Source organism: Oryza sativa, chromosome 1 (genome assembly GCF_034140825.1).
Source record: "Oryza sativa Japonica Group chromosome 1, ASM3414082v1".
NCBI classification, from domain to species: Eukaryota; Viridiplantae; Streptophyta; class Magnoliopsida; order Poales; family Poaceae; genus Oryza; species Oryza sativa.
The window spans coordinates 190,173-258,962 of NC_089035.1; the positions used below are offsets into that span (position 1 = coordinate 190,173).

Sequence of the window (68,790 nt, forward strand, 5' to 3'; positions counted from 1 at the left end):
GGCGGTGGCTGGCGGCGGCGCTCGCGATTGGAGACCGGCGGCGCGGCCTGCGCGTGGAGAGGATAGGGGAGAAGAGAAGGTACTGGATCTATTTAGCTAGGGTTCACACTGCCAGGGGTATTTTGGTATTTTTTGAAAATACTGACAATGTAACACACAGGTTACGTTACAAATCAAACGGAAACCTAACGGGAGGGGTATAGAAGGGATCAAAGCGAAAATTTGGGGGTACAGAGGGGATCGAGTAAAATTGGGAGGTATAGAGGAGATTAGGGAAGTTTTCATAGGTACACAAGGGATTTACTCCTATTCTATACAAGACCATCAGGGCAAAACCAGCTAATTCGCACATACCAGAGAACACAAGGAAACAGACACATATCCGCACGGCAATTTGCAATTAACAGTCTTTCTTCACTTGTCTGCACAAAGAGAAATTGGTTTTGTCTTTAAAAGGGAAAAACTGAATTAACCTGCAGGCTTTTCAAAATGGCAACTCCCTGCCCTTTTATTTCTTCAAGGGTAAAGAAGAGCGAGCTTGAATGATAGAGGATAAACAAAACCCAATTTCTTTTGCAGCAATACATAATAGCTGCATAAAGTCACATCCAATTAACACTGATGTTCCCTCCAAGGGTACAATGCAATTTTTCAGTAACACAAGGGTTTCAATTGCAGGAACAATGATGTTGTTCATAGCACAAATGTCTATTAATTTCCAACCAAACTGTGACTAAGGTGCACCCTTTGCCTATTTAGTCTTCACCTTTTCACCTTGAAATGCTGCACAAATCTTCTTCCAGCTCCTTATGGCGATCATAGTTGGTATAACAACCCACGAGCTGTTTGCACCAATGAAATAAGCCCAGAAGTAGAACGGGCTAGTCCAGAAGTTGAAGCCATCCAAGTAGGCTGTAATAAAGTACACCAGGCATCCATAGAGCTGACCAAGACAGACAGTGAACTGGAGGATATGGCTGTAGGACTTGCCCGATGCGATGGCATAGCTGCAAGCAGCAAACTTTTTGTCAGGTCAGGTGGAAACTATAAACCACAAAAGGCTATATTATACTCATATCAACTGTCTAGGGGGCAAAAGAAACTCCTATCAACTAGTACATGGAATGCAGGATGTACAATAGTGAATAGTCTGGCTTAATAACCAGTTACATATTGATATTGACGCTTGCAGACAGGTCAATCCAATGTGTAAACTAACAAAAAGGAGAACACAAATATTCTGTGGATAGATTTTATAGGCATCAAACACATACAATTCCTATAGCACCGCTACTTCCCTTATGAGGATCCAGTCCAATCATCAATCAATCAGGATTGTTTAGTTGAAGACAAGAAAAGCTACTCCATAAAGCCCATGAACATTGGATTCTGCTGTCCACGACGATTTATGTCTTGTGGCAAATGCAACATGCGATTGGCATGATGTAAAAAAAATGCATTCACTTGGAGCATGTATGATGGATGCAGATACATCTAAATAAATGAAAGATGAATCCTTTCTTGCAAAGTTAACGCATCCACGTCATCAACAAAACTTCAACCATTCGATATTTTCATGAGCCAATAAGAACCATCAGATTCCCCAAATGGATAAAGAACATAAACATCCTTCATGAAACTTATACCAAAACTAGATCCTTCCATACCCTTAGAATCGATTCTTTTATATTTACCCCCTCCTCCCTCCCCATCTACCAAAGCACGACCCCTCCTCTCCTTTGCGTGCTGCGCCACACCACCGCCTCCACTCCAAACCCCCTCGTCATCCCAGCTGCCGCATCTTCCTCCTATCCCCCACCGCCTCCGAAGTTGGCTCCTCATCCCCACCGTGGCCAAATCGAGGCCGCCGCTCCATCCAGGCCGCACCGCGTTCCTCATCAGATTCAAGCACCCCGCACTGAGCTCGGGGGCAAGCCACCGCAAGCTCAGGAATCGCTGGATCCAAACCATACCGACGGTGAAGATGGGTGGCGGCGAGGCTGAGGTACCACATGCATCCTCTTTCACTGGCTGAGCAGCTCAACAATTTTCCTCTGGGAGCAACAGAGTGGGATGATGCGACGCCGCCATCTTCCACTTCTTCCTCCCTATCCCTGCACTTTTGCCTGCTCCCACGCATCAGGTATGGGAGTGGAGAAGGTGGCAGCGGCAGGGAGACACCCCTGGAATCGTGGATGCCAATAAAAAATTGCTTCTTTCCAGTTTAGATTGAAATGAGCAAATAGCAAAATGGCATGCCCGTTACGGTACCATCAGCTCATGAGATAGAGACCCTGTGAGGTCATAAGCACATGACTTCATTGCAAGGTTAGTGCTGCCTCCTTCAATGTGTTACAGTAAAAAGTTGCTCAATTGACTCACGGTGACTGAACAATTTGGAATGAATATGCAACTGTCCAAGTAAGATGTTGACCTATAGGGATATGGTGACTCACTGTGACTGAACAATTTGGAATGAATATGCAACTGTCAATTGAGATGTTGACCTATAGGGATGAATTGGAAAGAAGTACAGCAAGATGACTGAATTTACTGCAAAACTATGACTGAATTATAGAAGTTCATAAATTAAGGTTGAGTCCATGGGGGCTTAGATAGGAGGCATGATTCGTTTTGGCTTGACTATATTTTTTATGCTCTGTTAATGATTCTAACTTTCCTTTCGATTTACCATCTCTTTCTGTTTCCAGCAAACAAAGTTCCTATTTAAGCCTTAATGTTTTGTTTGCATATATGCAGATCCAGCAAATGCTTCAGTTAATACTTGGTTTGGTGGAATTCAATTTTGCATATATTTGCTGAAAGGAGTTTTAGTTCTTTATTATCGATTCCCCAGTTTTTTTTCCTATGAAAGTAACTCATTTTCAATTAGTACACGACAGGAGAACTATATGCAGAACTATATGCACATGTGGCTTTGTATGATTTCTGGAAACCTTCAACAAAGAAAGACACTGAAACAAGATGTACTTAGGGCAGTAAAACAGTATGCTGCGGTTGGATATGCTAATACCAGCTTTAGTAATCTTGAAAACACTTTCCTGGACAAGCACGTCAGCTCATGAAGTTCTAATATGAGCCTAGCTTGCCAACATATTTTTTTTTCTAATTCCAGATTGAGTTGCATTTAGATAGGAGTATTTGGGCTGTAAATACTATTTCCACAATTCCCTTCTAATCATGGCTGTTGCCTTCCTTTACTAATTACAAGTCCAAAACACAGAATTTAATCTGTTTGGCACCAAAATACTTTTCCATTGCCTATTATTCCATTTCCGCTTATGATATGAATTTAAAGTCAGCTCTGTATGCGAACAAATTTTCAGTCGTTTTCACTTATATCCATTTGGAAGCCAGAGAGTATAATTTTCAGTTCCATTTTCGGTAACTTGGAAGCCAGAGAGTACAACTTTGGGCAAGCTAGATTCAGTGTTATAATCAAAGGGCTACGGTTTGTTGTACAAAAAAGATAATAATATTACAATATGAGATAGGGAAAATGTGATCATAGGTGAATTACTCATGGTCGCACAAACAGGCGACTTAATTGGCTAGTACATGTTAATTCAGAAGGTGATGCTCCGGAATAACTAGATTGGCTAGCAAAAGGTTAACTCGAAAGAGGAAAGAAAAACAATAGTATAACGAAAGGTAGAAAAACATGTGAAAAATGCATTTGTAATGAGAAGATCGTTAAATATGTAAGAAATGGAAAAGAGAGAGAGAGAGAGAGAGAGAGAGAGAGAGAGAGAGAGAGAGAGAGAGAGAGAGAGAGAGAGGTAAGGTGCGCATGGTGAGGTGAAATGGAAGAAAAGATGAGTACACAGCAAGGAGTGAAGCAGGGCCTTCCAAGACAGCTGTAATTCCTTCAACTGTAACAGTAGCAGGGTCTCTGGCGACATATCTGGAGTCACCTTTGCTGTACTCTTTCCCTGGAAAGGAAAGGAAAGGAGGATGGTGATTATTGTTAGTAGCTAGTGCGTAATAATCCAATAAGATAATAGTAAATAGAAGGGAGATGAATGATAGTGGAGTTAGAAAAGAAAAGGAGGCTTACAAACTTCATCGAAGTAAGAAGGGTTTTGGTTGGAGAAGAAATTAGGAGCAAAGACAAAGGTTCCCTCGATGATAATGTGGGTGAGGCCGGTGAAGGCCCACCAGCACATGAGCCAGCGGTCGGTGTCGGAAAGCCTACGACTGCATCTCCCTGCAGCAAAGCAAAGCAAATGGAAGCAAAGAAGATTGAGCAAAGAGATGTTGGAATTTAGCGAGCCGAGAGGAGAAGGAAGGAAGAAAGGAATACCGGAGATGAGCCAGACGGCGAGGAGGAGGAAGAGGGAGGTGGCGAGGTAGGGCACGAGGATTTGGGCCTGGGACAGTTGGAGAGGCACGAAGCCCGGGAGGTGAAGCTCCGCCGGCGCGTAAGGGTGGGGGTGGGGGTGCCCCATTCCTGGCTTCCTTCCGATCTGGACTGGAGAGGAGCGGATTGGATCGGATCGAGCAGGTCGTCGGGGAAGGAGTGAGGGGGAGTCTCTCTCTCTCTCTGCCAAGGACCAAGGTAGGTCAATGCCTCAGCCAGATCCCATAGCCATAAACCCTTGTTTTGTTAAAGGGCATTCACAATGGGCCGACGTGGCATTCAGCCTCAACCCAAAAAAGCGAAGACTAGTATTCCTTTGCCTCGTCGTCCAACCGCGCGCCCTCCTCAGCTCAGTGGGACCCACACCACCGCTAGAGGAGAGAGGAGAGGGGGCGAAGCAGCCGAACTCCAGGGGAGGAGGGCGCCGACCGCCGCCTCGCATCCGCCCGTCGCCGTCTCCCGCTCCAAGTCGTCTGCCCGCCGCCGACATGCCGCCGCCGCCCTGCTGCTCCGAGCAGCCCCGCCGCTCGGGGGGGAGAGGAGGGGGTGGTGCGCCGGCGAGCGCATCCCGCCGCTCGGCGCTGTCGCCCCGCCGTCGCTCCACCACTGCTTGGTCCGGCGCCGTCGCCGTCTCCGCGCGCCAGGCTCTCTGCGGTGGGGGAAAGGAAGAGAGGGGGGAGAGAGAGGGGAAAGTGAAAGAGAAGTGAAAATGTGGTAGTCCACCATACCTACTTGTATCGTGGTCTTGTAGATTTTGCACTGTGGAACATATGGCTTAACATAGTTGTTGGTCTAGGTGACATACCAGGAACACCAAAGTGTGGAGAGTGGCTTGTGGGGGTGGGGGCCCACCACCTTCATTCCATTACACGGTCGAATCGAGGCCCCACTGTAAGTAGAAAGAAACACAAGAAGAAGAAGAAGGGTTACCGGCGGGCGGCGGCGGCCATGGCCATGCAATGGAGCATCGACCTCGACAGGGCTCTCCGCTCCCGCCACCCCACCCCGGTCAGTACTGGTACAGCTACCCCTCAGCAATCTCAGTCAATCTAATCTCCCTAGCATGCAGCCACGCCATCGACGCTAGCTATTGCCCCTCGTCTCCGGGACCTCGGACCTAGCTTCTTCGCCCCCCGCCTTGGGCCTCCGAACCGCGCCTCTTCGCCCACACCATCCTCCTCCGCCTCCTCGCCACCCACTTCACCACCGCCCACAACGCCCGCATCCTCCGCGCCCTCCTCCTCCTTCGCCGCAGCATGTGTGCAGGAACCCAGGCCGCCTACCACGCTGCCTGCCCCCAGGCCAGGGCACTCGCGCTGCGGATGTTCGCCCACCAAAGCCCTGCATATCCGCTCTCTCATTCTCTCCACCTTCTCTTCCTCCAATGCACGGCGCCACTGGTCTATTTCTTTCTTTACCATTTACCACTACACCAGCGCAAAGTTTAGACACCACTAATTATTATGCTTATCATTTCGCAGGTCAACGCGGCATTGTTTGCGGCTGGCTGTTTTTAGGCTATCAGTGGATTTCTCTTACATTACACTTGAAGCACTTCCAAGGTTAATAATTGCTTCACCAACAACACAAGCTCAAATTATCATGGCAGCAATTAAGATTTTCCCCAAGCTTGACTGTACTGTACGTTGCCTGTTATCCATAGAGTTCATGAGGTGTTAATGGATATATGTGTGCTTCTTGGTTAAATTCGATTTTTTTTTACTCTTAAGTTGGCCAACATTTGCATTGCTTGTTCACTTCTTACATACGAGGCATCATTCATTGGTTTAACAATAGATACCTATCAATCATGTGCACATACTCCAGTCCAAGGAATCATAAAGTCAAAGAAAGAAATTTAAAATTACACACTGCTCTGATTTACAGTGATAGTAGTATAATCTAGTCCTTGAACACCTAAGCTGTTAGTTATTACAAGTGTGAAGTTAGTTTTTGCATTACGGGTTAATGTGAAGACCAAAGCTCTGAAAACATCCTATGAAAAAAATAAGGCATCTATGAAATAGGTAAAAATGTGATGATACTCTCGATGCTATCTGTCGACTTTATGTTGTGAAATTGGACTTACCAATAAAACTGGCTAGTGTTCTGAAATGGAGTAGTAGAACATAAGGGACTAATGATATATTTTTCTTTATACATCGACCTTAGGTGGATGCTCTGCATTGTTTTTTTTTTCTTGCAGTTGTTTTCACCACATTTTAAGGAAGCATTTTTCACTCTTGATGTCACAGGTTGGAAAGCAGATCGTTCTGGGCACGTTGGAAGATAATTTCAAAGCTGACATGCTCTTGTCACTCTCAAGATTGGCATCCAAGTCAGTTCTTCTGTTTGGCGATCAGGTAGTGTAATCCACTAGTTGGTAGCATATGTATTTGACTTAATTTGTTCTAAACCATCACTGCAATTATGTTCTGTGTTACATAATTTAGTTCACTTTGCAATAATCATGTGTCTGTGTTTACTGTTTATATTATACTCTCTTTGTTTGTGAATGCTTGGCACTTTATAACCTGATTCATGTTTTCTCAAACCTCTGAAGAAACAATTAATGGCATCCCATTTCCTCATGTCATTTCCTGTGATTGACATGCTACTGAAAGATACCTTAGTGACATTATAAAAATTAGATATGACAATCAAGAATCAGGTGATTCAAATTTCTTTTTGAGTTACTAGCTATCTGTATTTGTTTACCCTCTTGCTGACAAGCTGGGGTCATTAATACCAATGTTCTCTGTTCCCTTTGTGAATTGATTTCGAAGTAAACTTTATTTCGATTTACTATTTCAGGTGGAATTGCTGTTATTGTTCCTGGAGCATGAATCTTCTCATTGCATGAAGACCGTGTCATTGAAATGTTTATGTTTTATGTTTCACGGAAGCATCTGCCATTTTCCTGTTTTAAGGACTGTTTTTGGAACGTTATTACAGCTAATTGATGATGATGATTTCCCACTTGATTGTAAGAGAGATGCATTTACGGTTCTTCAAAAGGTGAACACTAAGGTCTTCTGTTCGTGCTGTCTAGATATCTCTTTTTCCTCATTATGATAGCTGATTGATTTATAAAAACTTTTCAGATAGTCTGTGGCAAAGCTCCAATTGTTCATTTTGTCGATACTTCTGAGCTATCTAAGCTTGTTCTGGCTGCTGAGAGTTCTTTGCATTCTTCTTCCTGGGAGATGCAAGGTACTGCTCTTAAAGTTATTGCTGGCACCTTATGTTGTCTTCAGCAAACAAGATCACATCAGAACATGATTACTCAGGAAGGTTCATCATTGACTTACAATGGGTGTCAAGGGATTACCAGCAACTTCCTGTCAACTCATGTAGAAAATGATGAGGACAAATTCGTGCATAAGATTGTAACATCAATGGTGAATCATAATATATCTCTGGTCAATCAAATAATAAGCACTGGAAACAAGGAAGCAACAAGGAGACATACTTATATGTCCTCTGAATTCAAGATGTACAGATCTATGTTAAGCAGTATGCTAAAACTTCTTGTGTGCTACCCCTTCTGCTGCTGCTGTTGCTCTTGATAAACTAAGAGGCCTGATAAAAGAACTAGCCCGACTAGATGACAGTGATTGCTCCAAAGTTTCTGTTGCCAATGTTGAATCATTTCAAACATATTCTGCCCGTGAAGTACTTGGCACTTCAAATGATATTAAGCCAGAGACTGCTAGTGTGATGGCTTCTCACATGGGAGCAGATTTTGATAAGTTAAAATTCGACCCAACTGAATTTAGTAGCAAGAAGGAAGTATTTATAGTGCGTAATATAATTCTTTCGACACTCAAGTTTGCAAATACTTGTCATAATATGCTTTCTAAAACTCCTGGTGCTAGCTGCAATCTTTATGATAGAATCAAGGAGCTGATTGAGTGTGTGCAGCAGAATGCTTCTCAGTATTGTAGCACATACGAATTTTTCCATCTGATAATGTGTGCTTGTATTTCATGGTATGCTTGTAAAACTAGAGATGGCAATCAAGAATCAGGTGATCCAACAGAACAGCCTGACATATTCTCTAGTCCTTCTATTTGGTTAACTCAGGAGCTCTGTGCGATTCGGATAACAAAAATGCTTTTCAGAAAGCAGAGGTATTGGGATGCCTATATGTCTGCTATGTACTGTTGTCGTGAAGGCCTCTGGTTTGTGGTGTCGTTTGTCTTTAGAAAACTTGCAGATGATTTTGGGTCAGGCTCTTTCAGTTTTTGGTTCAAATCATTGCTGCTTATTTCAGCTGGAGAAATTGAGATGAAGCTACTGCTTTTCCCTTCAGCAATCATTAAGTTGGTCAGTGAGCTTAAAACAGATTGCGATCTTCATGAGAGTTTTTACTGTGTTGAAACAAATGTTGACAGTAGTCTTGCTGGCTCTTCAGAGTTGCATGGTTCCCAAGCAAAGATTACTGATATTTGCAGCAAAACATTCTTAGCTACTGATCACCTCTTATCGAATACCTCTTCAAGTCATGAGCTGTTTTTCCAGAGGTGGTTTATTAGTCTCAGGGCATCGTTTCTTGAGATCCTAGCAGATTTTCTTGGTATCCTTACTGCACATTTAACTGATCAGAGAGATGAATCTCATCATGATGCTATTGGAGACCATTCCAGTGTACCTAGAGAGCATAATAACAGCCAATTACTTGCTTTGGTGAATTGTTCATTACGATTAAGTGAACTGGCACATAGTTATGATCTACTTGCTGTATCCCATGGGGACATGGATCGCCAAAGTTTTTCTAGCATAGCCAGGCTTGCTTTCATGTGCTCACTTCTGGCATTTTGTATTGCATTTTCTGTGGATTTCTCAAAGGTACATAGTAGTGTGGAGTCTTGCAGGCTTCCAGAGAGGTTTTCTCACGCTTCAGTTGTACAAGATTTACATGAAAGAGTGGATAGGACTGATAGCCAAATTGTTTCACAACTGCAACAATTAATGCCCATTTGTTGTGATAAAGTGCACTCCATACAGATTGTCACAAGAATGAATTGTGAATTGTTCAGGTATTCTGGAAAAGGATTCTTATCGTCTTTGCAAATTTGCTGTGGCATATTTCCTCCGCTTACGTGGGGACACCAAAGGAATAGCGACTGGAGAGGACAGTGTATCTCCTTTGCATGGAGGGATGCAATTTCTGTCCAGCATTTTACAGAGGGTTATGGAATTGCCATTTGTTCTACCCAAATACTTCTTCAGAGTAAGGTAACGTATGCGTGTTGTTCTCTTAAAATTAGTTGTTGTGGATGAGAAGTTCACCATGCTGGATCACTTAATTTTTTTTTCACAAGCCACATGTGCCTATTTAATACATAGATGATCGCAGAGTTTTATTTTATGTATATCTCACTATTCCTCTCTGAAATTTGTGTTTCAGTAATGCATCGCTCGAATAGATATCTGTAATAATGGTTAGCTTGTTTACTATATATCTTGCAGGCCTTGCTTTGGTGCTGAACTTCATATATATGATTCAAATCCAGAAAACAGAGACGGGATATCAGTACCAAGTGGCCTCCAGCTTTCCCTAACCCTTTGCTTGCAGTGGAAATGTGTGTTAGGAGTAACATTGATATCTCGAAGCTACTCGAAGCTATACTGCGTTTTAGCTGCAAGCTCAGCATCCTGCTGCTTAGATGCAACAGGAACAAGAAGCAAAGAGTTTGAGATACACAAGAAAACTGCTGGAATGGTTGGTCTTAATACCAAGCTGATGCAGTACATAGAGGATGATTTGAGAAAGAAGAGGGAGAAGAAGAGGAAAAAGGTCCGTGTGGAGGAGAAGGAAATGGTGACAGCATTTGCGCGTTTCGAAGCAAGTGACAGTGGGATGGGATTCTCTAGCTACCTGCTGGATGTGTCTGAATTTCCTCAAGGTTCATACAAGATGAAGTGGCATGCGTGCTGCATCGACAAAGATGGCGCCTATTATAGCTTGCTGCCTCTCAACGACGGCGCAGCCTTCTCCGTTCGCAAGTCTTGACAGCCTTAGACATCTCTTGTTAACTTATAATCGTCGCAACTAGATTACTAGACTAGTGTTTTTGTATTTAGAGACAAACAAATTGCATTACAACAAGACTTGTTAGTAGCATATGTTTCATGCTGAGTTGCTGGCGTTAAGACCAAGCTTGTCAGTTAGCTCTTTATGCCAAAATTTGACAAACTTTGAGGGGAAATGGCCCTCCAAAACTTGATTAAATTTAGAAAGGTTTGACTTAGGACGTTCATCTATTGCCTTTTATCAATAACTCTCAACACATGATTCCTATATCTTGAGACTCATGTGACTTGATCTCATTTGAACATCAACACCATTTTCATTTCTGGAGATCTACTTCTTTCATTCTCAATAACATTGCTAGTCCCCGTGATCTGATTATCAGTCTCCACTTGTTGACCAACCGATCGTATATAAAATGATACGAATAAATTGATGAATATTAACCGACAACACAAATATTATATATTCACATCAAAATAATATATAGAACCACATTATTATGTATATATAAAGATAGAGTGGTGCTTATAGCTTGATCTCTGTACATTTTATGCTTGTTAAAGATTAAATATCACAATCATTGAATATTTTCTATCTCAGCTCATATGAAGTTCAGGAATAACCTATTTGCCAACTCATGGAAATAGGTAAGTCCCACTAACTCGATTGTCATAAATCACCGAATAACAATACAAATTGTTGATCATAGATCTTTTGATCTTTTCTTTTTTGATGATGGTTGACAATCCAATATAAACCATATATAGTTCACATATACATGGAAGGAGAAATGCATTAATACAAGGAGACAAGCGAATATAGAGCATGCTTCCCCCAAAAAATATGTGCACATATATAAATATGAAGATGGAATTATGTACATGAACGACAAAAAGGACTAAGAAGAAATTCACCCTACATTTTGGACATGCGAAAAATATAATTTAGAACATGAGGAGTTTATCACACATCTCTCAACATTTTTATCTTATATCCAATCAAAACTAGGCAAGAAAAATGTTCATAAAAGATATGTGTCTCATACAATTGGATTTATCATTAATTAACAAAACAGACTTAATGGTTCTTGATCTTATAATATCATCCAAATACGATGGAACGGTAGTGGATGTACAATATGGGTCTATTGGCTAATAGATATCCTAACTTTAGTTGTGCGAAAAAAATAGCCAAATAGGTTGATCCAACTACATCGTTGAGAGGAAAAAGGATCCTCTGATTTAACTGCATTGCATTTGTGTCATTGACATGTGGGTCATAGTAAAGTGGAATCCACGTATCACTGACTCAACTGTAAGAGAATCTGTTTTCTATCAAGAGGCAATGAAGTACAGTAAGTTGACAATAGCATGAATCTAACATATAGTAGTAGGCTATAATTGCTTTGTTTGTGTGCCCATGAAAAAGAAAAGAAGAGGTAATCTCTTGTGCGTGCGTCCCCTGTGCTGTCGCTGTGCCTGTGCGTCGGAAAGAAAAGAAAAGAAAAGAAAAAAAACACTCGAGTGTGCAGTGTGGGTTGTGTCTCCGCTCCTTGCGCCTGCGCTGCGCTGCGGCGATCTCCATCTCCATCTCTCTCTCTCTCTCGAGCAGAGCAGAGCACGCCGTCATCCTCGTCCTGCTGCTGCTTCCGGCAGGTGAGTGAGCATCCACATCCTCTTTCTCTCTCCCTCGAATTTGCTTGCGTTAACCCTAGCTTCTCATCTCTTCTAGATCTGGGAAGCTTTGAGAGCCTTAATACAACTAGTAACCAGTTTGTCGAGATCTCCTCCTCCGTCCATTACTGCTTCTATGATTGCTGCTTCTAATTTCTCCTCCTCTACCTCTACTAGGAGCTCAGCTCGGATCCGTAGGACAAACCCAAGCTTGGTCGTCGGTGTGTTTCCGGAGAATGTGACCGCGCCGCGCCGCGCCTTCTCTTATCACAAATGGCGGCTACACCAGGGAGCAGCAGGCCAGCGAATGTTGCTGCTGCTGCTGCGACGGAGGCCAGATTCCACTCCCACCCACCACAGCAGGATAGGGTATTACTATATCTTCTTGCTGCTCATGCAATTGCTTCATCTTTTCTTTTCTGTTGCTTTTTTTCGTACTACTTGTTACCTGCAATTGCTACCTCCTGTCGACCTTACAACCTTTTCCTACTCACTCAGTACCAACTGTTCGTACTGTCTCCGTGCTGGTTGCAACTTGCAATTGGGCCATCTTAAACTCGTTGTAGCATGCAAGGATGTTTTATGTCATTTCAAGACCATCGACATTCCTGTCAATTACATGATATGACGACAACATTAATTGTCTTACTTTTGTTAACCGCACACTTCTCTTTATGCTTATTTGTTGTTATATTCAGCTCACTCTAATTGTAGTTTCCATGCTTAATAATTAGCCAATAATGCTGTTTGTCTACACAGATCATAAAAATGACAGGGAAGAGCTAAATAGCCCTATAAAAATTATTATAGCCTTGAACGGATTAGTATGTTGCTTTTGAACTGTAAATTAGTTCATTATTCATTCCTGGAGTTAACTTTATGTATCTTCATAAAATCAAGCTGGAATGCTGGATGATTTCCCCCCCCCCCTCCCTATTTCTTGCAACAACTAATAACTTTCTACATTTATCAGCGGAGTGGATGGGCTGGCTGTTTGTCTGGCTTGTCATGTTTCGGATCACAGAAGGGTGGGAAGCGTATAGTTCCTGCAGCACGTGTACCTGATGGGAATGCGTCAACTAGTCGTGGAAATGCACACCAATCTGGTGCCAATTCCAACCAAAGTGCGGCTCTGAATTTATCTCTTCTTGCTCCACCGTCTTCTCCGGTGTCCTTCTCTAATTCTGCAATTCCTTCGACTGCCCAATCACCTAATTGCTTCCTGTCAATATCTGCAAACTCTCCGGGTGGGCCAACATCTAATATGTTTGCTGTTGGGCCATATGCTAACGAGCCTCAGCTTGTCTCACCACCTGTCTTCTCAACTTACACGACCGAGCCTTCCACTGCACCACTGACCCCTCCACCTGAACTAGCTCATGCAACTACTCCCTCCTCTCCAGATGTTCCATATGCGCGGTTTCTTTTGTCATCTATGGATCTGAAAACTGCTGGCAAAGATCACAACATGCCGTACTTATCTACAGCATATTCTGGAGGTTCAGGGCTCCAGGCATCTTATCCGCTTTACCCAGAAAGCCCTTCAAGCAGCCTCATATCACCTGCTTCAGCAACTCCAAGGACTGGTCTTTCATCACCTATACCTGAGCAAGAGGTGCCTACTGCACATTGGAAGACATCTAGGTCTGCCTGCGACACACCATATTCCAGGGCTTCGCCCATCCCTGAGCAAGAGGTCTGCACCGCACATTGGAAGACTTCTAGGTCTGCCTGTGACACACCATATTCCAGGAATTCACCGTCCAATATTTTTGGGCTTGATTCAGCCGCCTCTAGAAACTACATGTTAGATAATAACTTCTTTCGGCCAGCTGCATCTGCCCAGTTCTACCTGGATCAGGCTCAGCAGTCATTTCCATATAATAATGGTGGGAGGATTAGTGTCTCAAAGGACAAACAAGATGTTGAGGAGGTTGAAGCATACAGGGCATCTTTTGGGTTCAGCGCAGATGAAATCGTTACAACTCAAACCTACGTGGAGATACCAGATGCGCTTGATGAGGGGTTCAGTATATCTCCATTTGGGAACAATGCTCCTGCTACTGAGGTGGATAAATCACTCTTCAATGTAAAAGTGATCACAGGCCCAAAGAAATCTACAGAGCAAAAGCTTTCAAATGGGTCTCCACAAAATGTAGTGCACCTGGACATATTCAAAGGTAATTCCCCTGAGCTTTTGACTTGGATCATTCAGTTGTAGTTGAACATATAATAGAATGAGGCGTTTTGGTTTGTCTTGTGAATTGGTGGGATAAACAGTTGGTTTTTAATGCAAGATGTAAAGTTGAAGTCTAGTAGTGTTTGTTTTGCAATTTGCAACGCTCATTTTTGATGCTATCTTATCTTCTGTCTCTGCGCTCTTTATTTTGTTACAGGAACAAAAGGAGGGGATGTGTGTGAGGATGAAGGGATGGTGAAAGATTGCCATCCATTCAGAAAGGGGAGGGATGAAATATCTCTAAAACCCATAGAAGTGAGGAAGAAAGTTGGGGGTGGACAGTCATGCTCGGATGCAGAGATCGAGTACAGAAGAGCTAGGAGTTTGAGAGAAGCCAATGGAGTTGTGTCATGGCGCAGCACCCTGGCAAGGCAACTACAGTAACGATGATACACTAGGCAGGATAATAAGTAGTAAGGACTAGAATCCAGAGTACCCCTGGCCAGGCCTAGCGTGTGTGCATCGTTGTTAGTACAAGTGAGAGTCTTTAGGCGAAGAGTAGGCCATGCTGGTGATTTGTTCTGGGGATTTCTACTGCCAGATAGATGATGCTCCTCCTGTATTTCTACTATTTAAATTCCAAGTTCCTCTTTTGTATACTATATACTACTGTAGTAGACACTCTAGTACAAGTGAGGCAACAAGTGCTCATGGCTTGTGCTTCCTGAGTGATGGCTAATTTATGATCGCCCCTTGTGTTATGGTGGTACTATATATGACATGCAGCAAGCCACTGATGATGATGATGATAATGGCACTGGGAGCAGCTAGCTGAGCTGACTTCGCCAGCGTCGTCACTTCTTCTAGGTGTGCTCTCCTCTCCTCAGGGCGCACCGGCGTCCAGCCCTGAAAACAGATCAGTTTCCTTATAAGAATAATTAAATACTACTCTTAATTGATGTTTTGGACAAGGTTGAGATCAAATTTTTATAACTTTGACCATCAATAACTTTAAAAATATTTAGTTTAAAGAAACTAAAACAACATATATAGATTTGTCTTTTAAAGCACTATAATAAAAGTAAAACATGCATTTATTTATTGTACATATTATAATAGAAAAATAAGGTCAATGTCCAAAATGTCAATTAAAATGGAATCGAAGGGAGTACTACCTCCGTTCCAAAATACTTATATTTTTTTAACGTTTGATTGTTCGTCTTATTAAAAAAAATATGGAATTATTATTTATTTTGTTTGTGATTTGATTTATTATCAAAAGTAATTTAAGTAAGATTTATCTTTTTTATTTAGACTAATTTTTTAAATAAGACGAATGGTCAAACGGTGCAAATAAAAAGTCAAAGCGACGAGTATTTTGAGGCGGAGGTAATAAATATTTTAAAAAATAAACTTAACAGATCTCTAATATTTTTTACCTGAAGTTGTCATTCTCCTGCCGTGTGTTTGGATGGAAGTTATAATTTTATCTCGCATCTTGTGTGCGAGGACTTATTAGCTAAAGCGATGTAAGTTCCTTTTCCTTTTAAAAAAGTTGTCCTTATAAGACATTTCTAATTATATAATCGTTAGAACATACGAGTATGTTACTAGTACCTTAAAATAATGCGATAGAAAAATGTGTGGTTAGAAAACGTATTTTCCAAAACGTGGGATAAATAATCTCATTTTAATAATTTGGAAAAAACATATCCAATTGCTACCATTATTGGTAATATGGCCTTACGCATGTGTATATTAGCATTATGATTTATGTCCTTATACTCCTCCTCCCTCCTGTCCTGTATTCAAAAAAAAAAAGAAAAGAAAAAGAAAGGATAGGTCAGTGAGGTTGAGTCGGTCGCATATTGAAAAAGAAAGAGTGGCTTGGCTTGGCTTGGCTCGCGCGGCGTCTCCGAAATTCAAACGGATCGATTTGGTTTTGTTGATTTGATCTGGCCGGACAAGGAGAAGCAGAGGAGGAGGAGAGTTCGAGATCGAGATCCATGGCGCTGCTCTGCTTCCTGCTCGACATGCGGAACATCCCCCCTCCGCTCCTCCACCTCCTCAAGCAGGTGACGTGACGTCACCTCCTCCTTCTACCTCGTGTTGGTGGTGGTGGTGGCGGCTATGGCGGCCATGGCGGCTACTTCTGATCGAGCAAGCAAACTTCAAATTAATTAATTAAGCTCTATATATCTACGCTACGCATGCAGTGCCTACTCCACCTCGCCAACCTCTACGCCGCCATCCCCTCCGCCGACCTCCCCGACCGCCTCGCCCTCTGCTACGTCCACCCCGCCGCCTCCTCCTCGCCTCCTCAGGTTTAATTCGTTTTTCTCTTGCCTGCACTTTCACTTTTCCGAATTTTAGTCTCTCTCTCTCTCTCTCTCTCTATTAACTGCCCCGATTGCCATACTTCTTCACTCCCTAGTGGACTAGCAGTAAATGATTGATTGAACCAACCGGCACCATCACTAGTAAATCACACACCACAATCTCTATTATCTGTAACTGCCCTTGTTTCTGACTATTCTTCTTTTTTAATTTTTAGATAATGAGCTTGTTTCTCACTGCGATGCTGGATGTTTGCACTCTGGATTCATCTCTGTTTTTCTTTAAGTTTTCACTCTACATGCTTTGCAAATCTGAGCTGTTTGTTTTACTTGTAAAAGATGGCCAATATACACTGACTAAGTCTGTGGCTCATTGTGGAATTACTACTGTTTTTTATTGCATCATTCATATCTCGATTGATTGCCAATCATATCCCTCACTGAAACTACTAAGCTGCCTTCATGAACAACTTAACCAATACCGACTCACCATATAAAATGTGTTACTGCATGCTCATGTAAGTAGATTTCTATTTACGGTGCTCACTAATCTCAAACCCAGCCAAATACATATTCCTCCCCTCACTTTTGTGAATTTCCCAAACTCACTAACATAACATGTCAACTTCCACCAGCTCAAGGTGGTGTATAGGCCTGGAGAGAAATTTAACCTTCGAGACTTCCATCATGCTGTCAACAATTTGCCTCTCGATGCCTTTCGTCCTAACCAACATGGATCTCTACATACTACTGGAGGTAATAATTATATTCATGCTAACTAGGGATGATCTCCGTGTTCAATGTTTGATCATTTCCATAACCAAACTTACTAGGCAACATAAACGACTGAATCTCTGCTCTCTAACTGAGTACAATGCACGCTCTTCAAATACAAAAAATATTATCTTACTCAATTTTTCTCCTCTGCAGATGTGTCATTAACAAATCTTTTTAGCAATCGAGCTATCTATTCTTGGGCCACTGATGATACCTCCAAAAAAGTGATTGCTTTATGTATGTCTGCACAAAACACACAAGCTCTCCGAAGATCTCTCATGGTGTGGACGATTGTCTTTGCAACTTTCTTTCCAAGGGATCAAGTAACCCGCTTAATATTCCTTTTCTTTTGACATCATCAGGACGCAGCAGAACAGTGTATTACAGTGGAGTTTGTATTGCTGGAAACAGGAGCTGCATTCGTATGTGATGGTGTTTCTGAAAATTCCAATGGTTTCATAGACACAATTTGTGACCTTGAAAACTGTGTGGTACGAAGATACAGTCCTGGTGAGGTTCTTGTTTATCTCCTTATATACAAGTAAAACAACCCTCTTGATTAACGCAAACTATAATAGTGTCATCCTGTAACTACAAACTTGGAAATGCAGAGACTCAAGTTTTGCATGGATTAGTCAAGAGGTGGTTAGAAGAGCTAAAGGATGACAAGGAGGAGGCATTGCAGGCTGTATTTGTATTCAGAGTTCCCATTATCAGCACTGTTAATCAAATATCTTGCAGCATGTATGCTTCAGCAAATCACATCATTGATGGTTTTCCATCATGTCAGGTGAAGCAATTTATACGTGTCACATATTACTAATTAACTGTACTGATTATGGTGGTTAATTTCTTTTGACGTTCACTTTCATCTTGTCCTTGCAAGTTTCTGAAGGAATTTTGCCATATGGATTTGGTGATTTCATCATGCCCTTTTTTTAGCTTTTCATTTACTTCGGACAATAACTATCATGTCTACACACTTTACTTTAAGCAATCCTGTAGCTTCTTGCAGGTTTATGTTACCTATGTTAATCCAGACCATATTGAACAGATATGCAGGTGCCATGGTCGCCCTATTGACCTTGCTAACACAAATAAGGCAAAATGGATGTGCCCAATAACTAGCCGACAGCTCACAGCTTCTGATGTTACTGATACTGCTGTGAAAATTGGGGAACAGACAGTACTGTTTCTTCCTGACTCAGAAGGCGTTTCAAGCTTGCGACGAGCCTCATCCTCCATTTCTTTTGACGTGATTGAGCGCACCAATTTAGCCTCACTAAATGAAGGTAACCAACACTGTTAGCTATTGTGATAGGCATTACATTAGTTAGTCTTTAGAGGCTCTGTATCTTCTCCGTACAAAATTTAATGGCAAACTCTGTTAATAGGACTCATAATTGGGACGCCTCATATTGTGATTCCCAGCTCTAATGATGTTGAGGTTGCTCTTGATGATGAGTGCTCAGATCAGAACACCCAACGTAGGTCTAACGGTATATCTGCAATATGTCTTTGGCTTCTTAAATGGTCGTGACATTTCAACATCTATAGTGTGTATTCTCATATTCTGTGCAGTTTTCTATGGTCTATGTGAGACACTTTTCAAGCTTGATCAGGGACTTGTGTGCTCCTCAAAATGCAATACTGAAACGATGAAGATAGGATCCCTTGAGTGTTATTATCTTCTCCAACCATCTGAGAAGGGACCGATGCTTCTGAGGGTACAGGCGACGCCCCCCGCCCTGCTCTATTGCAATAATAATTCAAGGCACACCGCACTGCACTTTTATGCTGTTTGTTTAGTCCATGAACATCCATTACCGTAATTGCAAGTGTATGTGGTTTGCTTTTGCTTGGTTCTAACAGTAAGAGCATATCATGCTGTAGAGGCTTGCTGGATCTGAAGAGATACTGCCTCTCCCAGTTGTGAGTCGACCTTGCAACTCTACCGGTACCAAGGAAGTCCAGAATTTGATCGAAACCTCATTATCTAAGGTTTGCTAATGGAAATATTATTGTTTCATGATTCCTTGATATATATGGGTTTCATTGGTTTTGCAACCTCCACCAAAGGTTTTTGTTTTGCCATATACTTATATGGAACTGCACGTGAGGTAACAAATTTAATACTTCAGATTGTGCTGAAGGATTACAACCCTCTACAACATGAGAGAGGTTTTCACTCGAGACTGAATTGTCTGGTGAAGGATAGCCTTCAATTTGGGTTAGCACTTGCTCTTTTTTACACACAAGTTTTTAAATTTCTAATGCTTTATTTGGTGTATGTATGGTTTCTGGTTTCATCTCCTGGCGTCTGTCATGTCATGTTTGGGTGCCAAGCCCAGGACTATGACCAACTAATAAGACTGGATTGTGAAGTTGTGATTGATTCTGCAGATCAATTGCTCCGGCTTGTGGCGCGAAGGATCCTCATCATCTTGATTCGTTGAGTGAACCACAAATATTGACATTCCGGGGTCCAGAGGAAAACAAGGTGCTGAGGCTGTGTAGGGAGGAGGGTGGAGATATCCAATCGTTCAGCTTCAGCGAGCCACAGGCAGCGTCAAAGGAGAAGGCGTCGCCCAGGCCCAGCATCACCGAGGAGTGGGAACAGCTTATCATCATCGACGACGACTTCACCAGTGCCGTCACATGTTCTACTTCTAGGGCCAACCCCAAGCTGCCGTCCCCAGTGAAACCGCTGGGCCTGGACGACAAGACAAGCAGGATTCTGGAGAGGCTGGAAGCTCCCAGGGCAAAGAAGCAGAGGGCTACCACCAGCACACGCACCGGCAACAGCAACACAACTCCACCACCACCAGCGTCCAGCATTGGAGCCGGAACACAGATCAAGAAGCCATTGCTGCCATTTGAACCCAGCGCAAGCCAACCTCTGAGACCCACCTTCAACAAGCTCAGGCGGAAGCCCACTGCAGCTACCTAGCTTGCTGCCCTTTTTACTACAGTCCCATGTATAGAGACAGGAAGATATTATCACACCTTCTATCAAATGTAGATATATAGATAAGGTCACTATTACAACCATTCAGAAATTTGTGCTCACTAAACTGATATCTTCTACATAGAGGCCAACTCAAGTACACATGGGCAATGACCATTTTAACAACAAACAGCCCATTGCTACACAAAGGTTAATTTGGTTTGGCCTATGGGGGTCCTAACTTCTCCCCTCAAGTACTTCTCCTAGTACTAGTTAAGCAGACACTTCAATAGATGTGCTGCCAGCTGACTGACATCGGAAACTACTGAATTGGTTTTCCTCTAGCAGTGGATTTCAGCGAGGAGTCCGAACCTCCAATGGTAACATTGGAGATGTAGCGCTAGTGCTTGTGCCGCTCAGTTGTTCTGATGCTGCTGACTTTAGCTCAAGTTGCTGGAGCTGATGGACCACATGAGACATCCTTGGTCGCACCGAAGGGACATGCTGGGTGCAGGCATAGACCAAGTCAACAACTTTCTGGATGACACCTACATCTGGCAACTCCTGAATCAGTGGGTCTAACAGCTCTAGGTACCGGTGTGACTGGACTAGAGGTGTTGCCCACTCAAATATAGTCTGCCATCCAACAGACTCGACAGACTGAGTAGGCCGACGGCCACTGATGATCTCTAGAAGGAGCACACCAAAGCTGTAGACATCGCTCTTTGTTGTCAGTTCATTCCTGTATATGAATTCAGGAGCAAGGTACCCATAGGTTGCAGCCTTCACAGTCCTCTCGTGCATTACTTCCCATGGTACAAACTTGGACAGCCCAACCCCCATCAGATGGGAACCAAATTCCTCGTCAAGTAGCACGTTGCTTGCACGGATATCACGGTGCACGACCTGCGGCTTCACCTTGTCATGCAAAAATCTGGATCAAAATGAGCACTGGTAAGTAAATAGCAACTAATAGTAGCAAAACAAAACACAACGCCATAAGGGCTTGCATTGACGTATACGCATTTGGCCTAATTTTAGTTCCACGGGAACCCAAACAACACTCTTGAGTAATATAGCTTTAAAAGATTATATGGATGTAGAAGCCATCAATATAATTCGAGAACTCTAGAATCATGCACCTGCAGCGATAGAACCGTAAGACAACAGGTGGCTTCTCTAATTGTCTTTATTATGACATAATTAAAGTGTAAGTATACTTAGTGGTTTCCCATGCATGCTACCACGTACATTTATGCAGCCCACCGGTGTCAATTAATAAGCAACCAAAAACATATAATGATCAACCATGGGAGCTGAATGACGGGAAACAACAAAACTCTGAATGAAACCTTGAAATTTAATGCAAAGACAAACCATCCTAAAATGGTAACCCAAATGAGTTCCAAATAGGTCTGGATATAAATTAGTGCAGGCAGGCGCATGCAAGCGGTACGAAAAATCTGCATGCACACGAGTGCACGCAAGCTAGGTTTATGCATGGATCTATGTTAGAGGGACCTAAACATCTCAGTAAGAAGTAGAGTAACATGTTTGTGAAAAATAGGCAAGTAATCAAAGATTCTGTACAGATGGCTAGGATGACTTACGCGATCCCTTGTGCAAGAGTTGTAGCAACTCTCATCCTCATTGGCCAATCAAGGCACCGCCCTCCTCTAGGGACATGATGTAGCCAAACATCCAACGGCCCATTGGCAACAAACTCATAAACAATAAAGCGGTCACCATGATCGTAACAACATCCTTTTACTGCAACTAAATTAGGATGATACAGCTTTGCAACTCTCCCAATCTCAGAGTAGAAATCTTTTTTCCTTTGTAGGCTTGATCTCTTCAGCCTCTTGATTGCTACTCTGGATCCATCTGGCAAAATTCCGCTATAGGTTCCACCAGTCTTTGCATTCCCAGGAAGCCGGTTGCCCTCACTGAAGTTCTTTGTGATTGATCTAAGTTCTTCACTGGTGAACACTTTCCATAGCGGTGGAACTAACGCGGTAGCTGAAGTACTGGAACCTTCACGCGATCTTCTCCTCCTCTTGCTTCGCCTATAGACAAGTAGCCAAACTACTACTGCTAGAGTGGTCAAGAGAATGAATCCGCTTACAACGACGAGCACTATGAAATACTCCTTGTGGCAGTGATCATGGTAGCATCGGTCTTCTGACATAAAGTAGAGTTGATCAGCAGTACAGAACAAACATATTTGCATATGGTGAGAGGAAATAATGATTTGTGATAAAGAGATAATAGATTATACAGATGGCACCAGTATTAGCAAAAGGGATACTCACCATGATTGATCATACAGATGAGTCCATGTGAGTCGCTGCATCTTTTTGCGGTAAGTGCGGCATGGGTATTGGTAACCAAAGTGCATGCATCATTGGTGGTAGCAAGAGCACACCCAGTAGTGCTGCAGTTGGCGCGCAATGGGTCAGCAGGGAAGGCAGTATCATTCCAAGAAGATGAATCATCGGACCATTTCCAAGCAAAAGCCGAGGCAGTGTTGTTGCGATGACCTCCGACCCAGCATCCAGAGGGGGAAGGTCCACAGAGAGACTTTGCAAGATTGAGGTCTTGAAGTGATGATAGGGCAGCCAAATGAGCGGTGAAGTTGTTGCGGCAGAGAGCCTCGGATCTGTCCCAAGAAAGGGGTGTAGGTATGTAGATGAAACACTTGTCGAGAGCAGGAGTGATTTGCCAACCATCAGGGCATGATGCTGCAGAGAAATGGGTGGCAGTTAATAATAATAATAATAATAATAATAAGGTAGTAAGTATGAATAATGAGAACCCTGGCATCTGATACAAGGACGACAGTAGAGTATAGTGAAGTTAAAGAAGAAGGTGTGACAGACATGAGGATGAACACAACACAGGTCGTAAATTAATTATTAATAATATACTAATGGTATCCCCATTACATTTACATGGTCGTGCGGAGAAAGTGTAGCCGAAGAAAGGGTGTAGGTGGCGGGGAAAAAAAAAGAAATCTTGTTTTATATATAAATTTGTGTGCGAGTGTAGAAGAAGAAGAAGAAGATGTAAGAGAGGAATTCGTTGCTTGTTTGTGACAGACAGATTGATGTGGAAGAGTAGTTATTAGGAGGGAGGAAGCAAGGGCAAAAGGAGAGTAGAAAGAAGAAATAGAAGAGAGATGCATGCAGGTTGAGGTTGGCGAGAGAGATAGGGAAAGAAGTGATGGATGCAGCGCCCCTAGTACTAACTGGAGTAGTAGGGATCTAGTCAAGTGTAGTAGAAGCAGTAGAGAAAGAAAGTAGTACTCCTATGAGGCAGGCGAGGCGAGGAGGGAATACATACAGGTGGAGGTGGAGGCGGTGGCGGTGAGGGAGGCGGGCAGGATGAAGAAGAAGAAGAAGAAGAAGAAGCGGAGGATGGCCGCCGCCATGGCCGCCGATCCGTGTCTTCCCTTGCGGCCTTGCCCTTCCTTCCTTGATGATGAACAAAGAAAGAGGAATGGAGTAGAGGTGGGAGGAAGCGGTGGTGTGGTGGGGTGGGGACTACCACCATTAATGCAAATGGGCTATCGGCCCAACATACTCCATTATGGGCTTCTGTGGGCCTACTCCTCGATTCGTTTGCGTTGCGGTGCGTCGCGTCTTCCTCCTCCTCCCGTCTTCGTTGTAGTAGCTTGTGGTTGGCAAATCAATCGAATCGATCCCCTCTCATCCGCTCGCGGACACAGAATCTCTCCTCTCCCTCTCGGCGCCCAGGTTCTCGCCGCCGCCCGCCCCTTCCTTCTCTTCTCCTCCTACGTACGTAAGTATCGATTCCATGCCCCCCTCCCCCATCCCCCATCATCATACGATTTCTAGGGTTTCATGCATCGGGGATGAATCGTCCATGCGATTTAATTCTATTCCCTATTACTATATTATAATCGTATATAGAGATTGATAGATAGATAGATAGATAGATTCTTCTTACAACAAGAAGAATAAACCAACCCCAATTTTTTCCCAACCTCTATCTAATAATCAAGCTGCTCCCTACTTTAACAATCTCTCTCATTCTTCTCAATTCAATTCTACTACTGTACTGCATTTAGTCTCATGCTTCATTGAATTTTCACTCAACTGCTTGCCACCAATCTTTCTTTCATGCAGGTAAATAATCCACCTACGATAGATACGACCAACCCCATTATGAGCTCTCTATGCCCCTTTGCCAAACTCGCCTCCGCTGGCGCCACATGCCCCGTAAAATCATCATCAGACAACAAAACCACCATCAATCACACCGACGACGACGACGACGACAATGAAAAAACTGGCAATGCTAACACCGATCCTCGTGTGGTGCCACCAAAGTGCCCCTTTGGCTATGACTCCAACACCTTCAAGCTTGGCCCACTCAGCTGCATGGTCTGCCACGCTCTGCTACATCAAAGCAGCAAATGCACCCCGTGCTCCCACAAGTTCTGCAAGTGCGTAGTATCATATTTCAATACTAGCTTTCTACTAGTAATTCCTTCCGTCCGTCAATAGTATATACCTTCTGAACACTGGATTTCCTTGTCAGGGCATGCATATTGCGCTTTAAGGACTGTCCATTGTGTGGTGCTGACATCCAAGGGATCGAGCCCGATGATGAGCTTCAAGGCCTTGTCGACCGCTTCATTGATGGCCATGCCCGAATCAAGAGATCACATGCTGCAGGCGATGGGGAAGCCGCAAGTGACAACAAGACCAAGGTCATTTACGAGGATGTCTCCATGGAGAGAGGGGCTTTTCTGGTCCAGCAAGCGATGAGGGTCAGTTACGCTCAGCTTCTTTTACCTTTGAAATTTGCATATATCCTTCATCCTCTGCTCTGTATTAATTTATTAATGCTCTCTATATATATTTTGATAATACCTCTGACTTTTACATATCCAGGCCTTTCGCGCACAGAACATTGAAAGTGCAAAGTCAAGGCTCAGTATGTGTGCACAAGACATCAGGGAAGAATTGAAATCTAAACAAGACAACCAAGAACTGTGTTCTCAACTTGGAGCTGTGTTAGGAATGCTTGGGGACTGCTGGTACGACAATTTTCTCTTGGGGACTGGAGGATATATGTGAACCTGCTATTGATACGTTTATAGCCTACTCCTACTCCCTCCGTGTCTAAATAATTTACATGTTTGACTTTCCCATTTAAACTTTGACCATTATTTGCTCTTAAGTTGTTAGACCTAATTGAACAAAAGTTTGATTCTTATATTTAGGACATAACACACTTTAATAGCATGGCATCATTTCTTGTGTTTGTAAATATATAACAAAAATACTAGTGGTCAAAGTTCAAAAGTGAATCGTGCCTGCTATCAGTCATTTAAAAACGAAGGGAGTATTGAGCTAAATTCTTGCATGCTTTTTTTTTCTTCTAATTGAGAGAACAGTTCTTAACTTTGAAATGTCTGTAGCTTTCCTCAAAAGAAGAGAGATGCTCAATGCTTTGTATCTGTTGTGCACGAGGGCCCATTCTAGCCTTGGCCCGTTCATCTTTCTGCTCATTCAGGGCCTAGTTATCTTTCATGTGTTCTAATACCTGAATTTTCTATGTTTTGACTAGGCATAGAACTTGCCTTCCGAACAAGGGAAAGGTGAATCTTGTTGTAATAACGTTTGTTCTCCATTAAAATATTAAACTGTTATGTGCCTCAGCGTGTTCTACAATACTGATGCACAGACCACAGAGGTTGTCTAGCAGGTTGTAGACTGATAGTGATGCCAATTATGACTGGTCGCAATTCGTCTGAATAGAAGTATATTCACAGCTCGGAAAACGTGGGAAACCTTTAACCATGCCCTACACCAGCCAGCATACTGATGCCAATAGCAAGCTGATAGCTTGTGTAATAGCCAGCTACCAGCTACCAAGAGCCTAGTTCTAGTCAGGATGTCTGGTACCTGCTCATATAAAAGCCTCAGGGTCTGTCATAAGTTGTTGCTGAACTCATTGTGTTTCCATGTCACTGGACGGTGTTTTGTTTTTATCCCTATGTTATAATATCTGGCTGAACTTTTTCCATGAATTTCATTGTGCTCTATTATTTTTCATAATATTTGTGACACATAACCATGGCAGTATTTAGCTTATTTTTTCTTTGTTTGTTCACAATTGACCTCATTCCATGCCACAGTCGGACCTTGGGAGATGCTCCTTCAGCAATCACTTACTATGAAGAAAGTGCTGAATTCCTCTCGAAATTGCCCAAAAAAGATCTGGAGGTTGTATTTTGTTGTTAATATGATCATAATAGCATGATAGTAAGTTCTCATGTTGATTTAACTTTTGCATACATCTACAGTTGGTCCATACTCTCTCAGTTTCACTAAATAAAATTGGAGATCTTCGCTATTATGATGGGGACCTCCACTCAGCAAGAAGCTATTATGCGCGTTCGTTGGATGTTCGCAGAAGTGCAGCAAAAGAACACTCAGCTGTGGCTTCCCAGGTAATTACTGTGTTACTGATTAAGATTAGCTATAAATACAAAATGGGCTGCAGTTATCATCTTAGAAACAGAAGGAACCTTATTCATCACTCTCTTTTGTCCCTGCTCTTTTGTGCTAGCTCTTCCATATCATTACGCTAGTAGATGTATCTTATATGTTCCATGAAAATGATATCAACAGATATTGATCAAAAGTTCTTCCTTATCTTAGATTTTTATTATACAGGCATAATTAGAAATGTTAAGTGTTTAAATGTGTATTAGATACCATATCAATGAGCGCTCCAATTGCACATGGACCAGTAGCTATTTTATCCCATAATTCATGGTCCTGGTACTGATTGACATTGCACATAATACATACTAGTAGGCAGAGAAAAATGGATGTAAAAAAGGGGTTCCTACACAGAATTTTTGTATTCCTTTCTCTGAAGCAAATTGTTGTCTGAAGTCTGTGGTAGCAAGTGCCAGACCATACTAGGAAGTTTGGCAATTTGCCATAAATGATGGCTACAGATCTTTTAACCTATATTTATGCTTGTTCCCAATTCAACCGTGCCAATAAAATTGTCAATACCATTGAGATGATGGCTTTATTTCATTACTTAGTCTGTGGCCAAAAAATTGGCACTGCCAAAATTTTGGTAATGAAAACCAATTAAAACGCGTACACATAAAAAGTATTGGCTACAAACCAAATGAACAACTTCACAGAAATTTGTACAACACACAAAATGGTTGCAAACCAAACAAGCCCTTTATCTTCTCTAAATTTTAATGTCAGTAGAACCAAAAGAAGATAACAAAGCATTTTGTAAGATTGTGGTAGGCTTTAGCTGCTACATGGAACAGACATATTCTTGAGTGTTTTTTCTTTTGCTGTTCATGATCTGTCTACTTGTGGATATAGGTCATTGATGTAGCAACTTCTCTTGCCAAAGTTGCGGATGTCGATAGAAATCTTGGGAACGAAAGCATGGCAGTTGAGGGTTTTGAGGAAGCAATTAAATGCCTTGAGAATTTGAAGCTGGAATCTGGAGAGGCCAGTCTTGAGCAGCGGGTAGCTACTACTTATCCTTGTGTACTGCCTTTCATCCATGCGCTCCTATTTGTGGTGCTCTCGACGACTGACTTTTATCATGTACTGTAATACTTTTGCAGCGTCTCTCGGTTCTCGACTTTCTACAAAAACAATTGGATGACAAGTGATATGCACGGTTCTAATTTGAAGAGCACACTCACAGGATATATGCACTATCCATAATGAGGATCAGCTCCAGTACGTAGTCTCTGTGATGCATATGGAAGGGAGTTGCTCCAGATCGAATGAATGGTAACTGGTGTGTATTTGAGGTTTGCTGCGACACAGAATAAATACTTTCGAGTTGTATATGTTTCTTGTGTCTGCCACGGGTGGAGACCTCTTTGAGTCCCTGAGGCACCACGGAGACGAAACTTCTCGGAAGTACTGATTCCTTGTTGCCTCTGCCGTGTTATGTGAATGTTATCCCACTGTATATTTATTGATGATATAATATAAGAAAAGAACAGCACAGATGTTTTGTATCGCCCTATCAAATTTAAGTTGTTTTGCATATTCTAGCGGCAATTGAGATAATCTGGATGAGGAATCTCAAAAGTCAAAAGAAATCAGGTTTCTTTGCTCTTGCCTTGTGAGAGACGGATCTTTGACAAGAAGGCAAGCAAGTCTTGCTTGGCAAAGTCCGCAACTGATGCAAATTTGACTTGTGCAGAATACAGCTAGCTAGTTTATTAGTCTAGAAGATTGGGAAGACACGTAAAATGAGATGAGCCATTAGTATATGATTAATTGAGTATAAACTATTTTAAATTTTAAAAATGGATTAATATGATTTTTTAAAGCAACTTTCCTATAGAAATTTTTTACAAAAAACGCATCGTTTAGTAGTTTGGGAAGCGTGCGCGCGAAAAACGAGGTGTTTTTTTTAAGCAACTTTTCTATAGAAAATTTTTATAAAAAACGCATCGTTTAGTGGTTTGGGAAGCGTGCGCGCGGAAAACGAGGTGTTTTCTCACCCTATCTCACACAAACGAACACAGCCTAATTGATGTTTCTGCAGGAATTTAGCCACATAATTTTGGAAATGTTGCATGGTCTGCAGGTTTTGCATAGCCGATTAGCCGATGGTGGTGTAGCTCAATTCATTTGATTTGATTTTATTTTATTGAATTTTGTGATATGATAGATCAAACTGATGAGCCAATTAAGAGAGGCCTGATTTGCTGGCCCAGGTAGATAGAGTAGGAATAATTCGATTTACGCGCGGCGATGGTGATTGAACCGAACCGAACAGTATAAATTACTAAGAGATTGCGTGTCATTCCATGCATCTTAATTTAGTCACGTTTGGAGGTCGATTCCGGTTGAGTGACCGATCGAATCGAATCAGTCACGTTACATATATATGTACTCTGCCGGTATATATACGTATGTATATCCGGCGCGGTGGGTGCGCGTCGGAAGAAATACTTGTGTTTCTGTCAAAGATATAATATACTCCTACTTATGTTCCTGCGAATTTGGGCTACCATGCATGCAACATAACAATTATTTAGCTTGTAGATCGAATATACTCCTACATGGGTGCTGGCCGGAACTGTACTAAAAATCTACTCCCCCTGTCAAGAAAAAAACAAACTCTGAGTTTCCGTGCCAACGTTTGACTATCCATCTTATATGAAACTTTTTTATAATTAGTATTTTCATTGTTATTAGATGATAAAACATGATTAATACTTTATGCGTGACTTATCTTTTTAATTTTTTTCATAATTTTTTTAAATAAGACAAACGGTCAATCGTTGGCCACGGAAATCAGGGTTTGTCTTTTTTTTTTTTACGGAGGAAGTAATTAAGTGTGTAGGACTGTATTTACCAATCTAGTACTAGAGGCTGGGCGTGCGGATCGAAGGCTTCTCTATACTATACACAAGCTGTTGCTGCTGCTTAAGAGCAAGTACAGAAGCAGGTTATATAAGCTAGTTATAAACATATTTTAAAAAGATAAAGAAAGAGAGAAAAGAGCAGCGGATATAGCCAGCTGCAGCACGGACTCTAATACGTAATATGTGTATGACAGGTGAGACCAGGTATTAATAGTATAGTAAGCAACTATTATATGAATTGGCTATTACATTGGCTATAGATAATTTGGAGCTAGTAGTTGACTATACTATTAAACTTGCTCCAACAGGAGTCTCAATCTCTTACCATTGAATTTTACGGCCGGGTCGGAAGAAATATATATAAAACTTTACTAGTAAGTAATTAATTTCGGACAATAGATATATACAACGTACTGTTGACAAAATTAACCCCATGGTATTGACATTTGTATCACTGTACTAGATCATACGTACTTTATGTATTCACTTGGGAGGAAGAATTAATTAATTAATTAACGTATGTACTCAGGAATTATATATAATAAAATGGTCTCTCGATCGATCGATCGAGCTAGGTGTATATATATAGGTGGCCTGCCCCCATCCACAACTCTCAAATTTCTATCCTTTTCTTCTTCTTCCATCGATTGCATTCAAATATTGATCAATCACGAGATTAATTGATTGATATCCATATATATATGATGACCATCGACCTGCAGCTTCCGGCGGCGGCGTGCGGTGATCATCACACAGCAGCAGGGGCAGGGCTGCCGCCGGGATTCCGGTTCCACCCGACGGACGAGGAGCTCCTCCTCCACTACCTCGGCAAGCGCGCCGCGGCGGCGCCCTGCCCGGCACCGGTGATCGCCGAGGTGGACATTTACAAGTACAACCCGTGGGAGCTGCCGGCCATGGCGGTGTTCGGGGAGTCGGATGGCGAGTGGTACTTCTTCAGCCCACGCGACCGCAAGTACCCCAACGGCGTCCGTCCCAACCGCGCCGCCGGCTCCGGCTACTGGAAGGCCACCGGAACCGACAAGCCCATCTCCATCTCGGAGACGCAGCAGACGGTACTGCTGGGCGTGAAGAAGGCCCTCGTCTTCTACCGCGGTCGCCCGCCCAAGGGCACCAAGACCAGCTGGATCATGCACGAGTACCGCCTCGCCAACGCCGCCGCCTCCTCCTCCTCCTCCTATACTAGTAACATGAAGCAGCTGGCCTCATCATCATCGTCCAGCTCCAGCAGCGCCAGCATGAGGGTACGTACGTGCTACGGTGCTAGTGCTAACTACATATATATATATCCTCTTCCATATACTCCATCCACTGATCGATATATATATATGCGCAATTATATTCATGCGCGTACGCAGCTGGACGAGTGGGTGCTGTGCAGAATCTACAAGAAGAAGGAGGCCAACCAGCAGCTGCAGCACTACATCGACATGATGATGGACGACGACAACGATGACGAACACAACCTGCAGGTGCAGCAGCAGCAGCAGCAGCAGGCTCAAAGCCACCGGATGCCAAGGCCTCCATCCATCTCAGACTACCTTCTCGACTACTCCGACGACCTCCCGCCGTCCACCGATCAGACGCCATCTCTGCACCTTGGATTCACGGCGGTGAACGAGGGCAACAACAAGAGGCACAAAACTATGGAGGAATATTATTCTATTTCCATTTCCACTGCAGATATGCTGCATGCGTCGTCGTCCACGTCCAACAACAAGTCGACGCAAATCAACTTCTCCTCCATATTTGAGCCGCAGACGCCTGCAGCTGCGGGCCATCAGCTGATGTCTTCTCACAACGACGACACATCCATATGACCAACCTCCCCCATCAACTATCTAAAGCTAGGTTAGCAGATTCAATTCGTTCAGTCATCATTTCACTACCTACGTTCGTTACGTCCAAGCTTGTTCACAATTATTGGAGGGGTTGGATTTAATTGAATTGAATTCTTGTTCATCACAAACTGATAGATAATTAATTAATAGATTAATTGTCAGGAATGTACATACATACATACATGTGTACTGGAGTACATAGCTAGCAATTAGTGTCAATTATATACGTTGTTGTAAGTCGTTGTAAGTAACAGTTAATCATGTGCCAAATATATAGCAGTGTTTTACAACAAATTAATTGTCTCTGGGAATTAACACAAATATATATGTATTCGGATGGCTTAATATATTACACTAGTTTGATCCTCATATACACGCATGCTAGCATGGATCATATTGCAATTCAGAATCCGTACTAAAGGTTTGGCTTTCTTCAATTCCATGAAAGTTAGACGGTTGGCTCAATACTGCATACTCGATCACAGGTTGTCCGAGTATCCAGCAGCAATTAGGCCGAGTTTAGTTTCAAATTTTTTCTTCAAATTTCCAACTTTTCCATCATATCAAAACTTTCCTACACACACAAACTTCCAACTTTTCCGTCATATCGTTTCAATTTCAACTAAACTTTTAAATTTTGGCGTGAACTAAACGTCCACAACCTTAATGAAGGGTGGAATTATTATATATTATTATGTATAAATTTCATAATATATATAGCTAAGGGTGAATTATTTAAAGAAAAAACTAGCTAGGGTGAGAGTTGTGGATTTCTGAACTCTAGTTTTTTATTACTCTTGGTTTTTAATGCCCGATGCTATTGATTTTTAATGTGACGTTGACCATTTGTCTTATTAAAAAAATATAAATACTATTTATTTTGTTGTGACTTGTTTTATCATCAGAAAAATTATAACCTTAACTTATACTTCCACATATTTATACTAAATTTTTAAATAAGATAAATGATCAAATGTTATGCATGCACAAAATCAATGGGTTCCTACGCTAAAACCAGGGGAGTATAACACAAGAACCGCGATGGGGCAGAAGCTTTTGTAAGTTATTGTCCTAGCTAGGGTAACTAATTAATTTTTCTATTGATTAGCCTTCACCGATCGAGCTTAATTAATTAATTAGGAGTAAATAACTTGCGCGTGACAGATATTAATTACGTGCCAATTGGTCCCGTTACATATATGTATATGCATCATATAGATAGAGAATTCTCACACGTAACAATAATGGATCGATGATCGATATATATATATATATATAAAGAGAATGACTGAGTTTATACGTAAACCATGCATGTACTGTTACCTAACCGTTTGCTTGTGAAAGTTACCTAGCTAGGAGTAGAATCAAGCTAGCTAGTAGTTGTTAATTAAACCATGCATCGATCCGATTGATATACTTATATGAGAAGGAGAATATTCTCAACCAAATGCATGTTTGACCAACCGGCCAGTTGCAAGGTTAATTTAGTAATCAAAGCCATTTCTTCCTATAGGCCGAGAACGAAATAATTAAGGTAGCAAATTAAAAAGGGTGTGGATTAATTTGAGATATATGTACATACATACTTGTGTTGGTACGTTAGTTGTCGATTGTTATTGCCTCACGCATCCGCTATATATATATCTAGCTCATAGCTGATGTCGAACCTGAATATGACAAACCATTAATTTATATGTATGATGATGTATATTGATCTATATATGAATGGAAAGACACAATCAAGCTAATAATTAGCAAGTGTATATGTAAGGTATATATAGGTATCAATTGCTTGCTGACAGCTGATCAGTACAAGCGCTTGTATACGTGCGTACTGAGGAATTAAGCAAGCAGATCAGGTGCACGCATGGAATCTCTCTATAATTAAATCTACTATGAAGACATGCAGTACTACTAAGTATAGGGCAGTACGTACATGGTGAAATTAATAGTAGTAAGGAAAAAGTACATCTGACGTCCCTCATTTGTCACCGAGATACAAAATCGTCCCTCAACCCAAAAACCAGTTATACAGGATCCCTTAACTTACAATACCGGTTCACTTTAGGTCCTTAGGTGGTATTGAACCTAGTTTTGTCTAGTGTGGCAGATTAGTCAGCGTGGGACCCACATGCCAGTATGACACGTCACCATCCTCTCCTTTCTCCTGTCTCTTTCGTGCTCCTCTTCTCACTCGCGCCTAACAACGTGAGGCGCGGCAAGGCAACGGTGGTCGCGGCTCCAGCGATGAAGGGCGGTGGCCGGGTGGGGCTTGGAGAAGTGGCCCTCAAGTGCAAACGAGCGACGGCAGGAAGAGCAGCGGTTGGGCTCTCAGCGTGGAGGCGGTGGAACTTTGGATTTGGGGATTTGGGGCGGCGGTGGTGGCCAGATTTGGGGAAAACAATGGTGGTGGTCATTGGGCGCCGGCGAGGAGTGAAATGGGGTCATGGAGAGACAAGGAGCTTGGTGGTGGTGGCAGCTTGGTCGATTGAACACTGAAGATGCACTAGTAGAGATCAGCACATCTATGACAATCTACTTTTGTCATGGAAGATGTGATAATCGTCGTAAAGTAACATCTATGATGAACTTATGACGAAATAGGATTCGTCGTAGAACTCGCGTCACATAAGTTTATCTATGACTAAACGGTAGATTTCGTCATAGAAATGCTTCTATCCATGATAAAGGTGCTCGTCACAGAATTGCTTTCCAGCTGGCTAGTGACAAGCATCGTCCAAGCCACGTGGCTGCCATACGTGGAATCCACATTGGATGTGACATGGCAGATGACGGCGGTTGATGTAGAGCATGGTGGCAGCGACATGGAGTGCGCGCGCGTGCTGGCTTTATAGCCGTGGTGGAAGGGAGGATGAGCGTACCGTCGAACCACGGGCTATCGGGGGCACCATGGCTGCGCGTGGGCAAGGCGGGCCGACGGGGGAGTTCAGCCGTAGGAGTAGTGGCAACTTCTTGCGACTGCACAATGGAGAGCTAGGTCCGCACGGTGGTGGAGGCCATCCACTCATCTCGCGCGCAGGCTGTCATCTACCTCGCCGGCAGCGCCTCCCAGGTAACACCATTCGTCGCTGCCCCCACTTCCATGTCGTCGAGCGGTGATTCGCCAGCAGATTCGATGATGGCGCATGGGGAGAAATGCCAGCAAGTCGGTGCGGCTGCCACGCCTTCTCCTCCATCAGCACACTGAACCTCTTCCCACCACCCTGCTGCTCCGCCGCCGGGTTCCCTATCGACGGCCGCGCCTCCTTCCTCGACGTCGGCTGCGCGTTGATGTAGTCCGCCTGTCCCGACCACCCCAGCAGCGACGCCCACCACTTCTCGCCTCCGCCACAGCTCCCATCGGCGCAGAACCTCGCCGTGTGGCAGCCGACATGGACACCGCGGCGCATGGCCAAGCCACCGGCGGCGGTCTCACTGATAAAGCCGTCCCCGATGCTAGAGGAGGTGGGATTTATGGTGGGGGCGCCCCGTCGGCCTGCTCTGCCCACCTGCTCCGCCGCTGCCGCACTGCCCACCGCCGCCACTCCGTCCTGTCGCCCATTTGCAGGGGAGAGAGAGGATAGAGAGGAGGGAGAAGAAGAGGATGAGGGTTCACTGACATGTGGGGCTTGAGCTAACTCAGCTGCCACGTCAGACAAAACCGGGGTCAAAACCACCTGAGGACCAAAAGTGAACCGGTTTTCTAAGTTAAGGGATGATGTATATCTGGTTTTATGGTTGGGGGACGATTTTGTAATCCGATGACAAGATGAGGGACCTTGTATGTACTTTTTCCTAGTAGTAACACCGTATACTCCATTTACTTATATGGGCCAAGTGAATGCCGCGACGCGAGAGACGACAATGAAGAATACTCCATGTATTACGTCCTGGGCCAATATGAACGAATAGTGGGCCGGCCTGGCCTTTACACGCTACATAGATCATGTATCAGAGGATTAAGTTCAATGTAGGTCCCTCATCTTAACATCGAGGTTGGTTTACATCCTCGAACCATAATATGAGATGTAACGCATTCTCTAATTTACAAAACTAAATTAACAGAGATCTCAAGACAGTATTATGTATGATTTTGACTGAATCGACGGGGACCACACGGGCCTCACATATCAGCTACCAATTTTTTCTTCCTCCTTCCTCCACCTCTCTTTCTCTCTCTTTTCCATCTTTGGGTGATGGCTTACAAGGAAAAGGGCAGCGCACAAGCAATCGGCGGGAGAGGAGCTAGGTGGTGGCGATGGTGTCGAGCCGAGCATCCCGCAGCGCGACTTGTACAACGCACTTGCCGAGCAACTGTGCGTCCTTTCGCTCTAGCCCGCTGTCGGTGAAGGCGTCATCCTGGTTCTCCTCCTCTAGATAGGGGAGAGAGAGTAATAAGGAAGAATATATTGTTTTCACTGACACGTGGGTTTCATAGGGTTTAATTTTGTATTTTTGTTTCTAGTGCCACGTGAGTCATAACCACCCTTGATACTGTCTTGGGACTTCGTTTAACCTGGTTTTATAAGATTAGGAATTTGTTATATCTGGTACTGTGGTTCGAGGATGTAATCCAAACTCGACGTCAAGATGAGAGATCTAAAGTGAACTTATTCCTTTCTTAGATGACTGACTTTAGGCTGGAGAAGACATGAGCAAGAATGGAAATTAATTAAAGTCGAAATAAGAACAAGAATCAAAATCAAAATCGAATGCACTAATGGTGTGGCAGAGTCATGAGTGGGTGGCATCACCAGCCATAGTTTAAATCCTGGTGCCCACTAATATTACACACATACACATAGTCTTTCGGCGGGTTTCTAGTGTTATCAAAGATATACTGCTGCTTTTTTTTTGTCTCGTGTTAGGAGACATATTCCTTGGTGTGTGTAATAGTGTGTGGGCGTGGGTGCCTACCGTGTAATTAGAAAAAGGGAAAAAAGATTCAAAATCGAATGCAATCAGGTGGGAAAAAAATTCTCTGCGGCAGTGCCGCACGAGTGCACGACACCACCCATGCGACACCGAGCAGACTAGTGACGCGTGTCCAATATTCCTACTGTAGCCGAGTCTAGCTTCGGAGCCGAGCCGATGTCCGATCTCCTACCCCACACCTCTGTCCACTTGATCGTTGAAAAAGCCACCGAGCAGCATCTACCAGCTGCACATAAAGTCTGAATAATTTCACTTTTTAATAGGGCATTTTTTATGCAAGCATTGGTGATAATATTTCTGGGGATTTTTCTAGGGTCAAGTGGACAGAGGTGTCTTGCCATCACGAGATTTAAATTATCAACCATTTCCACCGTTTTGGAGATTTAAATTCAGATATTAGTGTTAACATCTAAATTTGACAAATAGAACGGGAATAGAAAAGTATGATCGAATTTGAAAAGACCCGGCTGGTCTAACTTCTTTTTAAATATCGCATCTACTTTTTACCAAGTTTTAGTCTAGTTTTATCCATCTTCGTCGGTTTGCCTTGTAAGTCGTCCGGTCTGTCCCAAAAACCTTCCGTTCTATTCACGAGACGGATGTTTATCCTATTTCGTATTAGGGCTTGTTTAGTTTACGAAAAGAAAATTTTTGGGTGTCACATCAGATGTTTGACCGGATGTCGGAAGGGGTTTTCGGACTCGAATGAAAAAACTAATTTCACAACTCGCCTGGAAACCACGAGATGAATTTATTAAGCCTAATTAATCCATCATTAGCACATATGGGTTATTATAGCACTTATAGCTAATCATGGACTAATTTGGCTCAAAAAAAATTTGTCTCGCGATTCCATGCAAACTGTGGAATTAGTTTTTTGTTTTATCTATATTTAATGCTCTATGAATGTGTCCAAAGATTCAATGTGACATTTTTGGGAACTAAACAAGGCCTAAATCGGCTCCCACTACTAAAAAAACATTTTTCCAAACGAGCAAAACCTATTCTTGCGTGCTGTTGAGGCGTCCGTATGCCTGAAAATTTCTGCGAAAATCGTTATTTTTTCATGCGGGTGGTGCACTCGCACGCAAAAATTCAATTTTCGCGTGCAAGTGCTTATGCGTACGCAAAAATCAAAATCCAAAAAAAAAATAAAAATCCCCCAAAATTAAAACCCTAGCTAGGTGAGGGACTTTCCCGCCATTGTCGTCGTCGACCCTCCCCTCCTTCTCTGGGCTCCTCTCGCCACCGCTGGCGGAACCGCGCGGGCCGGGCGAGAGAGGGCTGCCACCGTCGGAACTAGGTGGGGGACGGCCGGCATCGCTGTTGGCGGCTGTTAAATGCCAATTTTATGCCACCAATACCTACATAAATCAAAAGAAATAAAACATCCAACAACCACTGGATTCACGAGCGACGTGGGGGAGGCCCGCCGCCACTCCGGCTACCGCCGCTCGCCTGTCTGCCTGCAAACTATAGAAGTTTTCGTATAGAAAAATTGTTTCTGTATAGTGTCCTTTAGCCGGTTTAGATTTTTAATAGGGCATTTTTTATGCAAGCATTGGTCATGATTGGCAGAATGAAAAAAAAAGTTACCAACAGTTGATCCGTTTTGGAGATTTTTGTTGTTTCGGAGATTTAAAATCAGATGGCGAGAGGTTCACAACACCATATATATTTGTACAGCATCATGTAAATTCATTTGGTCTGAATTGCAGAAGCAAAAAGACAGCCAAAACGGCGCGGCTCGATGTACTCCTGGTCCTGGACAGCTTGGCTCTAATCAGCGCCAGCAGGATGGGCTCGGCTCGGCTCTGCTCCAAAGAGGGTCCGATGCAGCAGATATCGGACACGCGCCACTAGTCTGGGGGGTGTTGCAGAGAATTTTTTTTCATCAGGTGGAGCAATGAGCTGTCCTTGGTGTGTGTATGTTTTTGTTGTGACAGTACTTCTCTCTTCTATAATATAAGGGATTTTGAGTTTTTAATTGTAACATTTGACTACTTGTCTTATTCAAAAAATTTTAAAATTATTAATTATTTTATTTGTGACTTACTTTATTATCTATAGTATTTTAACCATAACTTTTCGTTTTTTAGGGAGTACTAGACTGGGAGAGCAGTGGTAGAAGAGAAGAGAAGAGAAGAGAAGATCGTTGATATATGAGGACGTGTAATTTGGTGGGGGTGGTCACGTACGTTCGAGGAGGGTGGCGTCTTCATCCACCAAATTAATGCCACCTCACACTCACGCTGTACTACATGAATATTCAGTCACGAAGGTTGCTATCGATCGGTAGAACGTACTACGTGTTGCCTTTTATTGATTTTCTTTTTCTATCTAAGATTTCGTTAGTTTATAGGGGTAATTGTGTTTTTCCCTTGTTTTACAGTTCAATTGTGATTTTACTCTCGCTTTTTAGGGTTTGTGATTTTGTCTCTGCTTTTTTTAAGTGAAGCAGCCGTCTGCCTCTGGTTTTGACGGTAGTTAGGTGGGCCTAGAATTTTCGAATTAAACGAAAAAAGAAAGTGATATTCTAATTTGTCAATGACCATCCTACCCTTGGTTCACTGAAAGAGCCAACCTGCTGGAACGATTTCCCCAAATCGAAAAGATCTAGAACCCTAGCGAGAAGCGGCGGCGCGCGAAGGCCAGGGCGCGGCAGGGAGGCGCGGCGGCCCCGCGGGCCAGCGTGCGGTGGAGAGGGACGGCGGCGCTTTGCGCGCTGGTAGGGAGGGCGAAGAGGAGCGGCATCCTCGCGCTGCGGACCGGCGGGCGCGCGCACAGCCAGGCTCGTCAGCCGTCGTCGCCACTGCCCGGCGTCCAGCCGCCGGCTGCTGCGCGCACCGACTTGTCACCACCCCAGCACGTCCTCCACGTATACAAGCGCTACGGTCCACCGCGGCAGCGTCGACGTCCTTGTCCGCAAACATGGTGGTGGCAGCTTCCTCATCGAGCAGCAGCAACTCATCCTCGAGGGGAAGGGCCCAGAGCTTCTAATCCTACACGGCAACAACACTTTATACTTGTGTATAATTTCTCTTCGTTTCTGAGTTCATGGCTATCTTTGTCTCTCTTATCTTCTCCCTTTTGCTATCTCTATATTTGTGATTGCCATGGAAATACAGAAGACGAGGGGCCGCTGATGTATTGACTTGTGAGTTCTAGTTTGGGGGCTTTCGTTTGCAAGGATTTTCATTTGATTGATCTTCTTGATTTGTTATTTTGGATCGAAGCTGGCTACCTTCATGCCGTGTTGCATACCATACTTCAGTCTGGTCGGTCAGACCGATGATCGAGACCGAAGTATCGATTAACCGAACTTTCGGTTTGTATATCTGTGAGGACAAGTTCTGTCATCAATTCAAAATGTTAACATAATAAATTGTGTTAAAATTATTGCTAAAATTCTGTGAAAATTGTCCTAAATATTGTGTTCTGTCAACTTTTACAAAATTTGTCAACATTTAACTTGAAATACGCACAAATTTAACTTGGAACATGTCCAGTGTTGATGCCAAAATTATTGATTTCAATAGTAGGGGTATATTTGTCCATTCACCACACATTTAACACCGTTACCATGAGTTAACAGAGTAGAGGCAGACGGCTGCTTCACTTAAAAAGTAGGGGCAAAATCACAAACCCAAAAAACAGGAGCAAAATCATAATTAAACTATAAAATAATGGTAGGAACACAATTACCCTAGTTTCTACTAGTATTACTCATGAAATTACATACAGAAATTCTTGTATATTTTATTTTAGTTACATATATAAGACATATACGCGCATACTCCACCCAGATACATCTCTCTAATAACACATGCTTAAAAGATACGAAAACCAGCAACTCACTATGGGAATGTCTAGATCGACTTTAAACGTCTGAAATCACTTTTCTATTTCATTGTGTGATAATGTAATATTTCTCACAACCATTTACTATTAAACAAAGTTCCTTCTTTTCAAAATGGCTCAACAATAAATTATTCTAGCTAACAACAAAAATCATAATATATATATCATAAAAAATATCTAGTATCACTTATTTGCTTATTTGTTATTCACTCGTTTGAATCAAATGTTAGAGTACTCTATGATATTAAAAGATATTGTGGGACAATTTGTACAAGCGGCAAAAGCAATAGTGGGACGGTAGATTGGCTGTCATCGTCACTACATAATTTCAAAGGAGTACAGAAAGGGTAGCATAGATATTTAAAATCGAGGAAATACGAATGGCTGATTATTTTAGACGTGTTTAGGGGTGAATTTGGATTGATTTAGATGTTGATGGTGTGAATAACCCCAAGTTGCAGGGATGGCAATGGGGCCCCGTTCCCCGTCACCCGGTGGGGAATTCCTCTACTAGGGTGCCAAAACAGGAGAGAAATAATCCCCATGGGGATGTTAACGGGCGAAATTCATACCCATCGGGTGAGCGGGGATGGGGACCCGGTAACTGCCTGCCTGTCATGTGGGTCCTATCTTTCTCACACACATATAGCCTGTGTGTACGTCTATTTCTTCAAGCAAGGAGACTAGCTAGCTAGTTACTCCACATCTGTATCTGTACGCATGCAAAGTAAACTAGTCCTATTTATTTGTAAATCGTGTGTCTCGTTCTCGTCGATCTCCATCCTAGCACTGTGATAGCTCATGCTTGGATTGAGGGATTGATTGATTTCTTCTCTGAACTTTTTGTGATTGAGCCCACTGTAACTGTAGCGATTACCGGGGGTATTATGGGCCGTGGGTACCCGCGCGGGGCCGGGGACGGGACGGGAGACCCAATCATAAATTGGAGGCGCCGGCCATCTCTCCTCTAGACCTCCTGACTCTAATAAATCTCCTCCATTCCCCCAAATCCATCCATCATGGAGTTCCCTCATCGCCACCACCACCACGGCCACCGCGGCGACGACGACGACGACGATCGCCGCCGCCATCCCGCTCCCGCTCCCGCCTACGGCCACGACTCAGCCCCTCCGCCGGGTCCCTACGGCCAAGCGCCTCCTCCGGCTGATCCCTACGCTCGCCACCCGCCTTCCCACGACTACGCTCATCCTCCTCCGGCGTATGGGGGAGGGGGCTACGGCAACGTCGTCCACGTTTCCCACGAGGTCTCCGACCACCAGAGGCCCACGCCGCACTACGGTGGATCCGAGTACATCAGCCCCGTCCAAGAGACCCGCCCTTACCACGGTGGCGGAGGAGCCCCACCGGTGACCCACAGGATCTACTGCAAGGCCGGGGAGGACAACTACAGCCTCGCCGTCAGAGATGGCAAGGTCTGCCTCGTCCGCTCCGATCGCGACGACCACACGCAGGTACCTACCTCCCTCCCTACTTGTTCAATTTCGCGCGCGATTCATCCCCCTCCCTCATCTTCAGTCAAAACAATTGCTAGTAATTATTTATGTGATGATGGATGCAGCACTGGGTGAAGGACATGAAGTACAGCACGAGAGTGAAAGACGAGGAAGGGTACCCTGCCATGGCGCTCGTCAACAAGGCCACCGGCGACGCCCTCAAGCACTCCATCGGCCAATCCCACCCTGTACGTATTTCCTCTTTTCCTCTGCCTCTCTTACAATCTTTTGCCAACCAACACCAATCCAGAGACGTGCGTGTCACCCCGTCCGTGCAAGTCCAAATTAGCTTGCCTACATTAAACCAGTTTGGAATTGAATTATTAATTTAAGGATTTGCTACTCTACAGGACTAAAATATCACATTTCTATTCACAACTTGTCCAAACTGTATCACTAGGATTAAAATATCCTTTTTAGTCTGAGGTCTTCTACTCGCTCGCACCATTGATACTATTTTATCTTCCTTTTGGTTGGGACAATTAATAGTATATGCTTGCATGTTCATTGTCATGTCTAGAAAATATTGCGAGACTCTGTTACTGCATCCTTACAATCGCAACCAACAACTTAAGATCTGTGATAGTTCGGGATTGGCATCCACCCATCCATGATCCATGTGCCGCATGCATGTTGGTGGGGTGGGGTGTCCATGTGCTTGTCTGTCATGTGAAAAAGAATTATTAGTATGCAATTGCCATGAACACAATTTTGGGATCTCAAGCTGTACCATTCCTGCTGATCGAAAGTTAAGTAAAATCACTCGCTAACTCCCGTTCAATAAGTTAAGTGTTGTAAGATCTCTGGTTAGTATGTACTGCAGTGAAGAATTGCTAGGAGGAATATATAATATGTCATGGATGGATGGATGGATGGACAGGTCCGTTTGGTGCGCTACAATCCAGAGTACATGGACGAGTCTGTGCTGTGGACGGAGAGCAGGGACGTTGGGAGTGGGTTTCGGTGCATCAGGATGGTGAACAACATCTACCTCAACTTCGACGCGCTCCATGGAGACAAGGACCACGGCGGCGTGCGCGACGGAACCACCCTGGTGCTCTGGGAGTGGTGCGAGGGTGACAACCAGCGCTGGAAGATTGTTCCCTGGTGTAAGTTATACTTCTCAGACACTATCTCTGCTCTGTTTTTTTCTTCTTTCTCAAACAGACAATCTCACTAGCTACATAAACATTGTTGGTAATTTCAAACTGCAAGTATACGTTAAACTCATAACATGCAATGCATACATGCAGGATCAAATCAAATCTATCTGTCTATCTCTACATATGAGTGAGGGAGGTTTATGGAATAATAAGAGGCGCCTCTGATCGATGGAGGGGCCGGCAGGTGTGGTCGCTCGACTGGCCCTAGCTAAGTGTTTTGTTTTGTTTGGTCCAGCTCTGTAATAATCCAGCCATCTCATTGTTTGGAATGTTTGTTGTTGATCCATAAAATTTGGTCCCGGTACGAATATGAACATGTCACGTCTGTGTGTGTGTGATACTGTTACTTGTGATGCATCTACGTACATTGCATACAAGCTGCTGTTGGTTAATTGTGTTGCGGACGTACTACGTACTGTATTTGTGTGCAAAGATATATTTGCATCGCAAGACTTTTCTGCCTGTCGGATTACAACATCACACAAAACTCAACTACTCCATACTAGCTGCGGCAGTATACTGTGGAGCGGGGTAACCACCTGACCGTGGGGGTGTGATAACCCCGCCAAAACGGTAAGGGAACCCTGCTGTGAAGTACTATTTTATTGCTCACTGTTTCACTAGTGGTAGCATCAGATTCATCAATATCTCCGGCCCTACTGCTATTTTACTTGCTTCTAGATCAAATCGGATCGGATCAGATTCACATCAGCTCACCTGTCCCCTCCATTCTCCACATCCTTCTCTTCTTTTTTTCCCCCTTTGCCTTAAGATGCTCTCTTCCATTATTATTATCTGAATGCAGATGTGCAGATGCACTGCAGGAGAAAGCAGACCACGAGACAGCGATCCGTTAAAAGCTAGAATATGCCTACTTTAACTCCTAAATAGTAACACTGTTTGTATGTATCTGACGTTGATTTGCTGCCAAAGTACGTCCTCAAATTCTCTATTTAATAAATTCTGTCAAATTGATTGATCTTTTTAGATGCGTCATCTGAAGTAGGCCATCCAGTAGGATTTGTTTGCAGAGCCCGACAGCAAAGAACATATAAATAGGCCTATTTCTCATCATTCGGCCCACTAGTGTTCCAACATATGTTCACCTCACTAAGCTGGGCTGGGCTGGGCTGGGCTGGGGGTTTTTGTTGTCAGTCTACAGTATTTTTTTTCTTTAACGTACTCCCTTCATTACATATTTCACGTAATTTTGTTTTGTCCTAAGCGAGTTTATAGAAAAATATATCAATATCTATAATAATAATTGAATGCACTATGAAGACACCTTTTATGATGGATTTAATAAAACTAATTTAATGTTATAGATGACAATGTGTTTATTTTTTCCGTAAATTCGGGTGAAAAATGAGAAGTTTAACTTAGGAAAACCTAAAATGACTTGTAAAATGAATCAAAGTGATGACTTACAAAATGACTCATGGACTAGATATTGTCGTTAGATGCAGGGTATACACACAGTGCATAGTCCGTAGGAAAGTCTATTCATACGTCAAGGAGACATCTCCTCGTTTGCCATATTGCCTAAAATGTTATAGAAAAAATTGAAATAATATAACAAAATAGATCATTATGTGATATATTAATGCTTCACTAACATACAAGATCAAATTCAACTTGTATAGAAACAATAATAATAAAATTAACTCCAAATTGAGCGCGTGATATTTAACAGTCAAATTTGTTACTTTTTCCTAATTGTATATGTCAAATTTGAACTTGCATAATATGAGGCCGGGGACGTTGTTCCCTGAAGGTAAAAAAGAACCTATCTCCCAAATATAGTTCCTTCATTAAAAAACATTTTTTATATAAATTAGTTGGGTGGCCTACGCAATTGCGCGGCTAGCACCTAAACAAAATCATATATTTTTCAGTATGATTTTACTTACAATTTATTAAATAGCTATCTTGTTGTCTTAAGACTTTGAAAGACCAAACCTTATTATCTCTGTATTTCTAATTATATGGTTTTTAAAAGTCACACCAGCTGCTACCCCTTACTTCTGTCATATGATTGCTCGATCTACCACTGTTTCTATTCATTCTCCTTAAAACCTTTAAAAATTGGAGCTTCTAGTTTTTAGACTTTATTGTCTCGTTGGGTTTCGTTTTTATAATTTCTAGAAGTCTCGTCAAACGCTGCCATTATACTCCTCTACGACACGTCCACTGTATTTTCTCTTTATTGTCATTGGCATTTTAAAAATCGAACATAATTATCGTTCTTTTACTTGTTAGAAGTCCCGCCAAACTGTCAGTGGCCCTTTGCAATTGTACTCTTTTATGGCTCGCCCGCTGCCTTCTTTCTTTATTGTCATTGAGATTTTAAAATCGAACATGATTATCATTGGGTTTATTTTTTACTTTTTAGAAGTTCTGAACATTTAAAAATTGGACTTTGTAGTTTTTAGAGTTTACTGTCTTGTTGGGTTTTATTTTTTAGAAATCCTGTTAAACGATGCCACTATACTCCTATACGGCCCATCCACTGCCTACTCTTTATTGTCATTGGGATTCTAAATCTTTATTTTCTATAAGTCCCGCCAACCGTCGTCGGCTCTGCAACTATACTCCTATACACCCCGCCCGTTGTTTTTCCTTTTTATTGTCATTGAGATTTTAAAAATCGAATATGATTATCAATGGGGTTTATTTTTTTACTTTCTAGAAGTCCCAGCAACCGCCTTGCCCGTTTGCTTCACGGCCTGCCTGTCATCCCTCCTTTTAATCGTTATTAAAATTCTATTTGATGTTTTATTGACAATTTTTATATGTCGTATCAACCGCCACCACTCTACTCCTTTATAAGCATGTTACTTAATTTATCTTGTCATTTGTTTTAGATGGCCTTTTCTTTCAACAGTCTTTATTTTTTATCACCAATTTTAGTTCTTTATAAATTGTATTCCTAATTGAAATACTTTTTCTTTTTCTAATTTCAGAATTTTTTTTTCAAATTTTAATTAATACAAGTGTTCTTTTAATATTTTTATTTTTGAATTTTTGAATTTTAGTTGTTTCAAAATTGTATTCCTACTTGAAGTCTCTTTTAATTTTTCTAATTTTGGATATTATTTTATTTTTTATTCTGAATTTTAATTAATCTCGTATTGGGTTCTTTGATCTTATATGGACTCTTCTCTCAATATTTCTTATTTTTAATTTCGAATTTCATTTATTTTTAAATTGTATTCCTACTTGGACTCTTTTCTTTTCTAATTTTTGATTTTATTTTATTTTTATTCCGAATTTTGATTAATCTCGTATTGGGTTATTACATGGACTCTTCTCTCAATATTGCTTATTTTTAATTTCGAATTTCAGCTATTTTTAAATTGTATTTCTATTTGGACTCTCCTTTTCTTTTTCTCCGATTAATGTGAGAATTTCTAGCCCCCACAGCGAACGTGGTGCCTCCTTTCAAAGTTGTTTTAATAATATAATAGATATGAACAAATAACTGTTCAGGTTTATGATCAGGAAATTATTTATGGGACAAATGATGTATATAATATCCTACAACTCATCCTGCAACTCAGCGATCCTCACAAGCTTCTGGTCGTTGAGCCTCTTGGTTGCCTTGTGGAGCATGGCGTGCAGCTTGTCGTAGCCCTCCATCACGTCACTCATGTGGCCGAAGGTGACATCGTTCTCTCCCCAAGCTGACTTGAAGGTGCTGGTGTTGGAGCTGGAACCGCGGCGAGGATGGAAGCGGTAGGCGGTGGCGTTCAGAGTGTCGTCATGCAGCTCCCTCAGATGGGCCATCACCCTGAGGGCGGCCTCCTCACAAGCATGCTCAAATGTGCCCCCACAAGCTGTCACCTCCATGGAGGGTAGGTAGGTGGGTATGCCGTGAATCTCCAAGTGGACCTAGTGCGGGAACTCACCACTGAGAGGGTGGATGCTGGTGTACTGCGGCTCCCTTGGAAAACCGATCACAAACGCCATGCGGGACAACTCTGCAACAAAGCCTCCCATAGTCTGACCTTGGTGCATTAGGGGACAGTCGGCCATCTATAGAAGACAAAGGACGGAGAATCAATGCATGCTCAAATCCAATTATAAAATAAACAATAAAGGACTCAAGTAAAATAAGCGAATAAGAGCGGAATTTTTGTGCATAGATCATTTTTACATGAGAGCGAATAAATAAGACTGACATACCTAGCAATAAGATAATGAGGAATTAGGTACATAATAATATTAACAATGGTATTAAGAGCATAAATAACTTGCAACCCATATTCCATAGTTAGGGCCTAATGCATACCTCCCATTAAATCCCGATTGACTGTCAAATAAATCCCAAGTAATTTTACTAAAACCCTAGACTGACCTCATTCGACCAAGTTTCAATTGAAGGAGCGATCAAGATTTTTCCCATGAACCCAAAGAACAAACCCAAGTTTTTCCCGAAACAAATCCAATTTGCAAAGAACATATGCAAATGAAAAAGGATTTCGAGGGCTCTTAGGTTTTCCATTTGGCTTGTCCTACGGTCAAGGTCGGCTCTGATACCAACTTGTCACGCCTAGAAATTCCCGAATAGAATTCCAAGCAGAATGTGCATTAAAACCCCTGTCCAGGACCGGCTAGGGTACACAAACGACAAAGTTGACATACAGATCCACATCTTACAAACATTATAAAAGTCTTACATAAATGCAGCGGAAAATAAAAGATAACTGGTGCTAAGCCTTGACTTGGATTGCAGCGGGAACACCACTCCACACGCATCCTCGACGCATCGGATGAAGCCTACTCCTCGGAATAGCCACCATCTGACGCATACTCAAACTCTGGGGTTGGGGAAAAGTAGAGCAAGACTGAGTACAACCACCGTACTCAGTAAGTCATACCGGAATAGGGGGTATGGTGCAGGATATAACCAAAGGATAGCTAGAGCAGTTCATTTGTATAAAGCGAGCATTTATAAACAGTAGAAAGCAGTAAAATAGTTGTAAGTAATTAATTAATAGTAACCATCCACTGTCCAACGCTACACCACGTTGCAACAGGCCCAACCCACCACCTGAACTAATCAATTCCATTAGACTAAGCTAGGGTGAGACTAATCACGGTGAATCTGGTTGACCGCCCATAACCGCGGGCACGGCTATTCGAATAGTTTTACTCTGATCAGAGGTGTACAACTGTACCCACAAGACACAGCCTCACGACACGTTACCGTGCGCCGACATGCCACCACGACATACCGGAAAGAGGCTGTGACAGGACCCTTCGCATAACCCTCTCTAGCCAAGCACACCACACCTCGGGTTTCACCCCCGTCCCCAGCGGGCAACGGACAGTTCCCTATGGTGCCTAGGTGAATCCGGAAGCGACAGAGGCCGTCGCAGGGCCCACCCCGCTCCATCACGCCCACCCTTGCCTAGGAGCGTCAGCTAGAGAAAAGCTATACTACAAGCCCAGCCGTTGCCCACGCTGGCTTGTGGTTGAAAGTGCATTAATTCCCCTAGTGGGTTTTGGTGATTAATGACAAATGTGGTTAAGGGACTAATGAGTTCATTGAGTTACTTTCAGGTGTATTAGTCCAAGGTGTGGAAGATGGATGCTTGGAGACCCCCCCAAAAGTATAAAATCAAAGCGGACCGGAACTCGAGAAGTGCATAGGATAGTTTATTTATTGCAATCGAGTTTTTAGGAAAAACCGTACTATTAAGAGGGGTTCCAGGTGATACTCTTAGATATGTCAAGTGCTCTTAGTGTGAACCAAGTGTCAAGTTTCCCTAGGAGTTATTTTTGCAAATACTCAATATGTCCAAAAATGCAAGTCCGGAACTTCCTGTCTTCCAGGTCCGGAAGTTCCGGTCTTGAGAAAAAGATTTTCCTAAGTGTAGTCCGGAAGTTCCTGTCTTCCAGGTCCGGAACTTCCTGTCTAGTTTCCAGTTCATCCGGAACTTCCTGTCTAGTTTCCAGTTCAAAATTATGAGTAACGGCTAGATGACGTCACCTAGCTGTTATACATAACCAGCTCGTTTCCAGCTCGTTCTTTGGCCATTCCACTTTCACTTTTCGAACCTAGAGCTGTTGCTAGCCTCTCCCAAGTGTTTCTTGCCTTCTCCACTCAATCTAGAGCCTAATTCTTGTGAGAAAGTGAGATTGAGAGGGAGAGAAGAAGATTTGGAGAGGTGTGAAGACTAGGATCTTGGGTGAGTACTTGGAATATCTCGTGGGCTGTCATCTCGGTGCTTATTACTCTTGGAGATGATCTCCTAGACGGTTAGGTGTCGCCCGCGAGAATCCGTTGCATATTGTGGATGTCCCGGGTAAGTTTGTGAAGGATCTCCTCTCCTCCGAAAAGGAACGAGGTAAGTTAATGAAGTTCTTGTGCTGAGATTCTAGAGGTTTTCCAAGTAGAGCAACCTACACTTGTGGCGAATTTCTAGAAGTAGGTTGAGTTGGATCTTGGTGGTCACTTAATTCTAGAAATTTGCCTAGGGGTGTTTGTGGTTGAAAGCTGTGGATTTCCTCTGGGGTTTTTGCAAAAGTGAGGCAAGGGGTTAATTGAGACCCAGCTCTTTGGAGCTCCTCAACGGAGAGTAGGATCGCAAGATCCGAACTTGGGGAAAAATCGTTCTTGTCTCTTTCTGTGATGTTTCTGTGGATGATTCTGTGATCTATCTCCTGCTTAGAATACCTGTGCATCATCTTGAGAAGATTGGCTTAGTCTCCTGTTTCGAAATTTGAATTTCATCTTTCATCTGTTACCCGAAGTTCCTGTCCTAAGAACACTGGAAGTTCCAGGCCTGGCAGGCCGGAAGTTCCAGAGTTCCTTACCAGGAAGTTCCGGGTCTATTTGAATTTTACCGCTGCGATTTATTTTTAAGTTTTCAGGGACAGCCTATTCACCCCCCCCTCTAGGCTTCATCAGCGCGTTCGGTGGTAAGTACGATAAGTTCTTCCAAGGCATCCCGCGAACGGTCCTTAATTGCCATGGGTGCGACCAGCAAAACCATGCACCCATAGCCCACCATTTAGTATATTTTAATTAACCAACACCGGAACGGTGGCACTAAACCAATATCAATACTAGAATCTGATATCTATGCATTAATGTAGATCCCCCATTGTGTACTAGTTGAACTAAGCATGGCTACGCAATCCCTAATCCAATATCTAGTCATGTTATATCCCCAAGCTAACAAAGGAGCAAGGTAACAAATAGCATGGCTGAAACAGTAGGTAGGCATCCCATAGTATCATTATAAAACAATGCAGTATTTAAAGAAAAACAATAGAGCATTTGCAATATGGGACCAATATGTTCAAGTGACAAGCATTACTTGCCTTGCTCTGCTGCTAGAGGGACCTCGGCGACTATCTCAAAGTACACCGGAGCGTCGGGAGAGCCGGAATCTAAGCGACATACAAAGCAAACAATACAAACAGGCTATAAGACTACTGAAACAGAGAACAAAACCATTTTTAATGGATTCTTTGCATTTTTTTATTGATTTACTGAGACTTGAATGGGCTTAAACGGAGCTCGGATGAAATTTCTATGAATTTTAGAAGATTCATTGTGTTTTTTCTATAAACAGAAAAGTCCTCAATGTATTTATTGCGCAATAATTAACCCTGGTGACGTCATCGGAGAGAGAGAGAGGGCGGCGCCAACAGGCGAGCCCCACATGTCATAGGCTCGGGGCACCGGTTCATGGTGGACCGGGTCCATGGACCGGGAAGGAGGCGGCGCACCACGTGGTGCTGACGTGGCGGGCACGCGGTGGCCACTCAGGCGGCAAGGTGGATGGCCTCAAGCCGGCCCGACGGCCATGGCGCGGCGGCGGCGCGACACCAGCGGACGGCGGCGGCGATGCGGCGGACGGCGGTGGCGCGGCGGCGGACGGCGGTGGCGCGGCGGCGGCTATGCGGCGGCGCACGGCGGCACGGCCCCGAAGCGAGGCGGCGCGGCAAAAGCGGCAGCGGCGGTACGGGAGATAGAGAGGGATGGGAGGGGAGTTCCTCGCCGATGGCGAATGGCGAGAGGTGGACGGGCTTCGAGAGGACCTAAGGAACAAAATGGGAGAAATTAGAGAGGGAGAGAGAGAAAGAGAGCACAGAGGGCGGGAACGCTGGCCGAAGGCCGCGGCCATGGCCGAACTCACCGGCGGATGGTGCAGAGTGGGTTCCGGGGGCGGAATCCGACGGCGAAGGGGTGGACGGGGTAGCCCTCGGGCTCGCGAACCCGAAGGTGGCAACGGCGCGCTCGGCGGCGGTTCTAGCGGCGGCGAGCGGCAGCCGAAGGTGGCTAAGGCGGCGACTGCGGCGGGTGCACGGCTCTAGGGCGGTAGAGGGCATGGGAGAGCTCGGTGAAATGGGGAAAAAGGGAGAGGGAGGGGCGGTGATGCTTAAATAGGGGAGGAGGGGTCTGGACGTGGCCAGGAGAGGCGGGAATCGCCGGTTGACGTGGGGGAGTGGGAGAGGAGAGAGAGGCGGGATTCGAAATTCGAATCCCGGCCATCTCGTGGGCGCGAGCGAGCGGGAGATGGGTAGTGGAGGAGCGGGAGGCGCGGGGGAGACGGCGACGTGGGCGGCGTGGCCCGGGAAGCGCGGGAGCGGGCGGTTGCGGGGCGGCGGCTGCGGATGCGGCAGCGTCCGAAGGTTGGGGGAGGACCCGACAGGTGGGCCCCACCTATCGGCGACCCCGGGTGAGAGAGGAGGCGCGGCCGGCTGCTGGGCTGTGGCCTTCGGCCGGCCCAGCAAGGGCGCGGGAGGGAGGAGGAAATGGGCTGGCAGCTCATTAGGGAAAAAGGAAGGGGAAAAGGAAAGAAAAAAGAAAAGGATTTCCCAGGGATTAAAATAATGCTTGTGCTCGATTTTAATTGGTTTGAATTATTTCTAGAGCTCTGAAAATTCCACTAAAAATCCTGTTAGCATATTTTGACATGTAGAACTCAAGAAAAATCCCACATGCCATTTTCGATTATTATTTGCATTACTTCAATTAGGGTTCCTCTCTTGATTTTACACAGGTAATTTCTCGAGACCATTTATTAATTAATTTAGGCTCGGGAGAAGAACTTCAGGGTGTGACAATATATATGTGAGATAAGGATGATCTCTAGAAAGGAATATTGCCCTAAGATCCGCATTGGCTTTGCCCGGTTGCCCCGCAAAAACTGGCATACTATTCTAACCACTTTTTTTCTTCTCTGGCTGATATGTTGGCCATCCCTTAAGAAGTAGGATCATCACATCCCTCGTACCAAACGGATAGATGTGACTATCCCATCCTAAAAACATGGATGGGTCCAATTTATCCCACCTCATTCTCAACCCAAACACATATTTAGGATCGAGTGAATACTATAGTCAAAGACATAATATATAATCCCTTTGCCTCATAATATATAAATTTAGAATTGGATGGGATGTTTTATAGTACAACGAATTTAGACATAAAGTATGCACGAATTCTTTGTAATATAAAGTGTTCCATCTGGTATTAGGTTGTTATATCATGTGAGGGAGGGAGTATTCAATTCATCAGCACGGGAGTAAAGTCATTGGTGAGCATGCATATATACATGGGCGTGTGCACATCAACTAATCGTCGGCTGTGTTTAGATCCAGGGGTGTAAAGTTTTGGTGTGTCACATCGGATATATGGATACACTTTTGAAGTATTAAACATAGACTAATAACAAAACAAATTATAGAATCCGCCTGTAAACTGCGAGACGAATTTATTAAGCCTAATTAATCCATCATTAGCAAATGTTTACTGTAGCACCGTATTGTCAGATCATGGAGCAATTAGGTTTAAAAGATTTGTCTCGTAATTTATACGCAATCTGTGTAATTAGTTATTTTTTTGTTTATATTTAATATTTTTTATATATGTGTCAAACATTCGATGTGACAGGATAAAATTTGTTGACATGATCTAAACAGGGCTGAATTGAATGAAGAGAGAAGAGATCGAAAAGCTGCAGATCGAAAAGCTTGAGGTGGTGTTTAGATCCAGGGACTTAACTTTAGTCCCTGTCTTTAGACACTAATTTAGAGTATTAAATATAGACTACTTACAAAACTAATTACATAAATAAAAGCTAATTCACGAGACAAATTTTTTAAGCCTAATTAATCTATAATTAGAGAATGTTTACTGTAGCATCACATAGGCTAATCATGGATTAATTAGGCTCATTAGATTCGTCTCGCAAATTAGTCCAAGATTATGGATGGGTTTTATTAATAGTCTACGTTTAATATTTATAATTAATTTTCAAACATCCGATGTGATAGGGACTTAAAAGTTTTTAGTCCCATCTAAACAGGACCTCAGTAGCTAGCTTTTAGTGACTACTCCTATTTAGCCCCACCTTCATTGACTTTATTAATCATATCAGCATCATATATATATATATATAGAGATCGTCATGCATTTCATCGATCCATCCGATCGATTCCGTCGTCGATGAATTGATTGCATACATATATCAATCCATCCATCCATCGATGGCATTCGTTCCATTAACAGTTCAAGTACAATTAATAGTACGGCAATCTACTGTAGTACAATAACTAAAAGCTAGCAGCGAGCAAGTGATCATGGAGCATGCAGTTTTCCTCGCAGGAATTAATTAAAAAGCAACCGAGCTACATATCAAATGAAAGCTCTAGCTAGCTACGTACAACTTCCTTTTTTTCTCTACCTTTACATAGCTACAAATGCTAATTCAGTTCGTCCATAAATCGCACTGAATATATATATATATATATATATATAGACACACATGAACTAGTTGCAAGTTAAGCGTATATTAACCGGTTAAGTTAATTTTTTTTAAGATAATGGAAGCTTTATTTAACTCAAAAATATTTGAGTTCCCTTATGGTATGTGGAACCTATCTTTCTGAATTTAAGTTATAAATTAAGGTAGTAGAGTCTTGATATGAAGGCTGGTATTTATGATTAATTCTTTTTTCAATGACGAGGGACATATGTAACCATCTACAACAAAGTGTATGTATGGTGACTTCGATAATCTTAAGATATATCGCTCTAGTTTCTCGAAAACACCGATAGCGATAAGTAGATATGTATGTTCATAATAGCGATAAGTATATGAGCGTATGCATTTTCGGATATGATTAGGGATCGAGCAATATATCACTAGCTCTATCCATTAATTCAAATGCTATACTACACCAGGAGACCGGCCGGATATATCCATGGCTAGCTGCATGTATGCATGTATCATGTGCGCGTATAGTATATATATGTGCATATGCGTTTTCTTTTGTAGAAAAGTAATTATAAAATATAAGCACGATGCATGTACTGGTGTCCGCACATCTGGAAAAGGTAGCTAGATGAAACAAAATAACTGACGAGGATATAGATATATAGATAGAGATAGAGATAGATAGTCATGACGTGTACAAGCATATGTATATATTTTTTTTAATAATGAAGCATATGTATAAGTATATATACATGCATGTATGGCCGGCGCATGCAATGGCAACGTGATGGGTTCGATCAAATTAAAATGAAGACAAATTAGTTAATTAGAAATGCTAGTTAATTAATTAACTATATGCCATGCATGGCTGCAGAAATCAAGTGAGACGAGAGATGGCTGCAAATACAGATCGAAGCATGTGTCCCCTAGCTTGCGATCGCTAGCAAAATGGTAACCAGCCGCGTTATGGTTAATTTCAAGCTAGGATCATCGATCACCCTGCAGCAGCTAGATTATTTTACCAGTGATAATATTTCTTCATCGCTTGCATGCATATGCATGAGCAGCGTGATCAATCTACATCCACTTAATTGAAGCCATAACAGTTTGATAGATATATAATTACATGGATGTATGTGCAGAAGCTAGCAAGTCAGACAAATTTAATATATATGATATACATGCCTACTATTTATAGACATGCTACCCGTGTTCTGTTTTAGTGAAGGATACGAAACATTTTTTATACATCTATCTATAAGAATGAATCCCTCTGGGATTGCTGGAATGTGAGGGGATCCACGTCACACAAGTATATATATTATTCGAGCCATTTTATTAAAACAGTGTGACACATATGAATGTTTGAATCTACTACATATATATGAAATTTGTACTGAGGTAGAATAGAATCATCTCGATTTCTCATGTTCTTTTTCCTCTTCTTTACTCTAGCCATGTGTTTCTATATGCAGATCACAAGATTATGACTATGCTAGCACTAGCTTTGCACGCGAGTTTAATTATATTGTCTGGATTGATATATCTTTTTATCCTACAAGATTTAGCAACAACCTGACTGTATATGCGTGATCAACATGAGGATCGGTGTTGCTTGTGAGCATTAAGCCAACAATAAAGCGATACACTTTGGATGCAGCGAGACAATTAGGGAAGCATGCAAAAACGATCAAGACAAATGGTAAAGCAATGCAGCTATAGCTAAAGGACTTAAAGTAGCCAAACACGCGATACATCATAACGATAGATGTATCTCGATGCAAGAATATGACGAGCCAGGACAGTAAAGCCTCGGTATATCGATCGATTCCAGCTGTGGCACCCATAGAGAAATGAGCCCGTCAGAAGATGTATCCATAGATGGCACGCGGGGCATAAGCATTCACAATTGGAAAGATGAAACAGACCATCGGAAACAAACAACGGTAGGAGTTAAAGTAGAGATGGAGTCTTCCCTGACAAGTGGCTTGTGTGCACACGCGTCCCCCCTATTTAACCCAACCCTCCGGCCTACATCTTCCTGCATTCATCACAACACCATCCATCAATCTTAATTCGCTTCTACATTGGGGTGCTTGTTAATTTGCATGCGAGCTTGTTGAGGTATATATGTTCAATATATGAAGAGTACTATAGCTTAATTATGTTTGCACTATCTAGAAGTTGAGATTTTTGGCATTTACATACTACATCGATTTGCTAAATTAATTTGGTTAATGATTTGCTTATATAGATAGATATATGTATTATTGGCTATATATGTCAGGTTGAAGCTAGCGATCGTTGAGAGCAGTAGTAGGTGGTGAGCATGGGAGAGCAGCAACAGCAGGTGGAGCGGCAGCCGGACCTGCCTCCGGGCTTTAGGTTTCACCCAACGGACGAGGAGATTATCACCTTTTACCTTGCACCCAAGGTTGTGGACAGCAGGGGCTTTTGCGTTGCTGCCATTGGAGAGGTGGATCTCAACAAGTGCGAGCCATGGGATTTGCCAGGTAAACATTCTAGTATTATTTTGAATTGAGAGAAATTATATATATAATTAGGGAAATTTATATGATATGATATGATGCATGTGAAAAGTAAAAATAAATAAATGTAGGGAAGGCGAAGATGAATGGGGAGAAGGAGTGGTATTTCTACTGCCAGAAGGATCGGAAGTACCCGACGGGGATGAGGACGAACAGGGCGACGGAGGCTGGATACTGGAAGGCGACGGGGAAGGACAAGGAGATCTTCCGCGACCACCACATGCTCATCGGCATGAAGAAGACGCTCGTCTTCTACAAGGGCAGGGCTCCCAAGGGCGACAAGACCAACTGGGTCATGCACGAGTACAGGCTCGCCGACGCCTCTCCGCCGCCGCCGCCATCCTCCGCAGAGCCCCCGAGGCAGGACGACTGGGCCGTCTGCAGGATCTTCCACAAGAGCTCCGGCATCAAGAAGCCGGTGCCGGTTGCTCCTCATCAGGTGCCCGCCGCCGCCAACTACCAGCAGCAGCAGCAGATGGCCATGGCCTCCGCCGGCATCATCCAAGTCCCCATGCAGATGCAGATGCCATCCATGTCTGACCAGCTGCAGATGTTGGACGACTTCTCCACCACCGCTTCACTCTCACTCATGGCGCCGCCTTCCTACTCCACTCTGCCTGCAGGCTTCCCGCTTCAGATCAACAGCGGCGCCCATCCCCAGCAGTTTGTTGGGAACCCGTCCATGTACTACCACCAGCAGCAGCAGATGGACATGGCCGGCGGAGGGTTCGTGGTGAGCGAGCCGTCGTCGCTGGTGGTGTCGCCGCAGGATGCTGCCGACCAGAACAACAACGCCGCCGACATCTCGTCGATGGCATGCAACATGGACGCTGCCATCTGGAAGTACTGAAATACATACCATACATACATATATACATATGCATGCGCGAGCTTAATTAGTGTGATGACAGAGGGTGGTGGGTTAATTAGCTAGTATACTCCATTTTATGCATCCATCATATGGCTTTTGCATTGCCTTTAATTTTGGCTTCTTGTGTGAGATCGATGTGAGTGAGATTTGCTGAGAGATTATTATTATTAGTTATTATAGATTGCATGGCTAGCTATATTGTACTACTAATAATATGTGTCTGCCAGCAATACGTATGTGTGTGAGCGTGCACCGTATAGCAAGGTATAGTTACAGGTATATACATACAAGATATATATAGGTATACATGCATGCGTGATAGATATATGTGTGTATTTGTGCGTGAGCCCAGCTTGATTTGTGTTGTACATAGCTAGCAGTGCATGCCTGCTATTCCTCTGTATGGATTGAATTATGTGAATTAATTATTTTGTTTAATTACAACATGCATGGTGTATGGTGTACTTATTATATACTATGAACTTAATTTTCAAGTGAGATATATATACGACTAGCTAGTTTTCATATATACTACTCTAATTAGGTGTTCTTGCATTAATTCATCATTCATTTATGTAGCTAATATCCATTTTTGGTGTGGATATATAGGCACAAAATTAAAGCATGCATGGGACCGCATGTCTACCTAACATTCTGCATGATTTGCGTTGCCATATCAGTTTAAAAAAATGAACGGTCTGATTCAGTGACACATTATAACAAACATTCACGTGTTTGTTCTTCCTCCCTAAAGGATTTGAATTCTTATTACATAGGTCCAACTTTTTTAAAAGAAAAAAGAAACAGACAAATCAGATACTTGATAGGCACCGTGAGAGACCCCCCACGTTGCCTCCCGTGTGTGGGACTCGGAGGGGCCGGGAAGGCGAAACACAAAACCCTAAGCCCAAACTATCCAAGCGTGACGAACCCGCGATATGACAGCGTCATGCCAAGCTAGATTGGGAGCTTGAGAGAAAAAAAATATCAAGAGTTTAGCGAAAATGCTTAGTGTCGGACGTCTGCCGTAACATGAAAAATCAGACAAGAAAACTACTACTTACATCCCTGTCTACCACACATCCATACACACTGTATGATTTTCAAAATATGTTTTCTTCTGAACTACTTATCCAATCTATGATATGATCACACCATTATATTTGTTATAATTAAATCTTTACAACAAGATATCACATCATTACATTCCGATCAAAGAAAAACATATGTTTCAATCTGTTAAATTTAATGTTTCAGACGTGATAGCAATATGTTTCAATATGTGTCTTCATTGTGTTTCATAAAAAAATTTAAATGTTTCAATAACTGAATTTTATGTTTCACCACGTATAACTCAATGTTTCGCTAATGACCGAAAAGGTGTGGGACGCTCATGTCCCTGCTCTCTCTCTCTCTCCTGCTATTCTATTGGCTCTCTCACTATGCATGCATGTGTTAGTGACCTTAAAAATATTTTTTCTTGTGAACTACTTATCCGATGAATGATTCGATCACGCTGTTGAATTCCTTATAATTAAATCTTTACAACCAGATATCGCATGATTATATTCTAATGAAAGAAAAACATATGTTTCAAACAATATAAACTTATTGTTTCATACGTAATAGCAATATGTTTCACCATGTGTTCTCATTGTGTTTCACAAAATTTTTAAATGTTTCAGAGCCTAATTTTTCTGTTTCACCATGTATAACTTAATGTTGCACCAACGGTCAACTGAAACATTTGACCGTTTGATTTTTTTTTACACCATCGGACGTCCGATCGGTAGCTCTCCCCAGAGTTTAGGGTTGGAAGAAGAGGAAGAACTCGGGAGGAAGAAGCAGTAGAGAGACAAGTTTGGGGTGTTAACAGTGAAATTTGGTAAGCCCAGAGTAGTCATCGGCTTTGAAGTCCTGAGATTAGCCGATGAGAGTTGTCAAGTCGTCAGTTGTCGGATCCTTGCTATATTTGGTTAAGGAAATTGATCTACTAAAGGAAGCTTATTCAGAAGAGACCGAGTTCAAAGAAAATGCGGCATGGCAAGTTATCTATTAATTAGGAATAGTTTGTTAGTTTCCTTTTATCTTTAGGAAAATGTGTTTAGTGTCCTATAAGGACTTTATATTTTCCTTTTATCTTTAGGAAAGTTTCTTTCTTTTCCGACAAGGACTTGTATCAACCCATGGGTATAAATATGTACACCCGGGGTCTATGTAATCTATCGCTACGATCAATACAATTCGGCGCATCGCCACCCTTTTTACTTCTACTTTTGTTTTTACGTTCCGGTGGAACTTGGCACCCAACGCAGGGCTGCATCATCTTCGATCTCCGGCGAAGGGATAAGTCCAATGTTCCGCCGGTCCAGGCAATTGTATCGTCTACATCGGCGTCGTTCAAGGCTGCATCAGGACATTCGACCTCTTGGATTACTCTGGTTTGGATAATATATTTGCCTCGCTATTTATCATATGTCTATGTTAATCTAGTCCTAGCATCTCAATTTAGCTCTATCGGCTGTCTCTCGCTTTAGGGTTTCTGCCGGTATCGGCTAAATTGCCTTGCTAGATTAGATTAGCCTAGGCATCTACCACCCTGAAAATCAGTCAACGGCTTGATTGTCTAGATATTGTGTTTCTTTTCATACTTAGTGCTGCATCAGTTAAGTTTGATCTACTAAGTCGTGCTTAGAACCATAATCTCTAGCCTGCTTCTTGATTGCCAATAAGGGTTTCATCGGGGTTTTAGCCGATGAGTTATCTGGACGTTGCATCGGCTTACAAGGATTGCATACATATTGGATTTAGCCGATCGCAATAAGATTTAATTATTTAATATAATCTTGTGGATTTTATGACATCGGACCTCCAGCCGATGTATGCTTTAACCTTCCGATCAGTGCTTATTATATATTGTTTCTAGCCGATTGGTTTCTACTCGATTATATTGTTATTTTATTACATCAGCCGATTTCCTTTATATCATTATCTACATTGGACATATAGCCGATTGCTTAAACCCTATCGCTATCGGCTGGTATCGGTATCGGCTATTATCGGCTATCGGCTGGAACTACTCCATTGGCTTGTCAGCCGATTGGCTGTTTTGATCTACTATTTGCATATCTTGTCAGTTGCAGGATCAAACTGACTGGCACGCCCGCATCTCAACAACCTTTGGACCTGCACTGGAGCTAAGCAAATCTCCCAGGCCGGTGTGTTCGATTTTTTCGTCAACACAAATTGGCACGCTTGGTGGGACCACGAATTTTTTATCCACATGTCTGAAGAAGAAGTCAATGCCAAGATCATGGTCAAGGTGGAGAATTTAACGGAGGAACAACAATATTGGCTCGGGGGGCAAGCGCATCAGTTTCAGCATGGTGGAGCACATCAGTATCGGCTCATGAAAGCCGATTGCAAGAAGCAAAGGAAGATTGGTTTTGGAGTTATCAAGACAAGAAATTTTGAAGCATGAATTCTCATACTCCAAAACTGGGGGGCATGTGTTAACAGTGAAATTTGGTAAGCCCGGAGTAGTCATCGGTTTAGAGTCAGCATCGGCTTTGAAGTCCTGAGATTACCCGATGAGAATTGTCAAGTCGTTATTTGTCGGATTCTTGCTATATTCGGTTAAGGAAATTGATCTACTAAAGGAAACTTATCCAGAAGAGACCGAGTTCAAAGAGAATGTGGCATGGTAAGTTATCTATTAATTAGGAATAGTTTGTTAGTTTCCTTTTATCTTTAGGAAAGTGTGTTTAGTATCCTATAAGGACTTTATCTTTTCCTTTTATCTTTAGGAAAGTTTCTTTCTTGTCCGACAAGGACTTGTATCAACCCATGTACATACACCCGGGGTCTATGTAATCTATCGCTACGATCAATACAATTCGGCGCATCGCCACCCTTTTTACTTCTACTTTTGTTTTTACGTTCCGGCGAAACTTGGCACCCGACGCAGGGCTGCATCGTCTTCGATCTCCGGCGAAGGGATAAGTCCAATGTTCCGCCGGTCCAGGCAATTGTATCGTCTACATCGGCGTCGTTCAAGGCTGCATCAGGACATTCGACCTCTTGGATTACTCTGGTTTGGATAATGTATTTGCCTCACTATTTATCATATGTCTATGTTAATCTAGTCCTAGCATCTCAATTTAGCTCTATCGGCTGTCTCTCGCTTTAGGGTTTCTGCCGGTATCAGCTAAATCGCCTTGCTAGATTAGATTAGCCTAGGCATCTACCACCCTGAAAATCAGTCAACGGTTTGATTGTCTAGATATTGTGTTTCTTTTCATACTTAGTGCTACATCAGTTAAGTTTGATCTACTAAGTCGTGCTTAGAACCATAATCTCTAGCCTACTTCTTGATTGCCAATAAGGGTTTCATCGGGGTTTCAGCCGATGAGTTATCTGGACGTTGCATCGGCTTACAAGGATTGCATACATATTGGATTTAGCTGATCGCAATAAGATTTAATTGTTTAATATAATCTTGTTGATTTTATGACATCGGACCTCCAGCCGATGTATTCTTTAACCTTCCGATCAGTGCTTATTATATATTGTTTCTAGCCGATTGGTTTCTACTCGATTATATTGTTATTTTATTACATCAGCCGATTGCCTTTATATCATTATCTACATTGGACATATAGCCGATTGCTTAAACCCTATCGCTATCGGCTAGTATCGGCATCGGCTATTATCAGCTATCGGCTGGAACTACCCCATCGGCTTGTCAGCCGATCGGCTGTTTTGATCTACTATTTACATATCTTGTTAGTTGCAGGATCAAACTGACTGGCACGCCCGCATCTCAACAACTTTTGGACCTGCACTGGAGCTAAGCAGATCTCCTAGACCGGTGGGTTCGATTTTTTCGTCAACATGGGGATAGTTTGATACTCCCTCCGTCCCAATATATAAACTCTTTTAGACTCTCTGACACAATCTCCGAGATGCTACTTTGACCAACAATACCTATAAAAGTAAGATATTAGAATGAGCAGCGACTAACTAAAACCAAGGAATCCATCATCTGGCGTATTGGCAATGGGCGAACTGTCCGGGTGTGGCGTGATCCGAATAAGGCTACTTTTGTGCTTAATTAGGAGTTAATTGAGTATTGGTGCCAAATGCTTTCAAATAAAAAGAGCTGTATATTATGATAGTTTGTTTAATAATAAATCTAATAACATCAATTTTAAAGATTGATCTTTTCTATTTTTTTAGCTATTAATAATCAAAGTTAAAAATGTTTGACTTATTACTATGCTAAAAATGTTTATATTTTGGGACGGAGGGTTCATAATGTTCATTCGATGTCCTTTTATCACATCGCTGTAAGTCTTATATAATTACTCTCCTTTGAGCCCACCTATTAACAAAAGTACTCACTCAACACAGACGGACTCTATCATCAAGGCCTGGGGTTTCCTGGACTAAATAAATGGTTAACTACAGAAGCCCATAAACCCAGAGATCACAGCCCTTAGATAAACAACTATTGATGTTTATCTCGGGGTCAATCATCATAGGCAAGAATTGCACTGATCGCATCGAACCGATCAAAAAAAAACTAACTAATTTAATAGTAACACTTTCAAGCCTTGTTGCAAGATGGACGATCTATATATACAGTGACAAATTGAGCTAAGCCCCTAGGAAAAGGCTTCGGGATCAGGAGGGGAAGACAGCGAAATGAATTCAAAATAAAAGCTCATTTTGTTAACTCTATTTTACCTTCCTTTTTTAGATGAACTACATTTACCTTCAGACAGCCATATTCCTACAAAATGTACATTCCAGCATACTCGAAGCAAGGAGAACCTAAACCCACATTTTTCCTTTGCCTATAATAAGATCTTTGCCGATAAAACATCCTACTACAAGCGGCCAAAATTTTTACTGAGCTGTGCACCGCTCACAACTGTTACAAATACAATTGAGGGAACGGCAATATCGTTCTATCTCCTGAAATGTAAATTGACAACAGTTGGCTGCATATATGTCTGCTGAATAGAAAGTGCGAGAGGGAAAAATGGGTGAAACAAGAAGGAAGATATTCTTTTTGCCCTGCTGTCAGAAGCACCAGAATCTGAACCTGCAAAGTTTAAACCAAGGATATTTTGATTTACATGACCAACAAAAAATAGATCAAACTCGAAAGTAACTTATTCTACACTCAGCCATATAGTATGCCTATATGTTCACAACATGTTAACCATTATTTTGGTTTATTCATATGATGCGGCCTTCGTAATTGTAATATTACACAATGTCCTTGATAATTATATGAAGATACAAGCACGAACTTCAGAATCTAGATAATAATTGCTAACGACGATGATCTAGTAAGAAATACCTGGTTTTATCTTGAATTTGACAACATTTGGCTGTTTCACTGATATAAATTTTATTGGATGCTCTGTACAGTGTCTGTGCCGATCAATCGCTGAAATCAGCTGAAAACGAGGGACAAGGAAATGTCAAGAACTAAATAACAATAAGAAAAAAAACTAACATTTATTCATAGGAGTGGATCAAAGGGACCTATGAAAGTGGGTAGATGATTTTCTTACCCTTCAGTTATGCCCACATGGAAAAGAACAACCATAATTCATGCCAGTGGTAGTTTTTATTTAGCAAAGTCAAAAGGGGGATAAAATAGACAAAAGTGCCTCGCATGGCTTATATTTAGAGAAGATTGTGTCACATATTTGTTAGTCAAGGTAGCATCTTCTATGTGTTTGAACTTGACTGTAAACTGTAAACTGTAAAAGTAGCCAAAAATAAATTTCGAAAATATCAACTGCTTTCTGATGTATAATTATTTCAAACAAGTTGAAGAGCGAACCTTCTCATCATACCGAAACAATGATAGGTCAAAGTATGGCGAAGGACTTTGTGATTGACAAGTGTAAGGTAGTGACGCCATCATCTTTTTCACAAACTGCTAAATATAGAGCAGGCATTTACCAAAAGTCAGCATCACAAATTAGTTAGCATATGCCTTATGCCATATATAAATAGTAAGAGTAACATAAAATAAATGTGGATTTCAAGAAATATCAAAGATCATCAACTAGTAATTTCACACCTCTAGCTTTTCATCACAAAGATTTGGCTCATTCTAAAATTTTCACAAGCAAACCACTTGTCCTGGTGTTAATAGAAGCAGACATAAAAAAAGGCCCTTACTGGAAGACTGCTCAAGCTCACAAGGTTCAAGGCTTAACGGTAATACAGGGATACCTTTTAAATTCCTCACATACAGTTCAATGCCAAGACGATTCAGAAAATTTTCAGTTCAATGTTTAAGAAAACTTTCATTATGCATTTGGGATTTAGCGTTGCTCTACATTATTCAGTTCAATGTTGGTGATTTAGTGTTGCTGTACATTATATCCAAGCATGTAGAACTGAGCAGTATTGACTTAATAATTGAAACTCGTACGGTTTCTAATCAGAACATTGCAAAAGATGTAGGCATTAGCACAATAACTTTTAAACAATCTCACATCTTGTGGAAACAATATAAACAGACTAACAGAGCCAAGAACTGTAGTGAGTCAAAAAATAAAAATCATACCCCTGATGCTATCAATATTACCTGTGAGGTGCTGTTTGCTTTATTTTTAATTGTCCGAAGTTGATCGAGAGCATGAACATTATTGGAATGTGACGAGATAAAATTTCCATGCGATGAATTTTGTGGATTTGTGTGAAAATGGTCATAAAAATATTCAAACAATGAATAGAGCTCCTCCGAAGAATTCTGTTGATAAATTGCATAATAAGCTCAACGTAACAAACGGAAACAACTCCAACAACATGTTTCAATGAGAATAGGTACCTGATAGAGTGAAACAATATCTGTCGTCTCCATGTTGTACACAGCAAAGAATGCTGAATTCTGTTCAGTGCTGCGAGAAACCTAAAGAAACATAAATGTACTTACAGTTAAATGACATCAGGTTATGCACAACTGACTGGTAAGATGTCTGGAAAAATGGATTTACCCCTCCATCCACACTACCAAACTTGATAAATAGGTGATGACGATCCAAAAACTGCACCTGTTCAACTATCATGTTATAAGCACCTTTACGAAAAATATATATATGTATATTTGATAGAATATGGAATGTTTGGTTATCAGCACATGCTCTATCATCAAGGTTGTGTTATTACTGAGAGTTAGCTAAAATTAACTATATTGGTTCCAGGTAAAGGGTTAAGAAACTTTTCAAGAAATAAAAGTAGGGAAAGAGAGTAAGAGACAAAGTGAGCAGTGGATGTATGTAGGTACCTTCCATATGATAAGATCAACATAGTCTTGAAAGTGAAAATAGAACTTCTTCTTCAGATGCTGGACTCTCTGTAAACAAATCCATTGGTTCAACAAACAATTAAAACAAAATATTTTGCTCCACAACAAATTAAGTTCCAAAGACAGAACACAACAGTACCAATGAAAGAGGAAATATACAAGAGAAGGATGGAAAAAAGGTATAAATATTACTTTTAGCAGTGGGCATGTCAGTTGGGACAACTTAAATATAATATCTACTTTACATCAATATTCAAAAGTATGTGATCAACCTTGGAACAGGACCATGGCACAGAAGACAACGCACACCTTAATTCAAAACTAATACCAAATGAATGAACTAGAAAAGATGGCTAACCAAGGTCTGATCAGATTCCTCATTCCATGTCTTGCGAAAAATAAATGACAACAACCGTTGCTTGATGCCAGGAAGAAAAGAAACACCTCGTGCAGCCTGCAGGCATCAAGTACATTGACAGTTTGTGATTCATACGTAGATTTGATTTAGATTTATCGTGCATAAGTTCATAACTAGAATAATATCAACTATTGTTGATCAAGAATAATAGATCATGGACATGAATATTTTCCTAGACTGAGAAGGCGCTTTTGTGCAATAAAAATAGTGGGGGAAACAAGGAGCCAAAGTTAAAAAAAAATCCAAAGAACTAGTAGTAATGAATGAATGAATGAATGAACATGGTGGAAATAAAATTACGAGAAATATATTTCAAGCAACAAATGGGGAAGTGCATATCTGCTTCTCTATCACTAGTCTCCTGTAAGTTATACCGTTTACATAACAGAAACAATATGAAAACAATAGAAGAATGTCATTAGCAAATAGATAATCAAATATGTCAGAACAAAAGCACTCCTGGACAGATGCAGGCATACAATTTTCTTTTCTTTCTCTCTATTTTTAACATAGCACCAAAAATATTGCTTGCTACAGTCTAGAAGATCAATTCAGTCCAATAAATATTCTTGGTTATAGCCTAATTTATTTTTCAGCAAAGAATGGGTGTTGAAATCAGTGGTTATTGACCTATTTGTTGTTTTATCTGGCAACCCATTAAAACTGGAATGATTACTCCTCTTTATATAATCTCCTGGTGATGCTCCAGTAGCTCTCATATATTAGTTTACTTAAACGCCGTGGAAATGCTTGAGAATTAGAGCGCCACGTCAGCGTATTTTTGCACAAAGGTCCCTGAACTTCCAGTTAATTATGTGCCAGTCCCAGCTACCCCACCGTCCGATCTTGTGCTACGATCGATCTGGGTCGTACATCTGTCCTACCGTGCCGGCGCTTCCACACCTGTGATATCGTCGGATCACAAACGGACGGCAGAGATTGCACCAAACCCTAGCCTCATTGTCCGCTTCGCCCGCAGCCGCGCAAGCGCGCCGCCTCGCCTCCTCCTCCCTCATGCGCGCCGGCCCGCTCCCTCGCTCTTCTCCTCCCCTCGCATACGCCGTCATCGCCGTTGTCGCCGCCGCCAACGTCGCCGCCGCCGACATCACCGCAGCTGCCGCCACCGCGCTCTTCTAGCCGTCATTGCCACATCGGAAGATCCAGCCACCCGAACGAGAGGTATGCTAGCGGCTGCCCTCTTTCTTTCTTTTTTTTCCTTACAGCGATATTCCTACTGAAGAAAGCAGAGGAGGGTGATCCCATTGTGCTACTGCTAGACCCAATGGAATTGAAGTGAGAAGGGAGCAATAGAGGAACTAGGGGAAAAGATGGGCAAAAGATTGTGCTACTCTGATGCAGTTTTCAGAGACTACATTATTTATTTATATTCAGACCACATTCCAATTTATGAGGTAATTGGTTCATGCTTCATCCTAATTTCAATTATATGATTTTCTTTTCTTAGTATGCAATTTACATCTAGCTGATATTTGCAATCTTTGAAGTCCAAATCAGAGAATGTGAAAAACTGCAAAGTTGCAGGTATCAAGTTTAAGGACAGAGGTAACTTCTGATAAGAAGTCTGTGTATTGCAGTTCGACTATAACTTGATCTGTCAACTTGCAGAGGGTTTTCACCCCATTTACATGGCAGATAATGCCATTCTTTGTATATGGAAGTTGTAGAATTCAGCTCCTTAATCCAGTACTTTCATATTTGCTTTAGTTGTCATATTAAATTTTCAAATCAACTAAGTTTTGGTTCATCATGTTTTTAATTTGCAGAATATTACAATCATGCAATGTTTATCTCATCGACAAACTGTTGAATGACCATCATTTTGGAAAATGAACAAGACATCTCACTTTCAGCAACTGCTGATGCTTGCATTTGAATTATATTGAGGTATCCAAACTTCCAGAGCAATGTTCTATTCTATTTCAGCAAAATGATTTAGGCTTAATTCATCATGATGTCAAATGTCAAGTATATGCTCTGTCCCACCTATGAGAAAGCAACAACCTATCTGACAAAGTGACAGTTATAGTTTGTAGGTCTTCCAATTTATATGTACAAGATACAAATGAAGAATATTCATAAATGATTGTGGGATAAGTTCAGACCCACATGAAAGGTTCTGCAACGTGTTTTCAGTTTTGATTTTTTTTAAAGAGATCCTATGAGAAATTCTAGATGCGCTTCTTCATTCTATGATGGGTTGTCTATATACATTAGTTTTCCTTGATTACACATGAGCGCATGTACCACTAATATAGTTGCCATCGGCTCCATGTTCTTCCTATTTCTTTACAAAATATCCTATTGTTATAGCAAGTGTACTTACTTTTTGGATAGGAGTTCATGAAAATTGTTCTTTTGTATACAGCATCCATGATTTATATTTATGTCTTAGTTGTTCTTTATCTTGAGACAAGCAAGGTGACAGATCCTTCTTGCAAAACAAAACTCCTACTTTTGTTGAGAGGGGCAACCCATTGTCCTCAGCTCATGAAAAAAAATAATGAACGAAGCTATCAGTTGAAGAACCAAGCACACTAAGATGATAGAGGCTTATATGGTATATCTTGGATTGCATGACCACTTACCTGAGCAATAATTTCCTTCTCAATATGGAACGATAGCCATATTTCACTAACTACATGATCTGTTATTTTTCTACCACATATTAAGTTTTCACTAGGTTAATTATTACAATGCAGTTTAGTTCTTTGTGATACAAATGAGGCATTTTAGTTAAGTCGTATGGAAACACCATTTCTCCCTACTTCACAGCCATA

General features: G+C 42.2%; 10 protein-coding genes across 17 annotated transcripts in view; 7 read left to right on the forward strand and 3 right to left on the reverse strand.

The window, feature by feature from the left end:
- Positions 1-485: 485 nt before the first annotated feature.
- Positions 486-5,142, reverse strand: LOC4326449 (probable 3-beta-hydroxysteroid-Delta(8),Delta(7)-isomerase). The gene is made up of 4 exons (NM_001397996.1): positions 4,325-5,142; positions 4,079-4,228; positions 3,845-3,953; positions 486-1,007 (listed from the first exon to the last, which is right to left on the reverse strand). Exons 1-4 carry the CDS (start codon positions 4,467-4,469, stop codon positions 752-754), a joined length of 660 nt encoding a protein of 219 aa, NP_001384925.1. The 5' UTR covers positions 4,470-5,142; the 3' UTR covers positions 486-751.
- LOC4326450 (uncharacterized) lies at positions 5,081-10,647 on the forward strand (the record flags this gene model as incomplete). The annotated part of the gene is made up of 7 exons (XM_066303912.1): positions 5,081-5,399; positions 5,863-5,943; positions 7,196-7,221; positions 7,337-7,399; positions 7,486-7,594; positions 9,424-9,622; positions 9,857-10,647. Coding segments are annotated over 7 exons (1,341 nt in total), but the record flags the coding sequence as incomplete, so codon positions are not given.
- A 1,295-nt stretch (positions 10,648-11,942) lies between these two features.
- On the forward strand, positions 11,943-15,034 carry LOC4326451 (uncharacterized protein At1g76660). 3 transcript variants are annotated; one of them, XM_015766866.3, is made up of 5 exons: positions 11,943-12,076; positions 12,153-12,192; positions 12,272-12,463; positions 13,068-14,274; positions 14,491-15,034. In XM_015766866.3, the coding sequence occupies exons 3-5, from the start codon at positions 12,368-12,370 to the stop codon at positions 14,715-14,717; spliced, it is 1,530 nt and encodes a 509-aa protein (XP_015622352.1). In that variant the 5' UTR covers positions 11,943-12,076; positions 12,153-12,192; positions 12,272-12,367; the 3' UTR covers positions 14,718-15,034. The 3 variants fall into 3 exon arrangements, with proteins under 3 accessions (XP_015622352.1, XP_015622353.1, XP_015622351.1); XM_015766867.3 differs by having other exon boundaries at positions 12,153-12,185; XM_015766865.3 differs by lacking the exon at positions 12,153-12,192.
- Positions 15,035-16,172: 1,138 nt separating this feature from the next.
- LOC4326452 (uncharacterized) lies at positions 16,173-21,080 on the forward strand. Of its 2 annotated transcripts, none has more exons than XM_015762016.3 (12): positions 16,173-16,348; positions 16,490-16,597; positions 17,245-17,365; positions 17,540-17,667; positions 17,749-17,896; positions 17,998-18,176; positions 18,441-18,678; positions 18,781-18,885; positions 18,968-19,113; positions 19,280-19,387; positions 19,528-19,616; positions 19,790-21,080. In XM_015762016.3, the coding sequence occupies exons 1-12, from the start codon at positions 16,280-16,282 to the stop codon at positions 20,334-20,336; spliced, it is 1,986 nt and encodes a 661-aa protein (XP_015617502.1). In that variant the 5' UTR covers positions 16,173-16,279; the 3' UTR covers positions 20,337-21,080. The 2 variants fall into 2 exon arrangements, with proteins under 2 accessions (XP_015617502.1, XP_015617507.1); XM_015762021.3 differs by having other exon boundaries at positions 18,781-18,873.
- LOC4326291 (C-type lectin receptor-like tyrosine-protein kinase At1g52310) lies at positions 20,382-23,819 on the reverse strand. 2 transcript variants are annotated; one of them, XM_015762068.2, is made up of 4 exons: positions 23,676-23,819; positions 22,646-23,074; positions 21,944-22,511; positions 20,382-21,267 (listed from the first exon to the last, which is right to left on the reverse strand). In XM_015762068.2, exons 1-4 carry the CDS (start codon positions 23,761-23,763, stop codon positions 20,688-20,690), a joined length of 1,665 nt encoding a protein of 554 aa, XP_015617554.1. In that variant the 5' UTR covers positions 23,764-23,819; the 3' UTR covers positions 20,382-20,687. The 2 variants fall into 2 exon arrangements, with proteins under 2 accessions (XP_015617554.1, XP_015617545.1); XM_015762059.2 differs by having other exon boundaries at positions 21,944-22,514.
- Positions 23,717-28,396, forward strand: LOC4326292 (protein NCA1). 3 transcript variants are annotated; one of them, XM_015762080.3, is made up of 8 exons: positions 23,717-24,130; positions 24,482-24,801; positions 24,897-25,128; positions 25,253-25,398; positions 26,503-26,590; positions 26,671-26,817; positions 27,728-27,877; positions 27,979-28,396. In XM_015762080.3, the coding sequence occupies exons 1-8, from the start codon at positions 23,717-23,719 to the stop codon at positions 28,024-28,026; spliced, it is 1,545 nt and encodes a 514-aa protein (XP_015617566.1). In that variant the 3' UTR covers positions 28,027-28,396. The 3 variants fall into 3 exon arrangements, with proteins under 3 accessions (XP_015617566.1, XP_015617573.1, XP_066167064.1); XM_015762087.3 differs by having other exon boundaries at positions 24,009-24,134; XM_066310967.1 differs by lacking the exon at positions 23,717-24,130 and having other exon boundaries at positions 24,476-24,801.
- Positions 28,397-30,360: 1,964 nt separating this feature from the next.
- Positions 30,361-31,898, forward strand: LOC4326293 (NAC transcription factor 29). The gene is made up of 2 exons (XM_015765518.3): positions 30,361-31,007; positions 31,122-31,898. Exons 1-2 carry the CDS (start codon positions 30,447-30,449, stop codon positions 31,581-31,583), a joined length of 1,023 nt encoding a protein of 340 aa, XP_015621004.1. The 5' UTR covers positions 30,361-30,446; the 3' UTR covers positions 31,584-31,898.
- Positions 31,899-41,369: 9,471 nt separating this feature from the next.
- Positions 41,370-43,539, forward strand: LOC4326294 (ricin B-like lectin R40G3). Its single transcript, XM_015765520.3, has 4 exons — positions 41,370-41,872; positions 41,980-42,102; positions 42,795-43,023; positions 43,168-43,539. Coding segments are annotated over exons 1-4 (807 nt in total). The 5' UTR covers positions 41,370-41,419; the 3' UTR covers positions 43,170-43,539.
- A 12,288-nt stretch (positions 43,540-55,827) lies between these two features.
- Positions 55,828-57,680, forward strand: LOC4326295 (NAC domain-containing protein 20-like). Its single transcript, XM_015765519.3, has 3 exons — positions 55,828-55,940; positions 56,104-56,329; positions 56,437-57,680. The coding sequence occupies exons 2-3, from the start codon at positions 56,146-56,148 to the stop codon at positions 57,213-57,215; spliced, it is 963 nt and encodes a 320-aa protein (XP_015621005.1). The 5' UTR covers positions 55,828-55,940; positions 56,104-56,145; the 3' UTR covers positions 57,216-57,680.
- A 5,263-nt stretch (positions 57,681-62,943) lies between these two features.
- Positions 62,944-68,790, reverse strand: part of LOC4326296 (light-mediated development protein DET1) — a 7,869-nt gene continuing 2,022 nt past the window's right edge. Inside the window, exons 4-11 of one of the 2 annotated variants that reach the window (XM_015766622.3) lie at positions 65,933-66,028; positions 65,554-65,622; positions 65,264-65,320; positions 65,098-65,178; positions 64,855-65,019; positions 64,099-64,194; positions 63,607-63,706; positions 62,944-63,345 (exon numbers count right to left, since the gene is read on the reverse strand). In XM_015766622.3, coding sequence (XP_015622108.1) covers positions 63,209-63,345; positions 63,607-63,706; positions 64,099-64,194; positions 64,855-65,019; positions 65,098-65,178; positions 65,264-65,320; positions 65,554-65,622; positions 65,933-66,028 — 801 coding nt within the window. In that variant the 3' untranslated portion in view covers positions 62,944-63,208. Of the gene's footprint in view, positions 63,346-63,606; positions 63,707-64,098; positions 64,198-64,854; positions 65,020-65,097; positions 65,179-65,263; positions 65,321-65,553; positions 65,623-65,932; positions 66,029-68,790 lie in introns of both variants that reach the window. The other variant, XM_015766621.3, reaches the window with a different exon arrangement.

Coding starts and splice junctions, on each gene's coding strand:
- LOC4326449 (NM_001397996.1), bottom strand. CDS start 4,469: ATGGGGCACCCCCACCCCCACCCTTACGCGCCGGCGGAGCTTCACCTC. Junction 4,229..4,324: donor CGCCGTCTGGCTCATCTCCG/GTATTCCTTTCT, acceptor GCTTTGCTGCAG/GGAGATGCAGTCGTAGGCTT. Junction 1,008..3,844: donor CCTGCTTCACTCCTTGCTGT/GTACTCATCTTT, acceptor TGCTGCTTGCAG/CTATGCCATCGCATCGGGCA.
- LOC4326451 (XM_015766866.3), top strand. CDS start 12,368: ATGGCGGCTACACCAGGGAGCAGCAGGCCAGCGAATGTTGCTGCTGCT. Junction 12,464..13,067: donor ACCCACCACAGCAGGATAGG/GTATTACTATAT, acceptor TACATTTATCAG/CGGAGTGGATGGGCTGGCTG. Junction 14,275..14,490: donor GCACCTGGACATATTCAAAG/GTAATTCCCCTG, acceptor ATTTTGTTACAG/GAACAAAAGGAGGGGATGTG.
- LOC4326452 (XM_015762016.3), top strand. CDS start 16,280: ATGGCGCTGCTCTGCTTCCTGCTCGACATGCGGAACATCCCCCCTCCG. Junction 18,679..18,780: donor TTTAGCCTCACTAAATGAAG/GTAACCAACACT, acceptor CTCTGTTAATAG/GACTCATAATTGGGACGCCT. Junction 18,886..18,967: donor CACCCAACGTAGGTCTAACG/GTATATCTGCAA, acceptor TATTCTGTGCAG/TTTTCTATGGTCTATGTGAG.
- LOC4326292 (XM_015762080.3), top strand. CDS start 23,717: ATGAAGAAGAAGAAGAAGAAGAAGAAGCGGAGGATGGCCGCCGCCATG. Junction 24,131..24,481: donor TCCTTCTCTTCTCCTCCTAC/GTACGTAAGTAT, acceptor TCTTTCATGCAG/GTAAATAATCCACCTACGAT. Junction 24,802..24,896: donor TGCTCCCACAAGTTCTGCAA/GTGCGTAGTATC, acceptor TTTCCTTGTCAG/GGCATGCATATTGCGCTTTA.
- LOC4326291 (XM_015762059.2), bottom strand. CDS start 23,763: ATGGCGGCGGCCATCCTCCGCTTCTTCTTCTTCTTCTTCTTCTTCATC. Junction 22,515..22,645: donor CATCTGTATGATCAATCATG/GTGAGTATCCCT, acceptor ACTTTATGTCAG/AAGACCGATGCTACCATGAT. Junction 21,268..21,943: donor ACTCTTGCACAAGGGATCGC/GTAAGTCATCCT, acceptor ATTTTGATCCAG/ATTTTTGCATGACAAGGTGA.
- LOC4326293 (XM_015765518.3), top strand. CDS start 30,447: ATGATGACCATCGACCTGCAGCTTCCGGCGGCGGCGTGCGGTGATCAT. Junction 31,008..31,121: donor CCAGCAGCGCCAGCATGAGG/GTACGTACGTGC, acceptor GCGCGTACGCAG/CTGGACGAGTGGGTGCTGTG.
- LOC4326294 (XM_015765520.3), top strand. CDS start 41,420: ATGGAGTTCCCTCATCGCCACCACCACCACGGCCACCGCGGCGACGAC. Junction 41,873..41,979: donor ATCGCGACGACCACACGCAG/GTACCTACCTCC, acceptor TGATGGATGCAG/CACTGGGTGAAGGACATGAA. Junction 42,103..42,794: donor CCATCGGCCAATCCCACCCT/GTACGTATTTCC, acceptor ATGGATGGACAG/GTCCGTTTGGTGCGCTACAA.
- LOC4326295 (XM_015765519.3), top strand. CDS start 56,146: ATGGGAGAGCAGCAACAGCAGGTGGAGCGGCAGCCGGACCTGCCTCCG. Junction 56,330..56,436: donor CGAGCCATGGGATTTGCCAG/GTAAACATTCTA, acceptor AAATAAATGTAG/GGAAGGCGAAGATGAATGGG.